Source organism: Fusarium subglutinans (assembly GCF_013396075.1).
Source record: "Fusarium subglutinans strain NRRL 66333 chromosome Unknown NRRL66333_c0000095, whole genome shotgun sequence".
NCBI classification, from domain to species: domain Eukaryota; kingdom Fungi; phylum Ascomycota; class Sordariomycetes; order Hypocreales; family Nectriaceae; genus Fusarium; species Fusarium subglutinans.
This window is the reverse complement of record NW_023502158.1, coordinates 55302-108943: the sequence shown is the minus strand read 5'-3', so window position 1 is coordinate 108943 and position 53642 is coordinate 55302. Positions and strand designations below refer to the sequence as shown.

The window sequence follows — 53642 nt, the reverse complement described above, 5'->3', positions numbered from 1 at the left end:
AGAGTTTGTTAACACCAGGGCCCACGATCAATATTTATCGCCATCCTCGAACAAAGTCTCATCCTGTTGAACTTCTAACGACTCTGAATAACACAACATGGGTTTGCTACTTCATGGCATGGGTCAACCAGCATCATGAGAGAGCCCTGGTCTGCCGGCTTGGCGCGGAAAGTGGAGAGTCGACATCCCATGGCTGACCACTGAAAACATACGGATAAGTGCCACTACAAGCCTCGAAACTCTCTCGATGGACATCTCATCAGTTCTCTTTCTCATGTCCGATATGGTTTGTTCACAGGCAGGATTGTGAGCTGGTACTCTTTGGATTGAGAAGTCAGTACTCCAGGCACAGAGTTCGATTGAAATCCCGGCTGGAAGTCCTGGAGACGAGGGATAAAACGGCTATGTCTGCAAGGTTTCGCGCCCTAGCTGCCGACTTGTGGCCGGGACACCTCGCTATTACCGGGAGTTCACCCCAGCGCGACAACCGCTTGCGTTAGTAGTGTGATGAGGTCATAGGCCATTACTGCGTAGACTTGAAGGAGAGCGCCTTTACGAAATATCTATCGTGCTTTTCTACGGCTGTAACTAAGATCCTCTTCACGGCAACGATTCACCTTCCTGGGTCGACCTAAAAACCCTTACCAGCCTGGTGAGGTTTTGCTATTACTGTCGTGTGAGTACAGCTGTGGCTGAATAGGCAGACCTTCACGCCTCAAAACATACACACATGCATGTATATTGAGGCATCCCAGCGGCCGGGGTCGAGCTTGGCCAGCAACCGCCTTAGGAAATGGTACAAACATCACGGCGGGCTAAGATATCGAGTTTGGAGAAACGCGCATGCGGTCACGGTGATCTGGGGGCTTTTGCATGTGCTGGGGTTCGGCATGCCTTCTGGCCTTCCAGAAGCGAGAATGTTGCGAAATAGTAATACCGACCCTGCGTACGGCGCCAAGCTAGGAACGAATCCGCGGAAGTATGGGGCTTATTACGGAGTAAGGTAGCCTCAGGGAGCAAGAAATCTCAAGGTCTAAAAAGAGGATACCAAAATAAACTTAGCAAAGAGCCCCCTAAGCATAGGCTAGATTTACCTAAACATTTTTATCGCTTAGGGTTACTAATAAACCCGACTCTGGGACTTCATGCCTCGCAATATCGAATGGATTAATGGCTCTAAGAAACTTATAACCTCTTTCCTAAGCTATTAAAATATCTAAGCAGCTCTAGCTTAAGCTTAGGGGCCTCTTTGCTAGTTTTGTTTTAGTATCCTTTTCTCATGTAAGTCTCGGTCAAGTTTTCTTGCTCCCTGAGGCAGCTCTAACGGTCCCAATGTGTCATTTTGGGGGGTGGTCAGTGTCTCCAGTGGATAATCGACACTTTGCTCTGGGTTTGACCAACATTGAGCACCGGAAATCCACTCGCATGTGGTTGTTCTCCGCCTATTAAATCATGATAAACCTGTAGGTCCTTGCGTTGATTTGCTTGTTGTTTTCTGTGAGCGACTCCAGATGATGGTAGCGGGTGTCGTTGATGATGAGGCAAATCTTCTCGTCTTGACGCTATTTGTAGCACAGACGTGTTGATTTTCTGATAGTCTCAACTTTTGGCAATAAGTTCTTATGGAACTTTATTCTTCAGTTAGACATGGTAAACAGCACTTTGACTTTATATACTGCCTACATTTAAAAGCCCGGGGCTGATAATCAGCGCACAGGGCGTTGTGCGAGACCACATGTTGTTAAAGTCTTCATTCAACGGATCTCTAGTCCATGCACGCCTGCATCACTCCTCGTCAGACTATAAAACAAGAAATAGAAGTATATGCTTAGGTTCAGACTGGTATTCATGGTTGCAGCTACCTAGAGGTTTTTGCCCCTCAATTGCTCCGTGAAGAGTATCTAATTCTTACTGACAATGGGAGATAGTATGTGGGTATAGGGTAGTCACTATGTCATTCAGAGGACATATCGCTTCAATCAATCCTATGGGTCCATCAACAGTAATACAGGACTAGCAGCTGACCACGATAGAACCTCGGAGATGCAACATCTTGACCACTTGGCCTTGTCCCACACGTGTCTGACATCCTTGATAAGAGATATAGAAGGGAATACAGCGGATTCGACGATGTTGGTCCTCTCATAAGAACACTCCTCACTGCGCCATTTTCCGTTGCTAATTCTTTCGATCGTCTCTTTCATCAACAAGTACCCAGGTAGTCCAGGATCATTCGGGCGACTCGAATACACCTTCTCAACTTAGATCGTCGTCATTGTTAGACCCTGCTCGCCAATCTTTCACTGATCGCCCTGACCATTCTATTCCTGTAAGCACCTAATACTACGCATATATTAGGCCGAGAACTTAGGATATACAGCCAACCTATGTACAAAGGTACCTAACACCTTCCACCACCCTGGTCTATCTGATCGCAAGTTCAAGATTGAATAGTGATCGCCGAGCGCCAAGTCAGTACTGCCTAGAAGCGCGTGTATCCTCCATAGCAGTCGAACGCACGTGAGATGGCACCTTCGTGGGCGAATGATTTACGGCGTCTCAACCGCAACAACTTCACGACTCTACGGACAGCGCCATGGGCTGAGATATCGGGGTCACTGGGCGATCTTGGCACCTTGCTGCCTTTGATGATTGCCTTGGCCGCACAAGGATCCATCGACTTGGGAAGTACACTGGTGTTCACGGGGTTGTTCAATATCCTCACTGGCGTATTCTATGGTATTCCTTTACCTGTTCAGCCCATGAAGGTGAGTATCCGAGCAGCCTGTTCGTGCCAAATTACATCAAGGCTTACCTCATGTGTTACTGTATAGGCTATTGCCTCAGCAGCCATCCAAAATGGCTCTCCCATGGGTGTCGTCACGGCTGCAGGCCAATGGGTTGGCGCTGCCGTACTCATCATGAGTGTTACAGGTCTCCTGAAGGGAGTTGTCCGTGTTGTACCACTCCCCGTAGTAAAAGGTATTCAGTTGGGAGCAGGTCTCTCGTTGATTCTTGGTGCCAGATCTTCTCTGCTTCAGCCTCTGCACTGGGGCCACCCAGCTCTTGATAACCGTGTATGGGCTTTGATCGCCTTCCTCGTTCTAATTGGCACACAAAAGCTCTCCCGGTTCCCCTATGCATTGATCTTCTTTATACTCGCCCTTTTATTAGCCTTTATACAGGTCGCTATTTCTCACGAGAGCCTCCCGTGGCTTTATGCTTGGCACCCTCGCTTTGCCATGCCGCACTGGGTCGGAAGGGGTGATTCGCCTGCCCTGTGGATGGCCATCGGACAACTGCCTCTAACCACACTCAATTCTATCATCGCCGTCAGTGCACTATCCCAGGATCTTCTACCCGAACTTCCCACTCCCTCAGTGACATCAATCGGGATCAGCGTTGCGCTGATGAACTTGAGCAGCACCTGGTTCGGAAGTATGCCTGTCTGCCATGGTGCCGGAGGGTTGGCCGCCCAATATCGCTTCGGGGCTCGAAGCGGCTCCAGCATCATTATACTGGGAGCTTTCAAGCTAGTACTGGGGCTTATGTTTGGCGAAACTCTCGTAGATCTCTTGAAACACTACCCCAAGAGTCTTCTTGGCATCATGGTGATAGCAGCGGGTCTCGAGCTCGCTAAGGTGGGTAACAGTCTCAACCAAGGAGCCTCCGACTTATGGAACACGGCTGCAGGTCAGGGACCTCGTCGACAACGCGATCTTTCAGATGATGAACGTCTGGAGAGATGGACTGTCATGCTCATGACCACTGCTGGAATTCTCGCTTTCAGGAACGATGCTGTGGGGTTCTTTGCAGGCATGCTCTGCCATGGAGCGTATCGTCTTTCGGAACGATTGACAAAGCGACACTCGCACCGCGTATTTTCAACCGAGCATGATGCCCTGCTTCACTGATTTTTTTTTTGGCGCTTTCGCTTTATGCTACGAAGACCTTATGAATACGCATTTTGCATGGCGTTTTGTTCCTCCTCGGACGGTACGGGCATCGGCTTTGGGTGATCATCTTTGCTTTCCCAGGTAGTATGAGAACATAAAAGTATAGTCTACATCGTAGACACTAAGTTATACGCTAGTATCCGTTATAAAAAATGCTCCTAGAGTGTGTTATGTGGTGTTCGATCTGTTGGGTGTAGTTTGACCATACATTGCCGGGCTATTCATGTTAGATGATAAGCTCTGCTCAGAATATTTTGTGAAAGCGTGAGCCTCGATAGGCTTCTCAATATACTAGTCATGCGTTACAAAGAAAGAGGATGGAATGTAGCATGTATAACCTAGGTAGTTCGTGAATGTAACTCGTTGGGATGTCATTTTCAAATGTAAAAGATTGCACTACTGCGCCAACTAAATTGTCATATACGAAAATGAGAGTCCTCAGAAACGTGAATGAGATGCAACACTAGAATTGGTAAACTGAAGTCTTCGAACAAACGCGACTCATCAGGACATAAAGTGGGGCTAGATCAGAGTGACATTGAATATTAGGTAGTTATATGTTTTTTTGTTATTGAGGATTCGGCAAAATGAATAAGGACGGCGTTTGCTGACCCCAAGTATGAAAGTTGAAGCATTCCATTGTTCCTAGAGATCTCTATTTTGGTTCCTGAACAATAAGAATTAAACCTGCAACTCAGGTTAGGTATGGTTAGGTAGTAGGTTAGTAGGTGGCTGACAGCGGGGAAGGAACTCATGTACCACCATGTATGTGTACGTCTCGATCAAGGAAACCTGGAAGACGCAGCAAGGCTTTTGCCTGAGGTCACACTTACTTATCAGAGGCGTCTAACTTACAAAGGTAGGTATTCTATATCTTTCTCTACGTGCCTCTTGTTAGAACAATATCGAAGCTTGTGCCTTCAATCTTTCACACAAGTAAATGCCTGGGAGTGCAACCCAACAAGGTCATATTCGTGATTGCGACTTCCTGATTTCCCAAAGTGTACTAGCGGCGCAAAACATCGCGGTCAACCGCCAATTTAGCAAGTAAGAGGAGACTCGGGGTCCGTGAAGGAAGGAAGCCCCTCAGCTGACCTATCAAAACGTGCAGCCTTGCCCGCCCTGACCATCGCAGTTATCGCGGCTCAAAGGACCCAGAAAGCCTCGCCCGCTTGAACCTTTTATTTTCCCCGTCTCCAGCCAACGGCGATACCTTCTGGATTACACCCTGAGGTGAGGGCGAAGTGACGAAGGAGCTGGTCGCACGAGCAGCGATGACTTCGTCCATTGCTGGCCTGAATGGCCTGCAGAACAGCCTGGGTGCCGACAGAGATACCCAGGCTGTCGCATCCAGGACCGTGGCAACGACATCAACAGAAACAGAAACAGAAACAAGAACACAACCACAACCACAAAATGCGTCTTCATCAGCTGCGACGCCATCAAATGTGACTCCCACCCCATCTGCGACAAAGATGAACGCGACTTCGCATTCACCGACGAGCAACAACGAGAACCGCGATTCAAAAGTGGCTGACTCGGCAGCGGCCAAACCTCCAGCGCTTTCTGCTTCTGCTTCTGCCTCGATTCAAACTTCAAGCTCAAATTCAAACGGAAACTCTGCTGGGGTTTCTTCTTCTCCGACCGTGGCCAAGAATTTCGACTCTTCAAACTCAACTTCCACATCCACTCCCGCGCCTCCCTCGACTGCCATCATCCCAACTGCATCTGCTCCTCCCCCAACAGTCGCATTAAATCCTTCGCCCGAAGAGCCTTCGGCTGCTCTTGCGCCAAAGGTCGCAACCGCTGAACAAGAATCAGCATCTTCTGCCCCAGCAAAAGCGTCAGACTCGCGACCTTCACCATCTACGCCGCCCTTGACTCACGGCGTCCCGAGCGCTTCTCCCACAGCTGCTAATGCTACCACATCAATATCACAGCAACAGCCGGAGATGCCATCGAACACCACGGCCTCAGTCCATGTGAATGCTAACCCTGGTGATCACACCATGCTCAGTGTTTCAGCCCCTCGCGATGCGGCTGCAACATTAAATGCTGATCAAGTTCAACAATCTACACCCTTGCAGCTACAGATGCAGGCCGACAACTTGGGAGAACAGTTTGCGCCGTCGACTCCCTATGCTGCAACATCGATGCCTACCATCGACCAGCACGCTTACATGATGATGGCACTGGCTACAATGTCAGGGGCCGCCACAGCCATGTCACCACCTCCCACAGTCACACCAGCTCAAGTCACTTTGCCCAACCCGTTAGACGAGTCTTTCCAAGGCATCGCCCCGACAAATTCGACCCGCCAAGCAGATTCTCACAAGGCTCTTGAATCCTTTGCACGTATTGAATTTGCCGACAGCGTATTTCAGATGACCACCTATGCTGTCATAATTGGACGAGATCAGCGTGCACTGGAGCAGGCACGCCGTGACGAAAGACGCACGGAAGAGTATCGGCGACGCACGGAAGAGAACGTGAACCTAGGTCTCCCACCACCTTCCCCGATACATCCAGATCGAAGCAAGTTCAGCAAATCCTATGTCAGTGAAGAGGGAGGCATGCTGGGTCCCGAATCAGATAGTGGGGAAAACCCCCGACCTACAAAAAGGCGTAAGACGAGTACACAGGGATCATCACAGCACGACTTGGATGAAGCGACAGCACAAGCTCAGGAAAACATGATTTCTAACCGACAATATGTTTCTCATACGCCTGGCGCTGCAGCAGTAGATCTGGGCTCTCTGCGTCCCTCGCCATACCATGTTCCGTTCATTGGTATTCACTCACCAGGTCCAAACATTGCCTCCAAGACGAAAGCAATTTCCCGGGAGCATTTGAAGATCGCATACAATCAAGACATGGGTGTCTTCGAAGCTATACCCCTGCATAAAAATGGTTTCTTCTGTGAAGATGTGCACTACAATCGTGAAAAGCTCGTCCTGCGATGCGGCGATCGATTGCAGATCAAAGACGTCGACTTTCGGTTTCTCATCAATGGAGTTGAGAGGGGCCGAACGGGTGCCGAGGAGGATATCGAGGAAGAACCCGCCATGACCCTCAAAAAGCGACACGCGCAGGGCGGGAAAGAGATGAGTTTCGATTTCGAGTCTGCACACGGTAACGGCGAAATTCAAGACACGAGTGATGAACTGTCTGATGTGGCCAGCCCACCTGAGTCTCCTGACTTTGGTGACGGCGATGAAGATGAGGCTGAGGCCGAAGCAGAAGCTGAGGAGCCAGCAGCCATCCAAACAGTGGAGACAGTCCAAGAAAAGGAGGCCAAGGCTGAAGCTGATATGGAAGAGGAGGCAGATGGTGAAATGGATGCGGAAATGGACATGGACTTGGACATGGACATGGACATGGACATCGATGACATGACAATTGCAGGAGTAGAATCCGGATTGAAGCAGGATGGCATGCTTGATCCGCATCAAGGACATTTGATGCATCAAACACCCAAAAAGAGGGGACCTGGCAGGCCACCCAAGAATGGCATTATGTCAAAACGGGAGCAGCGGCTGCTAAAGAAGCAACAGCAAGAGATGGCCAAGAAGACCTTGCCACAGGCACCTCCAGTAGAGCCGCCGATCAAACGTAAGGTCGGACGGCCCCGAAAACATCCTTTACCGGAAGGATCCTCGGAGAGACCAGAAAAACGCAAGTACAAACCTCGCAAGCCTCGGGAGGATGGTGCTGAAGGTTCAGATGCAGAGAGGCGAGCAAGAGAAAAGAAGGAGAAAAAAGCTCGACCAAAATCCCCTCCCTTGGAGCTCAAGATCGAGGACTACACCGAAGAACAGCTCCAAAAGCCAAACAAGAACTATGGCGTACTTATCGACGAAACGCTTACCGCGGCTGGACCGGACGGTCTTACGCTCAAACAGATTTACAAGCGCATTTGTCAGAGATATCCCTGGTTCTACTTCCATACAGAAACGAAAGGTTGGGAAAGCAGTGTGCGCCATAATCTTATTGGAAATGAGGCTTTCAGAAAAGATGAGACTACGAACCTTTGGTCTCGTGTTCCAGGTGTTGAACTCGATGCTGGTAAGAAGAGAAAGGCATCGTCACCAGATCGTGCACCAACACACGCGTATGGTCAATATCCAGCTCCGTATACCTATAATGCCCAGCATATGGCACCTGGAGCTACTGGCTATCCCCCTGGCCAAGGACCTCCGGGTTATCATATGCCAACTTATGCAGCACAGCAGACGCAGCCAGGACGGCCAGCGCAGCCATATGGTGCGTCTGCATCACCACCAACGCCTGGTCAACCAGCTCCATTAGCGGTGGCATCACAACCGCCAGCGCCAGCACAGCTACCACCAGGTTACGGACCTCCGCCAGCCCCTGCGCGCCCACAGCTTGGGGTGCCCCCGCAAGGCACTTACAGCTCGCCATACGCACCACGGCCACCACCGCCAGCAAACACACTGATCAAGAGTGAGGAAGGGCACGCCAATGCTGCAGCTGTTCCTGCTGGTGCACCCCTTGCGCAGCAGCAGCAGCACCATCCCCATCCCTCAGTGCCTCTGGCTGCTGCTGCGAAGACTGTGCCTGGAACAGGACCGCCACAGGCGCAACAACAGCCTGTCACTCCTGTGAACCGCACCCCGTCGGTTTCAGCAGCGTCTCCCACAGCCCGCTATGCCATCGAGCCCAAGTTGCTCGCTGCGGTTGTCAAGCTGAAGAGTGGCCTGATCGAAAACCTTAAGAAGGCTCGTAACCCCAGAGCCGAGGGGATTGTTATGTCAGCACTCAACCGCTGCATCGGCCTTAAAAAAGAGGCGACCGAGAACGACAAAATGGAGGAGATTTGCATGAAAGGCATCCGCCAGGTTTTTGATGCCTACATGAAATCAAAGAGTCCCACACCTGGGCCCGCTTCTTCTGGTTCCCCTCCTGCTGCCGAGACGATGCCTTTCTTTGATGCCAGAGTCCTTGCGTCCATCAATGGCTTCAAGGATGTCTCGGTCAAAGCTCTCAACCCAAAACTTGGCGAAGCTAAAGCGGAGGCCGTCACGTTGTCCGCTATTGACCGAGTACTAGGCATAGCAGACGCTAGCATTGTCCCACCCCCTGGTGAGGGTGAGGCTGTTGGCAATTTCGAAGGGATCGAGCTGCACCTCATGAAATCCATTCGGCAGCTTCTTACGGGTATGAACCAGAAGGTTTGAGATCGAGATTTGATGTTGTTGCTGTTACAGTCACTGAGCTGCCACCTCTGGATTGACCAGAGTCAAGTTCAAGAATACGGCGAGGGTTAGAAAGAGGTAGTGGAATACTAGAGTAGGGTACAATGCTTTTCATGGCGTTTGGATGGTCTAACGACGAATACGACCCAGGGGCGCTGGACTTGTTTTACCAAAGCTCTACCGTCCCAAAGCAAAGGACCCTTTATGCTTTAGGGCATTCTTTTCATGATAGGGTCACATGTCGAGCCAAGAAGCTTGATCCAAAAAGGTACATGGAGTTTCTTGTTGGGGCCATTGATGCCCCTTTCTTCTCTTGTCTCATATACCTCTAGAGCAAGCGATCGTCTTATCCAATTCGATATTTCATGAACATTTTTCTGCATTCGACCCATCCGCGTGAGACTACGTGAACTTCACAGCGTAACAGCAGCACGGCCCCCCAGCTCAACCCATATTCTCTGCTCAACAGAAAGTTCTCCATCCAGTCCAGGTGGTTCTCGATTACAATAGGTTTGTGTTACTCAAATACAAAGATCTCTGTTCACATTACGACCACGAGAAAAACAAGATTTCATACCACCAGCACGTACGCCGTCCAGAGGGACGCTCATTTTCTCCAGCTCAGCAAATCATCCCTAAGACATTCATGTTTGTAAAAGTGCCAGTAACAAAAGCCGTCCTCATCATCATTGTCTCTTGTAACATGACATTCTTGTTCGTTCTTGTTCGCCTGTCTCGGCCCGTGCATATCCACTACCAAAGGGATGAGCTGAGATTCTCCTCCACTTTCCACTGCATTGCATTCCATCCACCTCTGTTTGTTTCATCACCACATCTTAATGAGATTTCCAGTTTTCCCCTGCGCCCGAGGTATCAAGTAAAAAGAAAAGGATTAAGCTTCTATATGAGAAGAGGATAAGGAAAATGTGTAAGGGAAGTTTTGTTAAGGAAAGACCAGATACGCCTCACACCAATTAAAAAGAAATTTGTAAGTAATGTCGTGTGCATGGCATCGGTCAAGCTGTCTGTGGGTTCTCTTGCTCTTTCTCGGACTCGAGGTTTGACTTGGCTTCTTCAGCCTTTTGGCCCGCGAGTTTGTCGACGCCAGAAACACCGCTGTCAGCTTCGTCGTATGAGATTCCCAGGCCGTTGGCTTCCTTTCGGGCCGTGCCAGCGTCCTCTTCGGCCCCTTCGTCGAGGTTCATCAGAGCCGGTGGACGATGACGCATCTGCTTGGCTTTAGAAAGAGAAATTGTCTTTTGCTGGTATGTCGTAGTGATGGGCTTCGTATCATCTCGGTCAATTGTCGCCTTCATCAAGGCCGCCATCCATAGACGACCTTGCTTTAGATTGGGAACAGCGAAGTAGTGAACGGTTGGCTTTGTGAAGTTCACAGCCCGGGAGAGACCAGCTCGGGGAGGAACCAGCTTGAAAATAAAGATGGAGTCATCTCCCTTCTCCAAATTGTCATCGCCATTCTGGGGCGCAGGCATTGACTGACCTCCAAGGCTTGTGATCGTAGCATGAAGACCTGTGAGTTTTTCGTTGTCCGCTGGTAGAACTCGATGAAACGAGATATCGATGAGTCCCTTTTCCTGGTCGTCATCTTCAGAGTAATAATATGCCAGCCGCCGGCCCTTGAGAACAAAGAAACGAGGCTTCCAGGTTGTCATGAGGTTGGAGCTCTTCTTCCTCATCCAACCACTATAGTCGGCATCTTTGCTTGCTTCCTTTGGCGAGATTTTGAGTAGCCCGCGGGTGTATGCGCTTGTTTCCTTCTTGCCCTTCTTGCCAGCCTTCTTGCTGACCTGGGTTACGGGAGTAGTGGGACTCTTGGCGGTGTCAGGCGATTCAAGATCGAAACTTGCTCCACCTGATGGAGTTGTCGAGCCGGTTCGCGCAGGTGAGTCGACCAAGAAATCTTTGTTCGATGAGTCCGTTGGAGTGGACGCCTTCGATCGATCAAGGCTAAGGTTATCAGATATGGCCCGCATACCCTTTCCTCCAGCCAGGGCAATGGGTTTGTTGACCATTGACGACAGCCAGTCCGAGTTGAAACCTTGATGTCTGGATGACATAGGTGAGGCGGTTGAGCGAGCGGAACTGACTGAAGTGTCCAGTTTGGTGACGGTAGGCGAAGGAACGTCGTTGGGTGGTGGCATGTTCATTGTTGATTCCGAAGCGGCTGACGCAGTTCTCCTATGAGCGCCAGACTGGATACCGTAGTACTTTTGAGCTGCCGACGAGATACCCCCTTCCGCAATAGACCCCACGCTACCAAATCTTGACTGTCGTGCCATAGCTGTGGCGCTTCTAACCCTTTGCTCTTCGGCATAGCTTGACTTTCTCGATTCAGCATTACTGTCGCGCTTTCGCAGCAAGTTTCTTTTCCTCCCATCCACCTCTGTTCCAGAGAAGTAACCGCGATCAGCGTCGACACTAGAATCCTGTGCTTCTGCTCCCGATGGGCTAAGTAAATCCTGAAGGCCAGTTGAAGAAAGGGGTCGCTGGGGGGGTTGCGAATAAGCGTTGCCTAGGGTCCAATTTCTGTCAAATGATGGTTGCTTTTTATGGGTAGTCTCGCTTCCGGGGAAAGTACCCGATGTCGCGATCCTAGGAACGGGAACGGCTGGGCTTGCGGTAGCAGGGCCAGTTTGGCGAAAGTCGGTTGACGAAGAGTGCCGACGCGAATGGTTAAATTCCCTGATCGACGCCGCGGATGGCCGCTTGATATGACTAGCGCGGTTAGAGCTCTCTTGCGCATGAGATCCTCCAAATGTTGGAGATGCCTTTGGCGTATTCTGTGATAAGGAGAGTCGCCTCGTCTGAATAGAAGTGGGCCGATTGGTTAGGGTGTTTGCTCGGCTCCGAGATCTACGGCCTTCTTCTGAACCATCGTTTCCAAAGGTTTGCGTCGTGCGTCGTGTGTCCAAGCCTTGGTTACTCACTTCATCCTGAAGTGCCTTGATCTTGTGCCAAGTCTTGAGGCGCCGGCCTACAGACCCGAGGTCGAACGCCTTGATGAACAGTGAGCTCTGATCCATACCGAGGATAACCTCACCGGATATCTCTTGGTCTCTGAAGACCTCGCAGTGGTGCTTTTCGACTCCCGACGTAAAAAGGTATTCGGCAACGTCATCGGGGGACCACGATTCGACTTCGTCTCGCGTATGAAAATCCTCCTCTTCTTCGTCAGTCTCTTCACCTTGTATGTACGATGCTCGTTGGTCGGGATGGGTGCTGCTGTATTCGCTTCCAGAATCGTTTGCTATCGCTCGGAGTCCGCTGTTGCTCGCTGGTGATCGTAAATCGGTAATGTGCTCGTCAATAACAGTGAGCGTTTCATGCAAGACAGGGCTGTCCTGATTCTGAGTCGTTAGTTGGCTCAAGGCGGGCAACACAGGTGGCTCGCTCGACACCAGTGAGGGTTCGGATTTGACGTTATTAAGAGGTAATGTCACAGGGTTCCTATTTTGTGGTTGTTGCAACTCGTTCTCTTCTTTGGTACCTGTATCAGCGATCGAGTCCTGGGCCTGTTCTTGCTGAGCAGTCTGGGCCTTTGAAGCACTGAAAGTGCTTGTGGGAATATTTCTTGAGGCTGGCCTAGTGTAAACTGCCAAGTGTCAATCAATGTTCTCGCCTGGGGTATAGAACAACGTTTTTGAGCACCGACCTTCAGGAAAGAGTCCATTATTATTGTTGACCAGATGACGGCCAAGGAACCATCCATCACCAAACTCGTCGTCTCGTTCTATGAGTTCAACTCGGTCTCCCTTCGCAAGACTGAGTTCATCGGAGCTTCGAGCCTGGAAATCATCTGCAGGGTTGAGGAACAAAATCAGTATCAGAGGTTACTATAGACAAACACCGGGAGGCCAGAGGATGAACATACGTATCACAATCAAGGTGTCGCCAACTTCTGGCTTGGACGACCCTTCGTTGGGGCCTCGTGAGGCCATGATGTGATGAAGCGATGCGCTGGGGATGGTTGAGGCGATTGCGTTGATGTCGGACGTTTGAGGCCGTGCAGGGAGGAATGGAGTGGCAGTTTAAGGGCGGTTGGAAACTCTGCGGAACCTGACGGTGGCGCGGGACCGAGCCTGATAGTTACAGCAGGTAGCCAGTCAAGAGAGAGGCTTGTCTCGAGAGTGAGGGAAATAGAACGATATCTGACTGGTACGCCATCCACCGAACCAATACTCCGTCGCCGTATTGCCAGAGCTGGGTTCGGTCGGTTCAACTCTCCACAGCGAAAGAGCTGGGGATGATGCGTACTCCGTAAGTTGGGTATAATAGCTTGAGGAGACACCAAGCCCGGCCGTGGCTGAGGTGGTGCGCTAAGGTACGAATGCTTTGCTGGGGTGGAGCAGTTGTCGCGGTTGGGGAAGAAGTGTGAGGTGGTCCCTGGACAAAGGCGAGATGTCGCCTAGGTAAGGTATCCTAGCGTGGAAGGCTGCGATTGGTGCTACCAGCAAGGGGAGGTTTTTTTTTCTAATGCAAGTGATGAAAAGACTTGGGCGAGCTAAGTATATCTTTGCAAGCCTTTAGACCAGTTTATTTTGGCACCCCGATTCTTGCTCCCTGGTGGCCAGGTCATAGAACAACATATGGCTTCGATAAAGGGTGGTAGGCGGCCAGGTCACAGCACGCCCGAAGACTCAAGGTTTTTTCGTTTTGTTCAAATATTCAATTAAGTAGGTGAGAAACTGCCGGTAATTAACGGTTCGGCAGAAGCAGAACGGGTGATGGGACAGGACTTGACTTGCTGGTGGAGGTAGTGAACACTTTATTCCATACAATGGACCCCTCCAGTCTAGTTAGTCCAGTTAGTCCTGGGGCCTCTGGGATTGGATGATGCAGTCGAGCCTTTCTTTGTAGATGCTATTTTAGGATATTATGGATGCCAGCAAAGCGGGCTCGACATGAGCGGGAGCAGGTGTCGTTGTCTTGACTCTGTAGATTGCGCTTAATGGCTTTGAGCAAGAGGGCAGCGATCACTAGCCCGACTAGTAGGTGGGATACCTAGATAAGATTATTGGAAAATAAAGTGGTTATATCCGTACACGGGTCGCGAATGCTGGCGATACAGCAAGCTGGTGATAATGCAGGGTCAGGGCCAGCTCTCAAGTCGGACAAGGCAAACAGATATGGCTGAATATTTGAGCTTATTGTTGACCGGCAGTCACGGGTACGGGCATTGCAGAGTCACCAGACTCGTTGAACACCTCAGACATATGAATGAGGTATGGGAGGAACTCGTTCTCACTATTCCCATCCGTTGACAGTATACATGACCTGACTACTTACGTGCTGTGTCATAACGTGCTCACTAGTGGCCCTAGATTCACGATGGAAATGATTTAGAAAAGCAAGGAATGCCATTGTGACTTAGCACTCTGTAGTTGTCGTGCAATCAAAGATCCTGGCACAATAATGAACTGGTTGTTCTTTATTGGTATTCAAATCAGGTACCCAGGCCCCATTGATACCCATGTCAAGCTCAATTATGACTAAAGGTATGGGTGAGAGACAGACAAACATCTTTGAGGATAGCGCAACGTTGGCATTTACTTGCTATGACAACTTACAGGTTTGTTTGATCGGTCTTGATACTTTATACTAACGTTAGCATGATCACGGGTCTCCGGAATCGTGGTAGGTGCCTGCTTTTGTGCGAGTAGAAGGTTTGTAACAAACGGAATTACATGGTTCTTGAACTCACAGGACTTTGGTTATCAACCAGCCAACCTTAGTAGGTAGATCCGGTTATTTGCCATTCACATGAGGAAATAAGGCACGGTGCAGGTCGTGTAACCTATATTTCTTCAAACTAATGTGGTTTGTGCACAACAATACTTTTGGAGGTTTGAAGCAACAGGCAACATAAGTCGTCGTCTGGTGAGAAATAGAATTCCACACGGTGCGTATATAAGCCAACGATTCGAGGCAAATAATCGGCGACGAATCCAATATTTTGGTGTACGATAATGGACAAATCCATCCTACTATGCAAGGTAGGTAGGTAGGTAGGACCTTATTAAGTTAGTTCACCAGAGTTTAGATAAACGAGAACCTAAGGTAGTCAACGCCAACGTCAATGCCAAGATCACATCACATCACATTCTCCCCGTTCTCACACATTTTTTTCAGACGAAAAAGAAGGGTCCATACCTACTAGGGGTAACTTAGTTGCGCTTAATCACATAACATGATAATGCCAAGCAACTGTCCGAGCGAAAATCACAGTAGCCTGAATTCAAATGCTGTCTTTTAATTTAGGTAAGAAGGGGAGCATCTTGAAAAGAAAGAAAACATTCAAGGGTACAAACGTCAACAATAACCATCTATTTTGGAATAAGTTCACAACGGGGGATATGGTTCATGCTGGAGGCCTGAGACATGCAGGCGCAATTGTAAACAGGTGAATAGAGACTTCCACCAAACATACCTACTGAGTTAGTAGGTATAGTACCTTAGGTACCTATCAGCCACTTGAGAACTTGAATATCGGCTGACTGCAGCTAAGGTACCTCCTCAGAACTGCAAGATGTAGGTCAGTAAGGTACCTACTATCCGTACCCTCGTAGGTATTGCGTACCTACCTTAGGTATTTGTCGTACTTTGCTCTTTCCCCCCTCATTTCTTTGTCTGTTTGTTGGTAGCTGAAGCCTTCATTCGTAAGGCCGGTCCCATGGCGCCACACAAGGTACCTTTTCCTAGGTATTTTCCTCTGTTACCTGAATAGTATTTCTGCCATGGAAGGCTTGACTGCCTGCCCTTGCACCTTTCCCATTAGCAACTTTTTAAAGTTGGGCTACTACTGTGTAGGTACCTAGGTAAGTAATAAGGTACCTAATTGTTGGCGAGGATGCCACAGGGTTTCTCCGCTTGCCTCCTACCAACAATATTCACACATCCCCCCCATCCAACCATCCTACCTACGCAGCTACGGACACTCAACCCTCTGATACGTCTGTTGCTCTTCATATCGAACTTTCTTCGACCTCAAACTTCTTCCACCGCAGGCTGTGCTATTGTGTTGATTTTGCTCGTCGAGCTGCGCTGACAGCATCGCTACTTGTCTTGTCTTGACTTCACTCACCTCAACCACTTCGCTCTCGATGTTGATTCACGACCCTCGCTGCCTTGATCGTGCGAACTCACTTCGCTGAACCATGATTGACTTTGCGGCACTCTACTTCAAAAAACGGCGACGTTGAAGCATGATTTCAAGTGGTGTTCCGCGCCCAGGTTTCGCAGCAACTCTATATCGTGACCCAGATCTTCATACAAAAAGACACTATACATCTGTGAAATGCCACATACCTCAAAGTCGAATCAGTCACGGGCTATCCCTTCACCCGATGCTCAACAGATCGCTTCCTCCAACCAAACTGTCAATTTCCTTCTTGGTGGTCGCGCTCGCTCATGGATGACAGGGGACCCATCCGCAACAACCAACCCTACTAGACTTACTCCAGTAGCCTCCAGTAATTCCCGGCAACGGAACAAAAAGAGAAAGGTGTCTGACGCTGCTCCCCCAACCCAGAACGACAATGACATACATCGCGATAATCACCCGATCGAGCAATCATTCGAACCGCAACCAGGTGCCGGAGAACCAGCAAGGTATATGATCTTCCCCTAACTAAAGACCCCTTCCCATCCTCTCAGGCATGTTGTTTTGCCAAGCAACAGATTCTCGGCTGCGTCTCGTAGCCTTGCATCTCCTTCTAGGATTTGCACTATCGCCACCAACGTTGACGTTGCTTGCATTCTCCAACATTTCTGACTCGGTTCATAGAGCTTCGACCGTCCTACCCTCTCCGGCGCTGACCGACGCACCGAGCCCGAATGTCTCGAATCAAACCGACTGCACTAATCCCGATCCAAGCGCTCACGTAGGAAGCGCAGGGCCTGGGGGGCCAGTCTCTGACAGTAACATGAACCAAAGCGACTCGACACACGTCGCGACTAATACCAGCTACCCAAGCTCTACAGCCGCCATCTCCCTGCAGCCCAGGGACTCTATGCCACAGCAAAACTACGTCACTCAAGCGACAATTCAACCTACGGCGACAGGTCCTACGTTGGCTGATCAGGCTCCTCAGGCAACAGCCTCGCCGCGTTCCCACATCGAAATACGCCCTCAAAGTCCAGGAGTGCCTCTAGAATCGAACTCGAGGCAGCATATTAGACCACCCACCGCTATTGATCATCAAGCAAAACGCCCGCGGGTCCAAGAAGCAATAAGTCCGGGAAATTCTAGGGACCGAAATATCTGTCTAAAATGGTCCAACTCGATCGACCACCGCATGGCACAAGCTGCCCATGCCGGGCTGCTGAATGAAACAGTTGAAAAACCGCGATACAGGATCTTGGCGGAAGCATGCCAGAACGAGGATTTCTTCTACATTGCTTTTCACCAGGCACTTTGTGCTTGGTCGTTAAATAGAGGGCCTATTCATGCGCTCTTCCATGGATTAGTGCAGCCAAACCTGCTGGATGCTGCCTTTGACGTAGCGCAAACCATTCTTAGGAAGAATGAACATATGTCCCATGCACATCTGCAATGGTTTGCCAACTTTCCCAGTACCATCGCCGAGTTCTCAAGGGTTTTCCCCAATACAGAAGCGGCTAGAGACATTTCTGCATTTCTCATCCAGCTGGCAACAATCTGGCATTCGCTCTCACAAAATGTTCAGGCACGAAAGTATCCTTTGCTCGCATCCGAGCTAATATTCGTCCTACGCTGCAGGGCCAAAGGTCTACAGTCTATGCTGTTCACCATGAGCCGCAGGAGCCTTGGCGTAAATGACGGTCCCGTGGCAGCTGCGATGAATGACATTTTTGATCAGGATAGGGTGGACGAAGCTGCATATGAGGCTCACGGTGCGCCCCCTGAAACTCTCAAGCGCGCCAGGGAGGCAATTGCGATGAAATATCGGGACCTCGTTATGTCGGCGGCGCAACGAGCAACATCCAGTATGTTTCCCCAGGATTCGCTTTCTGTTTTGACAAACTACTCACTCTTACGGCCAAAAGCTGCAGGCTCGAGTGCTCATATAGCTGCACAACGTGGAATCCAATCGCTACCGCCTACAGCAACTAACCCGTCCTATCCCGTGCATACCGCACCTGCTTCATCTCCTCCTCTCCCCTCGCATTTTGATGCATTCGCTGTTAGGCCTTCAGTAGGCGACCCAAGGGTGATAAGCCCGGGGTCTGTAATCAACCACCCAGCTTCGACAGGCAACAGTGTCAGCGGGATGCAGGGACAGCGACGACCAAATCACCTCCACATCCAAACTGATGCTGCAACATCGTCGCCTCATTTTGCCACTGCCTACCAGTCTCCCCAGTTACCACAGCATCCATTACCCAGGTCATCAAGCGCTGGGTCGCTCCCGATACTACCAAACCGCGGGTCTCCTGTTACGACTAACACTCCTATCATTCCATCAAATGGCCCATCGCGAACGGCTATTTTACCGCCGAATAATCCTCTATTACAACGACGAGCAGCCTCGTTTGCGCATCCATCCCAGACGCTTCCTACCCCTTACGGGACATACACCGAAAACCAAGCACCGCAACACCAGCTGGCAGGAACGCCGCAAGTCTCTAGTCCAGTTTCGCAGATGAGCCCTCATCATCATGGCCAGCCTATCCAGTCCCCGCAGTTTCAAATGGCATACAATCAATTAAACCCGCCTCGCAGGGCATCTACATCTCAATATAACATGATGTCAACTCCACCAGCCCATGTTTATTCCGCTCAGCCGATTGGGCCACGAAATCCAGCATACCAAGTACCGGTCGCTAGCTATCCGCATTCACTGGCTGGCCCGGTCCAGCAAATACCGGAAGCCGAGTATCCAGCTAGCCCGTATGGCTATGGCTCACTTCAAGTCGGGTTGCAGCACGTCGGTGTACGCAGTCCCAGGCGTGTTCCCTTGATTCCTGGCAAAATTCGACATTATCAATTTGTCAGACAGCTAGTATACCAACCCTTAGCCCTTGAGCCTCAAAGGGGACTGCGGTCTTTGTCTTTCAACGTGACAAAAGAACAGATACAAAAGTTAGCAAAGAAAATCGAGGGCATTGGTCTTCCATTTTGCTACTATTCCGAGGGCTCTCGTCGTTACCGGCTGCGTATGATTGTGCAGCCCGAGACACAAGTTGAACCATCCGAGTCAGATTGGGTGATGTCTGCAACATGCTGGCCTAGCCATATTTTCTTTGACCTGAATTCGAAGTCCCTTGAGCTGCGACGAAAACAACATTTTCATAAAGATCAACCGCTGGAGTTGACAGATTTCTTAGTTGAGGGTGAGAACAAGATGACCATCAGCTATCCTGCTGTTGAACAGAATTCCAAGCCGGGGTATAAGCATTTTATGGCGATTGAGATAGTGGAGACAATGAGCCATGGGGCGATTACCGACCTTATACAGTCGCGGCACTTCCCAGCAGAGGAAACGAGGCACAAGATAATACGTCGCTTGCGTCCCTCGGATTCAGACGACATCATCGTCCAGGACGAGACTCTGCCAATCTCCTTGGCAGACCCTTTCAGTAAGCAGAGGGTTGCGATTCCTGTCAGGGGCGGTCAATGCAAGCACTTGGAATGTTTTGATCTAGAAACGTTCTTGGGGACCAGAAGCGGAAAAGAGCCTCAAAAAGGAGGCGGCCCGCAGCAACAGGGGGAGGAACCTTCGTTGGTGGACAGATGGGGTTGTCCAATATGCGGACTCGATGCACGTCCTATCAGTCTCTTGGTGGATGATTATCTCGCGGCAGTTAGGCGCTCGCTGATTAGCAATGGTGACACTCGGACAAGAAACATCAAAGTGGCTCCCGATGGTGCGTGGTCTGCAGTATGGGAGCCGGAGGAGTCTGATGACGATTCACCAGCACCACAACCTAAAGGTCCGGTTAATGGGCATACTAGCAGGCAACCAAGGCCACCCCCGACACCAGTCATCGACATATCGGATGATGAATAGAGTCTTTGGGTGTTCTTGGTGGGAATGGGATATTTTTTGGGGGGGGTTTCGTTCCTGTGCGTGGCGTTCTGGAAACAAGTGCTATCGGCATCTTAACAAGATTGCTTTTTGAAAATAGATACCTTTTTTTTGGGAGGGGGGTTAGGTCTGGCCGCAACAATCCAGAGCTGGATGGTTAGGGAGGGCACTCCTCGATAAAGGCGAGAGGTGCACTTATTGCTCATTATATATGTCCGTGTGTATATGAAACTGATCAAGATTGCTATTGAATTCGAGCGCTTCGTAGATGGAGCATAAATCTCATTCATCGTCATTCTTCTCTGACAGAAATGATGATATGGGACTTGGTGAAAATGGTCAACTCTACCTTTGACCACCTAGGTACTAACCTGAGGTACCACACAAAGTATGAGTACAGGTATTCACTCTGTCCCGCCGGAGCATTTTCGGGCTAATCTTTATCCCGGTTGCGCCACTGTAATGATTGATAGACGGCTTCTGTGAACGACAAGCGAGCTGAATTGAGTCTCAGGATTACAAGTTGGCTTGGAGCTACTCGAATTCAATTGTTACTGATAAATGTCACCATGGTCGGTAGAAATCCCAGTCCACCTCGCCGACAACGAGCATGCGCTCCTTGCGCCAGAGTCAAAGCAAAATGCCACTTCCGGGAAGGGAATCTGGAGAAGCATATTTGCGATAGGTACTATATCTCTTAGTCTATGTCTACCCATGATTGTTTGATAGTAACAGAGTAAGGTGTGAGACCATGAAGAAGGACTGCTCCCCGCAGGATACGAGGGGCCTGAGAAGACCTCGCAGAATCAACCACGTAAACGGGTATGACGATGCGAACATGTATGAGACGTAAAGCTGATTACGATGAACATTATAACTCCCGAAGAGCAAGAACAAGTCATCACTATGGACACAATTACTTCGCCAGAGCTTACTGCTTTAAGCCATAGAAACCGAGCACAGCAGCCGGGCCGAGACAGCGATAACAACCAGCAAGTACTGGGATATGACAAGTCTTCCAGGAATTCAGCCCAGACAAATACAATTTCAGATAGAGGCACTTCGCAGCCTCCTTTTGGGCTATCATGGCCACAAGCAGCTCAAGTTCTTAGCCTCTTCCATGAAGAGTTCACCTCACAGTTCCCCTTCGTGACAGTCGGGAGTCATCACACTGCAGAATCACTGCACAAAAGCAGCCCATTTCTATTTCGTGCTATAATGATTGCTGCTGCGCCATTATCTGAAGCCGAGGTGGCCAAGGCAAGACGCAGCATACTCGCATATCTGAGCTTTAGGGTAATGGTTGAAGAAGATAAGACCTTGGACATACTGCAGGGTGTACTGGTGATTATTGCTTGGTAGGTTGATATCATGGTGGTGGAATTCATGCTGATGATTCATAGGGCGCACAGGTGTCACATCGACAACAGTCAGGTCACCAATCTGGCGTATCTTGCCCTTGGGTATGCACATAACTTGGGTGTTACCCAAGATATGTCATCGGCTCAAACAATGAGCTCAGGAACATCTAACAATGAACAAATGACAAACCTGTTGGGGGAAATACGAGCTGTTCTCGGACTTTATTGCGTTCTCTCAATGTGAGTCTACCAGTAACCAGTATTTCTTATCTAACAAGAGCTTCCAGTATTTCAACGAGACAATCACGACGAAACCCTCTCGACATACCCTACATGGAGACTTATCTCAAGATTGTCTCCCAAGCACAGGCAACCTCATCTGATCATTCAATAGAGTATATTGTTCGGTTCGTTCAGATGGGTGAGAGACTTTCAAGAAGCTTTGGCAAGCCACATGAGCGCCCGCTGTTAAGCCCATATGCTGTCCTTCTCGAAGGAACTGGAAGTCGTTTTCGCAATGACCTGAGTCGTCTAGCAGAGTCAGCCCCCAATGGCAATATCGAAACATACGGTCAGATGTTTGAGCTTTACCGTCTGTATCTCCTAGTGCGTCTCTTTGAGCCAGCAATTATCGTGGCATGCCACCCTGATGAGGGCGTTCCTCAATTCGTCTATCTTTTGACATGCTTAAGCAACTGCCTTGACGCAATGCAGTCTTTTTTCGACATTCTCCTTGGCTCGCCCGTTGATCTGCTATTACGCCGTTCAATACTCACATACGACCAAATTATATATGTCATGTTACAAGCTGCAAACCTACTTCTAGTTGAGATTCCTGACTGGAATACTCGGTCGATTCGACAGACGCTGGATCTCACCAACATACTAGATCAGATGGTGTCACGTTATGAAGCAGCCGAACGATTGAGCAGGGCAGCGGTGAGACGATTCGTCTTTTCAACACTTGAGGAAGAGTCTCCGGACGACATGACTAGTACATCGAAACTGGCAAAGGAAATACGCTGGCTAAAATGTTGGCTCGAGTCCAGATTTCAGGGACTGTGGGGAGATGTTGGGGAAGATACATATCAGGATGTATTGAAACCGACTTGGTCTCTAGGGCTCTTGGAAGAAATGCCATGGAAGGTCTAAAATCTCTGATTTACCTTTCACTGTAGCCTGTCCTGTGCAGACCACTGGGCTCTAAAGACGTGCCTATGATCTCATTAATGCATGGACGAGTGGCGGTTAAAGTGAACATCAGAATGCAGGGTATCATAGTTGATCTTGAAGAAAAAAAGCTTTAGAAAACACCATCATAACTCCTATAAGATGCCACGATCAGCCACACATATCTTACAACCGCGCCAAATATCCGGCAATACAATGACTCTATCGCTCATGATCTTCCACATATGCCTCATCGTCAGATTCGTCGTCAGTGAAAGTAATCTCAGGTTTGTCAGTATCATAACCTCTAAAAGTATCTTCCTCGGAGATCTCGGACTGTTCATCACTTGACCATGCAAAGCTATCTCCTTCGGACAGTTCAGACTCTTCGACATCATCATCGAAAAGCCCCTTGACGAGCAAGTCCCAACAATCAGGATCAGCCATGTCAAGGCCCTCAACCCTGACACGCCATTTATCCAGGATATTGCCCTCTTCATCATATGGCTCTCGTCTCATCCAGCCGGTCCACAAGGCAATGATCTTTGAGGCAGTCATAGCGTCGACCTTGAACCACTCGTGGTGGCGAACGTTGCAAGCTGGGCATGCTTTTTCTCGCTTCCTTTGATTCCAGAGCTGAGCATGTACAATTCTCTCAACCTTGACGTAGTGCTCGGCCGGAAACTCACCGAGCACTTTCGCGTCGTAGCCGCACCTGTATTTCCAATCTTGCATGCGCTTTCTGACGTTTTGAGAAAAGCCAATCTTGATATAGGGATGCGCGTCGTGGTAGCTCTCAGGATAGGTATAGAGGTAGATGTTGCCTCCATTCTTTGTCTCCTGCTCCTTCAATGAGCTAAGGAGTAGCTTTTTCATCGCTTTATTAGTCTCTAGGGTCGAGCGGGGACGGGAGAAGTCTTCGAACTCATGTGAGGCTTTGGGGCTCTTAGGCGAAAGTAGTTTGGGTTGTAAGAGCTTTGGGGACGGTTTTGTTGGAGTGGAAGGGGACGACTGAGGTCTGCGACGGGGAGTTGGAGTAGTTATAGGTGTATTGCTCTTGAATTGAATTTTTGGTTGCGATGAAATGACAGCAGTGGTTGGTGACATATTATCTGTTTCTTTCTCGGGTTTGAGATTATCTTCCTTGTCTTCATTCTTGATAAGCACCACTTTAAGGGACTTAAAGACTGTCTCCCACTCTGCCAAACGAGCAGGGCCTTTTTCTTGATGGGTATGCTGACACATGATCAAGTAAGAGACTTCTTGGAGTGTGGCCTGAGCAGCAGAAAAGCTTCCACGAGTAATGACTTTCTCCAAGAGACAAGTGATGAGGGCCGAGTTGGCTTTGCTGATTGGATTCAGGCAACGAGCATTCTTCTTCGTCAAGGCATGGCATTTTTTCACGTCAGTATTGATGTTGAGTAGCTCGCAGAGGGAGGCAGTAGTAGTTGGCCAAGAAATGTTGGAAGTGGTAGGGGTCATATTGGACATTCCCAGAAGCTGAGCTTCGAGCTTACTGGGATAGAGCTGCAAGAAGGAAAGGCTGGAGATGGTTTCTATGCCAACATGACGCTTGTAGTGCAGGTATATAACCTGATGAGGGTATCTCTAGGCGCCCGCGCCTCTTGGGGGCAGTGTCTGCGAGGAGGGCCTCCAATGTTTCTACTACTGCACGATGTGTCTGCCTCACAGACGGTGGTCGTGAAAACAGGCCGGGGAGGACTTCAGCTGGGTGGAGTCTGAGTAGAGAGATTTTGGACGATATGATGTTCTTGGTGAGGGGAGTTATGATCTATTGCTTTCCCTTATATAGTTCTTTCCGTCTGTGATAGTCTGATTTCCCACCTCACTTACAACGCACATTCAGTCATGGCAAGAGCATCACTGACATACTGACCTCTCTCTACCTTGGCCCAAATCACAACTGAGGCTTCAGAGGGCGGCTGCCTCCAGTCTGAGGGATAAAGAGCCAGGCCAGCGAGTGTGCCATTCCAAGGTATGGATGTTGGGAGATACTGACTAGTTTATGCAGTTGGTTCTACTACCCTTGTCTCGAAACCTCTGCGCCCCCTGCGAGTCGTATCATCAAGGGTCACGAGGCATCCGAGGGCGCTTCGAGTCATATCGAGTCGTCGTTCCCTTTCTAAAATTGGTATATTTCTCAAATGCGCAATACCACTTATGGGGCGTTCGTCAGTGATACTGAAGATATTGGTGGCATCTGGATCGCATCACAGCCACGCGGACGGGCCGTTGCGAGTTGTGGGGATAGTTCCCCTAGCATGTCGTCACTTCTGCAGAAGCGACCTGGATTGAATCATCATCCCTATGAATGACTTGGAGGGAGCTGATATGGAGATAGAATCGCCCTTGTCTAATTGAATTATGGTGATTCGCAGTTGTAACTGATGGACAAGTTGAGAGGTGATGAGGAGCCAATCAACGAGAATACTAGACAGGTACGGAGTACTAAGGCATACAACAGTAATCGGTGTAACAACACTCCGCTTCTGTCAACTAAGAACATATCTCACGACTGACTCTCAGAAGCACAAAGATAGCCCCATCTGTTGAATCGGTCTGTATTGGCTGATTCCCCCACAACTTCACAATTCTGATTAGGTACAAACACTCTCGTCATGCCTGCGACCGAAAGTCAATCAGATGCCGCTCAGCGCATGTACACTGAACGAGCAACCAACTATGAGGATTCTTGGCACCCCGACTACAGCAAGCGATTCATGGAACTTGTTCCCATCAAACCGGGCGATCGCGTTCTCGACCTCGCTTGTGGAACTGGCCTGGAGGCTGTCATTGCAGCAAGGCACGTCGGCGATGACGGTATTGTCATCGGTGTCGACATAACTGAAGCGATGCTCTCGGAAGCACGCAAGAAGCTGGATCACGACGAAGCATTGCATCGTCGCTTGAAACTTGTACGACACAGCGTCACTGACTTGACCGGTTGTCCAAATGTAGACAGGGACAGCTTTGATCTCATTCTATGCTCAAATGCCTTTGTTCTGTTCGAAAATCCGCAGGAAGTTGTCGCCCATTGGCGGGAGTATCTCAAGCCAGGCGGCACAGTTGCTATCGATATTACCCACGAGTATAACCTTCGCTCAGGCCTGCTATTAGAGAAAGTCGCTCGCCGATTGGGCATGCCATTCCCCTCCAACCGAAGCTGGATCCAGTCTAAAGAGTCTTTTAGTGAGTTATTGGAAAGTTGTGGTTTTGTGGTTGAAATGGTTGGGACTTTGGAAAAGGTCGTTGGGCTCGGCTCGATGTATCTAGGTCTCGACAAGGCAGATGAGCAGTTTGACTACGTTGTCAATGGCCCTATGACTGCCTCGATTGTAACGGAAGAGTTGAGAGTTCAAGGGAGAGAATATTTCAAAGAGGAATGGCACAATGCTGCAGTTGATGGCAAGGTCGAGGTATCTGATATACTCTACGTCTATATCGCCAGCAAGGCTTGATATACGAGTGTTCCCGAATGTCCTTGAATCTATCTCACATTTTTGCCTTGACTTTCTGAACCTTTCGTTCAATGGATATCCTTGGATGATCACCAGCGAGCTTCAGCCCAGTCACTCTCTCCAGCTCATCAACGGCCTCGAATGCTCGACCAAGGTTCACTTTTACTGTTTGCAGTCCTTGTTTGCGTGCTTCCTTCAAATTCTCCCCGATATCATCGAGAAAAATCACATCCTCTGCCTTGATACCGACCTTCCAGTTCAAGCTTTTCCCCCGAGGTGAATAAGCATTGGCTTTCGCGAATTCGTTCACTCGGTCGAGAGCCAGCTTATAAATGGCCGGATCTGGCTTTCGCATTCCAACATGAGCGGAAGAAATGAAGATATCAAATATCTGCCGCACAGGCTCGTCAAAGAAATGGTCCACCTGGAGTTTGTGTCCAGGCGGAAAGATGACCGTATTACTCAGAGCGGCGAGAATGAATCGCCCGTCCTCCTTCAGCTTTCTCAATGCTGGGAACATCCATGGGTCGGGGTTATTAGACACGGTCATCATCTCGTTGAAAAGCCATTCTCCATCGATCGAGGGAACAGGAGGGGTTTCCTTTGGGAGACTGGGATTTTTGTTTTGCTCCCGCCTGTAGAAGGCCTCCCATCTGATGGGATCATGGAGGTCTCGGCTGAAGCCCTTGAAGAACTCTTCATTCATTTCGATTTCTCCTTTTTCCAAACGATGCCAGAAGCCATTGGGCGCAGTGCTGGATATTGAATAGTTGACCCACCCTGGAGGGATCCCAAGGCTTAACTCATAATCGAGGATTGCTTGGAAAGGGGAAACGACCTGGAGGAGTCAGTAACCATGTATGTGGAATAGTTGACTAGGTATATGTCTGGAGTTGAGGCGCCCAGAGGATTGAGAAGCAAAGTGCAATCGGCGGTAAACACTATGTCTCGAATCACTTACACAAACACCCCCGATGTCAAACAACAGAACTTTAGGCTTAGACTCTGACATTATATCCGGTTTGACAAATGGAAAGGGTTAGCTTTATTAAACGCGACCAGACAGTGAATATAAGAATCTGAAATATGTAAGAACTCAACCATCTAACTACTGCTTGACGTATTCTTGCCATCTTCTATCCCAACAACGACTCCACCGAGGCTTGGGGTATCCGAGGAGCCTCGGCAGATCCCCCATCTAGGTTGGCGTCTGGGAGACGAGATAAGATAAGATAAGATAAGATAAGCCCACTGGCACGTGACCGGCTATGTCTCGTCCCCAACCCAGGTCCGGACTGGATTGATTAGGGCTATGATAATATCCCCCACCATTGAGAATTTACGGCTTATTCCTCTCTCAGCACCAACTTTCCAAACTTCAACACTCAAGTCGTCGTTGAGCAAATACCGTCAAGATGGTAAGTTGAGGCCTATCGCAAGGGAGTATCTTCGCTGAAGAACTCCCTTGGTGTTTTTTCATTTACGGTAGAAATGCCAATTGCTCTGAAAGAGTCACCGCAAGTTGCTTCGGAAGGAGAAGAGCATCTGAAGCGCAAATTGCTGACTCGGGGATTTTGTGACAGGTTTTCCACAAGTTGGTGAAGAACAGCGCGTACTACAGGTGAGTTCACACTGAGTTTCTCTCCACCTAGAGAAATTGCTGACAATCTCGTAGCCGCTACCAGACCAAGTACAAGCGCCGCCAGCAGGGCAAGACCGATTACTACGCCCGAAAGCGCCTCATCACCCAGGCCAAGAACAAGTACAATGCTCCCAAGTACCGCCTGGTCGTCCGCTTCACCAACAAGGACATTATCTGCCAGATCGTGACCTCTGAGATTTCTGGCGACAAGGTCTTCGTCTCTGCCTACTCGCACGAGCTCAAGGCCTACGGTATCGAGCACGGTCTCACCAACTGGGCCGCCGCTTACGCTACCGGTCTCCTCATCGCCCGCCGTGCCCTCAAGAAGCTCGGCCTCGACGAGGACTTCACTGGTGTCGAGGAGGCTGACGGTGAGTTCAAGCTCACTGAGGCCGCCGAGACCGACGATGGCGAGCGCCGTCCCTTCAAGGTCTTCCTCGATGTTGGTCTGAAGCGAACCTCCACTGGTGCCCGTGTCTTCGGTGCCATGAAGGGCGCCTCTGACGGTGGCATCCTTGTCCCCCACTCCGAGAAGCGATTCCCCGGTTACGACATGGAGACCAAGGAGCTCGATGCCGACACCCTCCGAAACTACATCTTCGGTGGCCACGTTGCTGAGTACATGGAGACCCTCGCCGACGACGATGAGGAGCGTTTCCGCAGTCAGTTCCAGAAGTACGTCGACGACGACGTCGAGGCTGAGGGTCTTGAGGACCTCTACACTGAGGCTCACGCCGCCATCCGTGAGGACCCTTTCAAGAAGGCCGACAGCGATGCTCCTAAGAAGACCAAGGAGGAGTGGAAGGAGATCTCCAAGAAGTACAAGACCAAGAAGCTCACCAAGGAGGAGAAGGAGCAGCGCGTACAGGAGCGCATCCAGGAGCTTCTCCAGCAGGAGTAAAAAGTTGCTTTATCTCATCAGGTCACGGGCATTTGAGGATTGTTAACCTTGGCATTGGGTTTGGAGTTTCGAGGAAAGGAAAGGTCCGTAAACAGGATCACATGAATGAATTACCAAAAAGATACCTTCCAGCCAAATTCCATAGTTGTGGTGAACGGGCATCTCATTACTTCAACTGTCTAATGCTTGCCATGCGTAGTCCTCGTGTTTTATATGATACGTGTGTGCGTGCGGAAATCGAGAGCAACCCTTACCCTTGGTGGGCCTAGCGTAGCAGCTGCAGGATTAGTGCGAGTCTTATTTTTCAGGGCTGAATCTTGGCCATGAACCTCAGCACCACAATGCTGTTGAGAGGGCTCTTGTGGTTGTACGACACGGTCAGCACTTGACATGACTGTCCGCATTTGGCGTTGTTGCGTATCGGTTAGCCGAAGAAGAAAATGGAACGCATTCGACTTCGTGTAATAATCTTGTAAAATCTCGAAGTTAACGTCTAATAGAGTTGATACCGGCACCGTTGGCCGTATAAGGTTCCTTCCGGATATCTCGGATTTCCTGTTAACTATGTGTAGTATCGCACTTACTGAGGTATTCGGAATTTGATTGTGACGAAAACTAGATTGACTGGCTGCTCCATTGCTCGGAAAAGAGCCAATTTCAGAGAGGTCTATTCGGAAATGGTCATGATGTGTATCCGGATGATGGACTGACAAATATGTACCAGCTAGGCACGGTCGTGCTGGTTGAGATTCAATAACAGCGGACTGAGTAGTATTTCGAGAGGATCGCAAATTGGGGGCCCGCCTTTCGCTCTCGGAGAAGGTCATGATTCCGCGGCCGAGAGCATCATTCAGTCTACCTATTCCAGTCTGTGCGATTAATTTAGTGACGATTTTGGTCAATGTGGCGCGTGCTCAGTGTGTATGCCAGACGTAACAGAAACTCCCGCCGCAGTTGGTGTCGGATCGGATGGACCCGGTGGGTTCCTCAACTGATGCAATCGAGGGAAATGAAGATCGGATATATCCTACGATGTCAACCCTGCTCTGCTGGCTGTGAGAAAAGGGAGACTGGCCCACGATGGACAAGCACTAAAGGGTTCAGTCCAAAGACTTGGGCACAGGCCAGGGTATAAGTCGGCATCTCTGGATATACATCCCACTTCCCCCTGCTTGATATTGCCCATTTCCTAACTCCCTTGGAAAATGTTATGCGACCGAGAACTCTAACGGCATCGTCTGCCAAGTAATGGAGAGTCCAGCAACTGCAGGAGACTCGAACCTCAGGGCACAATGGAACGAACCATGGAACCTGACCAAGGATCTTAGTAGTGGAGATATGGTACTGTACCTGCTAGGCATTCGAATATGACGCCGGATTTTCGGACTTTGGTCTCTGGAACAAAGCTCATCATACCCAATTCTGGTAACGCTCATCACAAGAATTGAGCGGTTGTGAGAGAGGGGTGACGTCTTTTGTTTGCTCTTTTGCTCATGATGGGCTGCGAACCCTAGGCTGCATGCAGTGGACAAGGGTTTATCTTGACCTCGTGCAACGACTTAGAATGAATCAATGCAATCATTATTCCGCTGAGGATTTATGCATACAGCAGCGGAACAGAGTATAAGACCCAACTTGCTCAGTTGGCTGACGGGCTCAGAGCCCGCGTACAGCCACATGAATCCCTTCATCATTGAAATAACCGCGCTCTGCACTGACGCCCATTTTGATACTAAACTTCCGTGCCCGGGGTACGGTCGGCTCGGTACATGCGGGCGGGTAGGGGAATTGAGAGGTAAGGTAGAAGTACATGTACCGATACAACACAAATTACCTACCTTGCCTTTACCTTAGTAGGTACGGTTGCTTCCATTCTTGGGCTGTTGAACTCAATGCCTCCTTTACCCGTAGCAAGGCGTGGCGACGAGGCGATATTCATCTTATTGTATCACTGAGTGAGACTCGAGATTCAGCTCGAGACAGAGCGCGCTATTCAGCGTCACTTGTATCACAGGACCTCCCTGTAAGGTACTACCTTAGTATTGTGGGCATTACAAATTTTGTCGGACCCTGAATTGCAAGTGACTTGACTGTCATCCGTAGATGAAGTACCTTTTAGTTAAGTAGGTACCTTAGTCTTGATCAGCAAACTGGGTTCGGGCTTGTTGCCTCTTGGTCAGCAGCAGATGAAATGTCGTTTGCCTCACCGACCGCCGCCGCCTTGTGTGTATTGTTTTCTAACAACTTACAGTTGCTATTGCGCTGGAAATGTGCTGTCTGTGCCTTATTTCAACTGCTCGTGACAAACCCCTACCCCGCTATTGGACTGGATGTTGTCATAATTCTCCCCCGACATTTCCACTTCGCATGGAGCTACCACGACATATTCATCACTTGCTCCCCGTTTCTATCTCGATCTCCTCTCTCATCCTCCGTCGTCATTGCTCTAACTCCAGGTCGAGACCACCTTCGTGCATAGTCTAGACCAAGCCAAACCTTAGTAGGTACCGCTCGGATGCCCACATAAAGTACATGTACTTTGCGAACCGCTACCGTTACTCTACCTGTATTTGACTACGATAGTCCAAGGTAGCTCTTAACTATACCTCATTCAGCCCGTCTCCAGGATTCGCTAGCCATCCATACCTTACCTTTACTCTGGGCTAGAGCCATCGATGGCATCCATCCCAACACTACCACCTCACTAATCATTATCTCTCGGGTCGATTCTCTCCTCTTTTCATTACTCATTACTCATTCACCCTTCACCTCCTCTAGTTCGGCTCCAGCTTTTATAAACACTGTTAAAACTTGTATAAGTTCTTATCATCATTATCTCGTTCACATCTTGGCCAGCTGTCTCGGCTCCCCTCCCACTATGGAGCAGGTTCATGGTGTTGATGTCAGCTGGATGACCCATGGTGCTTCCAAAGGCATGTTTCCCAGTCGCCACTCGCCCAGACTTCAAAACGCGCATCGTGTCTATTGTTCTGGCGCTTTAGACCAAGACCTAGAGCTAATATGGCGAACAGATAAAGCAGCCAGGAATTCACCGCCCACCAAAACTCCCTCAGCAGCTCTTCCAAGACAGATCCCTGGCGCAAACTCTCGACCGAAGTCGCCGGCTTCGGCTCCCACAGATAACGCCTCCGTAGACTCCAATATCTCGACCAATGGCCAGTCCACGACTCCAAATGGCTCCTCAGCTACAAAACGAATTTCGCGCTCCAATTCTATAGATAAACAGACCCCTCCTGGCACATCGCCTCACCGTCGCAATTCATGGTTCTCCAATATCTCTGCCAAATTCTCTTCCTCTAATACACCACCAGCCGGTCCTCCTTCGCCAGCTCCCATACCAGAGTCGTCGCCCGCGCCACCGGCAGACCCCGTCCCTCCCAAGCTGCCACATACAAAGAACGCCGTGCTCCCCCATGCTGCGAAACCCGAAGGCGATGGCCCTTATATACCAGCTCCACCCAGGAGTGGACAGCCCGGCTTCCTGGGCATGTTCCGGCGCCTGTCTTCTTCTAACAATGGGGCTCTTTCACAAAGCGGAAAACTTGGCCATGGTCTTGTCGACAGAGTGGTTCTGAATGTCGACCAAAGCCGAGAAAGATGTCCTATATCGGAGCTCTCTTGTGCCAAACTTAGAAGAGTCGCATTCTGTGTGGACGTTGAGATTGCGCCCCAGCCGAAATATGCTGACCACGATTCTTCACTACCTAAAACGACCGACAAGACCCAGAAAAAGAAGTTGACTGAGAAGGGTGAGGGCGAGGCCCTGAAGAACCCAAAGGCTGTGGAAGAGCAGAAGGAAACCAACGGAGAAGTCAAGACTACAGGAGAAACATTGCCAAAGGAACCTGAAAAGGAAGGGACTGAAGCACCTCAACAAGTTAGTGAAATGGCCAATGGCAGTCCAACTCCTGTGCCAGAGAAAAAGGAGGAAAACACCAAGAAGAAGGAAAAGAAGAAAAAGAGCGAGGAAGAACGAAAGGCCAGAAAGGAGAAGAAGCGAAAACTGGACGAAGCCAACGGATCCATTCCCATGGAGATCCATTTTGACAGCAGTGATGACTCGGCCAAAACAAAAACGCCGCCCAATGGCCCCGAGACCAACAAGCCTCAGACGGTACCTACCACGAACCCTGTGCGAGTATACCGAAGATGCTGCCAGCTTCGCGAAACGCCAATTCTGAAAAAGATCACTGAGCAACTCACCGATATGGCCAACTACAATGCCTCGACTGGCACGGTCAACAAACTTGATCTAACAGATTATTGGCTCCAATTACCAGATCTCATCACTCTCGGAGATTATCTTGCAATCGTCCCTGTGAGGGAAATACTTTTAGAGAACAGCGGGCTCGGCGACGAAGGTCTACGAGTTATCCTAGCCGGTCTGCTGGCAGCCAAGAGACCAGCTGTTGTGAGGCGGCGGAAGCCCAAGCATGACGATGAGGATCAAGGCGGCGTAGTAGAGCGACTTGTCCTGAAGAACAATAAGATAGGCCCTGATGGATGGAAGTATCTCTCGCTTTTCATCTATTTATGCCGATCGCTTAAATTCCTCGATGTCTCTTACATTCAATTCCCACGCCAGCCTCAATCACAGCAAAACGGTTCACTCAACAATGGAGTTCATATACCTCGAAGCATCTCGAGCATCTTCTCCGCTGCTTTGGGAGAGCGACTGGGGGGGTCAACGCTCGAGTTAGTGAACATTGGCCAAACGGGTTTGACAATGGGGCAGCTTGGAACCATCGTCAACGGCTTGATTCAATGTGGCGTGAAACGACTCGGTTTGTCGCACAACCAGATCGATGCAGAGGGCATGAAACATGTTGTCAAGTTCCTTACAGAGGGTCACTGCGAAGGTCTCGACCTGGGCGGCAATGATCTCAGCCAACACACTGAAGCCTTGGCAACAGCCATCGAGAATGATACTACGCTCTGGGGACTCGGCATGGCCGATTGTAACTTGACGCCGTCCGCACTCTGCAAGATCTTACCTGTGATGGTCAAGCTACCGAATTTGCGATTCTTTGACTTGTCCCAGAACCCATCATTGTTCCAGTCCACCCCCAGCGCCGTTGGTCTGCTCAGGAGGTATGTTACCTGATAACCCTCAGCCCGATCCAGATATGCTAACTGTACATAGATATCTTCCCAAGATGAAAGTGCTGAAACGAATGCATCTAGAAGATGCTGCGATGACGCCAGAACAAGCGATCGCAATAGTGGAAGTGCTCCCTGAGGTTAAAACGCTGGCACATATCAATATCACCAACAATGCCGAGATTGTCAAGCTTGCCGATGCAAGCACAGAAGAAGCGCAAGAAGAAGCATGTGCTCTTTATGCGTCTCTACTTGCCGCGGCTCGTGTGTCCAAGAGTCTCATTTGTGTGGATATCGAGGTTCCTAGTGAACATGCTGGAGAGATTGTCAAGGCCATGGCTAAGCAAGTTGTTGCCTACTGCCTTCGTAACATGGAACGACTTCCCGATACTGACGCAGGTGCGGTTTTGGCATCGACGCTTGCCGAGAACAACCTAGAGGCTGGCGAGAATAAGTTGCCACCTTATCCTGATGTTCTCGCACATCTCGTTGGACACGACGTCTTAGACCAAGACGAAAGTGACGACGATGACGGTTCAGCGCCTGATGAGGACTATGTCATCGGAGGTACTGGTGTGGTCAAGGCGCTTGCCTGTTGCCTGAAGAACCGTGGCGATGAGTCACGGAGACAATCAGGTGAATTTATTCGTGAGATTGAGAACGGAGCATCAAGCCCTGCGGCGAACTTGTCCACAGGCGGAAAGGCCAAGGACATGTCAAAGCACCTATTGATGGGTGCACGCAAGATCCGCCAACGTCTCCAGCCAGCGCTCATCAAAGCAAGGGCAAATCCTGATGATGATCACAACCTCCGCAGACTAACCTTCCTCGACGACACATTGCAAGGAATTATCAAACGTTTCGAAGACGAGTACCCGGATACCCGCGAGGATCCTGCATTGCAAAGGCGCCCCCGTGCAGGGACAAAGGGGAGCGAAGAGTCGCCAACCACATTGCCACTCGAGGATTCCGCGTTGGCTTTGTCGGACAATGAGGACGAAGGCGAAATCACGGGAGGCAAGCCACTGTCGAGGTCCAACTCTATGGCCAAAATATTGGTTGAGGAAGAAGGCCGAATCCTCCGTGCCGGTCATCGCTTTCGTGCCGGCCTCATTAAGGAGGAGCAGATTGACCTCCTCAGCACAATCGATGATATCGGATCTGATCCCAAACACGTCAGGATGCTTGTTGAACTGGCTGAGGATCTCGGTGGAGAAATCTGGGAATTAGTCAAGGAGAAGGGTCCCGTGAGGGCTTTCAAGGAGGATCGAGATATTGCTTTCAAGTGCATGGAGGCGAGCGATCCAGAGCACTGGGCTCGATTCGCTGAGGCGCAGTACAAGTCTCGTGCGAACATTAGCATTCCATCAGCAGCGAAGCAGGGAGAGGTGGCGGACGAGAGCGCAGTTGCTGATTGAAATAGTGGGCTGCAAGAAAGATGCCGAGATGATGCCTGTATAAACAAGCCTCTGCTAGGAGAAGATGGAGTCATGACAGGTTGATCATGGCCTGTGCACCATCATGAGTAGAGAGAAGGATGTGGATTGACATGACATGTTATGCGCATAGAAGTCAGGGCGCTCGTTAACGACTGACTTTTCCCTTTCGTTCTATTTTGCTTTGAGCGGGGAGTTATGAATAGGTTCTCTTTCAATCTTTGAGGGGAGAAGTGGCTATGCTATACTATCAATGCGCGAACGGGATCACAAATACGTGCATAGTCTTGGGAACCGAGTGAACAATACAGCGTCGCGAGCGGAAGTCGTTCTCAGTTAAGGGGCGTTGAAAAGAGTGATACTACTTCGTATTATATGTAATGAGGTTTCCATCGAGAATTACACACCCTGGATTTGTTCTGGGGAACAGTGTTTAACTTGATCCTCAGTGGATATTCACTATGTAACCTTGAACAAGTACCGACCTACTACGGACAGGTAGAGCATGATGTGCAGTGCAGCTCTAGACCTATATCTAGGCGATACGGCGTGGCCGGGATGAGCACGGGGGTTGATCTCTGCTATTCGATTGATTGATTGATCAATTGATTCATTAATTAATTTTTATTGACGCCAGAGACGATGGGAAGCAAGGCAACAAGTTCTAGCTTACCCGTTGTTTCGTTTTGGTCAAAACCGTGAGATTCGGTTGGTCCGTGACTTGGAGTCCTTAATTCGGCCTGCAACGTGAGCTATTCTGCTTTGGGGAGCATGAAACACGAACCATGCCTTATGGGGCAACAGGGGTGGGACAACCTCTTGCATCTCCAACGTCTCGAGCTTCAGCTTTCAATTAATATTTTACTCTTGTCAACTTCTGTGCGCGTTTCTTTCTTTCTTTTAGTCGTTTCACCGGATGCGATTCGAGCCATTCTATTCGCACATAAGTCTCTCGAGTCCGCTTTTATTCCCGTCTTGAATGCACAGCCTCATGTCGAGGCTTCTTTCAGGGTCGTATCTGACAGGAAGGGGAGTAGGAGGAGGAGGGAGGACTCGTGATGATGCACCCACTGATCAGGCCGTAATGATGCTAAATCCAGAAACTTCGCATTAGGTCTAGACTGCATTGAGGTCTAGATATTGTGGTTGAAGTAGCAGTTTTGCAGTCATCGCATCCGTCATTGGGCTGTGAGATCTGCGTTTCGTCCGTCTTAATACAGGAGTTATATGTGCAACATGGTTGCTGAGCTGGCAATGCGAGGACAGCAAATCACAGATTCGATGGCTTCTTTGCTACCCAGCCATCAAGAACTCTCAATCCTTCTCTCCTTGTTGCTATCATTATTATCGCCCGTCCGTGTTGAAGCAACGAAACGACCCAGGATATCAATGTGTGGGTTGATGCTCATTCCATTTCCTGGGCTCCTGGCTGTGGTCGTGGGCGTGGTAGGTAATCATAGCTGATGTCGAAACAGAAGCACGACCCTCACCTGCGGGTTACCCGTCGACATCAGGCTGGGTTGATTGGCTTCCGCCCGTCCATCTAATTCATGCAAATGCTTGCAAGGCCTATGCTAGGGTCCCATGCGGAACCCTTGTACAGCCTGGGATCCCTCGACCACTTCGCTGGCTACGAGATCTTGAGCGTGTCTCTCGTCTCTTTTGGTCCAACGACTTCCTGGACTTCTCTCCCCTCTTCTTTCTCTTCTATTCTACGGACCTTCTTTTCATTCGTTACGGTCTGTCGACTGTTGGTTATTCGTTCGTTTCTTACACTCATTTAACCTTCTGTTTAGTCTGTCGTTTCCTTGCTATATTTGCTATTATTGAGGCGAGCTGCGCTCATCATCGTAGTCTTTCCACCCACCCTCTTTGGCCATACAGTATCATTTCCCCCCCAGATATCACCCAGTGATCAACGCACCTTTACACTTTGACTGTTGACCAACGAGTGTCATACATGACCGATCGCCCTTGGCTTACATCTTCGAATCGACTTCGCCACATTGTGTGACAGTCTCTGAACAAATCAAACCTCCAACCTCCGTCATCTCATAAACCAAATCCCATATGACGATGGAGGGGCCTCCTTCTACCCGGTCATTTAGACCATGGGTGTGGGATAAGCCTGGCTCAGTCATGAACTTTGAAAACTTCGAAAGGTATTCAAACAACAGAAGTTATGTCTGCCTACGGCATCCAACTAATCCGAGATAGCATCTCAGAAGAACCTGGCTCCGCGACGACTACGCGACCCCCGACTAGTCGGACCCGAGGCTTCACCACTTCCTCAGGACGGCAGACCGTCAGATGGCCCTTTCACAGCTTCAGCAACTCACGATCTTCCATTCCCAATTACCCCCGCAGGCCGTCCAACTCTCGCTCTATCCCGCACAGTTCGGGCTCCTTTCCTCGCCGTGCTGCCGGCAGCATAAGTCGTTCTGTCTCTAGCGTTCTTGGTAGCGACATCATCCCTGACTATGTAGTCAACTTCATGCGCGGTGAGACGCCCGAGACTCTCGCCCGAAGACACCGCATCCCAGATAGTCCTGAACCCGGACAGTTTCAACGCCCACGGGAATCTCAACTAGACTTTATTCACTCAGCTTCAAGTACGCCCGACAACTCGAGGCCGGGTACTCCGAGGGCTGAACGGGAGAAGATGCTTGTGGAGGAACGACCGCAGCCTACCCGATCTCTTATGACAGGATGGAGAGCTGGTGTTGCGGCCAACATGTTTCTGGCTTTCTTGATTCTTGTGGCTTCTGTGACTTGTCTCGCTCTCGCCTCGGCCCAGGGACATATGTCAACATGGGAGTCGCTGTTAATGGAGGGTAATTCGACTACAGTTGAAGGTATTGCTAGAGGGATCTTGGCGGCCGTGAATATGTTTGCCATCATTCTCATCGCTGGAGCCAACTACGTCGTTCAAATCCTCAACAGCCCGACTCGTGCTGAGGTAGACAACGCCCATTCAACGTTTAAGTGGCTCGACATAGGGACCCCATCTTTACGAAACATGTCACTCATCTCTTCGACGAGGGCAACGCTGTCGGGTATCATGATGGTTTTTGCCCTCCTTTCCCAAGTAATGTATGCAATCCAAAATCCGACGACTATATTGTCACTAACAAATTGAAGATATAATGCCATAATTATTACTACCGAACACGCAGAGAAATCTAAATCGTCGCTTAATGTTAACGGGCCTCTTCTCGCCGCTATTACGCTAATCAATGTTGTTCTCATCCTCACTTATGCCATCGCCGTCGCATTAGCACTCACCAGACAAGTTTTCAGTCCACTCGTTACGCTGGGTGATGCTCTGAGCTCGTTCCTCGCCGATCCCGATGTCAGCACTCAGGATTCATGTCTCATCATCAAGGAAGAGATCAAGAAGGGATTATGGGGAGACCGAGAGGGCAAGTACTGGTATGCCAAGACAAGCCGCTGGTTCAATGTCCCCTCATTCAACCGATGGGCTATTTGGTTCATGACGTGGATCATGCCTGTGGTGTTGGCAGCTGCGGCTCTGACACTAGGGGCTGTGAAGGAACCCAAGGAGGCCTTTACTAGGTTCGGCAAGGCGACAGTGGTATATGAGCTGCCCGCAGGAACGTCAAGGTCTGGTATGGCCGTTCTGGCTGCGTTACCCCAGCTCCTTTTGGGTCTGCTGTACCTTTCCAGTAATGCGCTGCTCACCCTGTTCTACCTGTCTCACGAGCTCTCGCAGTTTACATCGGACCTGCTTCCTTTGCGTGTGTCTTCAGGACAGCCACTCGGTTCCCAGACGACTTCACTATATCTCACCTTGCCTCGGCCCGTATCCTGGATACTCTTCTTTCTTGTCGTCGCAATGGCTTTTCTTCTCAGTCAGGGTATTCTTCTCGTAACCGTGGACGATATTAAGGGAACCACAACGGGAATTGGCTTCAGCCCCCTACCGCTACTTATCCTCCTCGTTCTACTCGTGCTGCTCGGTCTCGGCATTGCTGGTCTAGCACTCCGGCAGGTGGATCCCCGTGGTTCCGTCGAAGGCGGAGAGCCGGCCGGTAACCCACTCGCTTTAGTGGGCGGAACGTGTTCGGCGGTTCTGAGCGCACGATGCCACCGAGTGTCGCGAGAGGGCGGCGTTGAAACACTGGAGGTTCGTTGGGGTGTGGTGCGAGAAGGAGTAGGAATGAACGCAGGACATGCGACCTTCTCCGGAAGACCAGTTGGGGACATCATGGTTGGTAGAGCTTACTCCTGAGGAGGTGAATTTATTCTTGTAGCCGACTGGTTGTATCAGGCAACGATTGCATTCTTTATAGCGGGTCTGATTATTCTTGGGTTGCTGATTGTGTTCTGTGATAAGAGTGCGGTTTATAATAATGTAGACACGGATGATATACCTGGCGTCTATTGGGCAAGGGCTTTATGTGAAAAGTTCGAGTAGGTTAGTAGTTAAAAAGTCGAATTTGAGTAGGTAATTTTTGTGCAAGGCTGAGGTAAAACTGCTATGAAATTGAGGCTGCCAGTTCGATGTGCTCCCATGTGTATGCTGTATGTATTCCAGCCAGTAGAAACGATCGATTGGGGTGAGAATGAGAAGATAATGCCCAACAAAAGAGATCAGGTCACACTTGTTGGTCGAGATATCTCATGTTATGAAACGACTTGTTGGATATGAGTGGATATATTTGCCGATTGAATGAATGAATATAATCAGAGAATTGGGACATATGATCCGCAACTAAGATAATCAAAAATGGGCCATGGGCTAACGGTCGAGGTCAAGAACGAACACGAAACGGATCACTCAGAAGAGTCAAAGTTAAAATGAGGAATAAACAAGGCGAATGGCGTCAGCAACAGACGATTCGGACCGGACCCCTGCCTGTAACAGTGGATGGTTGGGTTTGGGGTTGGGTTTGAGAACAAAGAGTTATTGTAGTGATAAGACAAGGAAGGACAAGGGAGGGAAGAGTCAGCAAAGAAACAAAGGCTCTAAATTCATCTTTCACTGAATCCAAGGTAAGGTTGGTAGAATGGAACCCCTTTGTTCTCGACCTTGTTGGATAACTGAAGTAGAAGCCGACTTGGTTGGTCAGACAAGGGTAATCTCTCCCGTCTGAGCCACATGGAAGTGACCCAAGCCAAGGTCATACGATTCACTGCCACATCAGCCCAAAAGTCGGGCGTTTCTGACAATTAGCGAGGTTATGATTGGTCGGTTGTCTCTTTCCTTTCCCATTCGGGATCTCCTGCCTGCCCAGTCTTCGGTTCGGAAGCAGTTCACTGTTTACCTTGAGTGGCAGGTGGGTGCGGGTCCATAATAAGGTAAGGATACAAGCGGCGGAAGAGTTGCAGCTTGGCAGGTCCACTCCAGGTACCGACGTGCTGGCAGAGGAAGTGGCACCTGGGCACCTCATTTGAGGCAACCTACCTTACCTTAAGGTACCTACCTACCTTACCATGGAAGAGGTAGTAGGTACTTAAGCACAAAGGTCTGCACTTCTCAGTCCCTCGACCTGTTCCTTTTCTTCGACTTCGACTCTACACATAATTTCATATACTAGGTATACTCAGTATATCAAACATACCTACCTACTCATATAATATTCGTCTATACAACTCAAGTCTCCTAGGCTTTCTCCTTACGAACAACTGTTCGACTTCGACTACGACCACAACCATTCTCATAATTGGTCTTCACTTCAGACCCAACACCCCAAACATGACTTACACAATGACCGCCCACCTCTGCAAGCAGATCTACGCTTCCTGGCGTCAGACCCGACAACCTTCTCCCGATCTGGCTCCCCCAACACAGACCCCTTCGTCTATGTTTGGTCGTCCCATCTCGCGGTCCCCGTCACCACCTGCTCAGCGATCAGAGCGACGCCCCTCGAATGCCTCAGATTCAGAATGGCACCCCAACAGTCGTCACTGAGGAAATACAAAGACTTGCGATTTTGCCTTATTTGCCCATGACTTATGAGACGGGTCGAACTTTTGCATTCAGGACACGGACACAGCATCTGGCGCATATGACTTTTGTTATACTAGACGGGATTTGAAGCCGTCGCTAAACTTCCTCTTTCACATTACGCCCAATCTTCAAGACTCTCGAAGACCCCAGCACCTCTTCTTTTTTGGCGCCCCTTGGTACAGAAAATCAAATCCGGCAACAGTTTCATCAACAGATCTGCCAACAAACTCTCCCTCAGACGAGATGCATCAAAAACAGCCCAGATCTGTGGGGCTAGTGTGCCACCGTGGGACCACAAGGTGTCAATCACGAAATCTTGTCACAGAGTTGCATAATAAGACATGTCCCCCACATTCGCATGAGAAAACACCAGAAACTGGCATGCGAGTTGTCATTCTTTCTGATGGAATACAAGACTCTAAGGTGCCATGTAGATGTACAGGCAGACTGGACCGAGACCTTTCGGATAGAGGCTCTTCTTTTTTATACTTGTTCTTAAATTGTTCAGTGGTTGAAATCAGCGACCCTTTTTCTCACACTAGATACCCAAATGAAACTCAATTTCTGAACCCAATACCATTATCTATCCCTCATCGTGCAACCCTGGCAACCCATGACTCGAAAGCGATAACAGTGGCATGACCATCTGCCCACATTAACACCCCCTGTAATCGGGATGCGCCGGCCGATCTCTCTTTTGCGGGGTGCTCAAGGGACTCGCTGTGGCTGGTGAAGTCTATCCCGGTAAAGGTATTTCAGCACGTGTCATCACGACATCAAGTTCAAGACTGGATCAAAATTGCCTACTAGGTACGTTCAGTACCAGTATAGAGAATACTGACCAAATATTGATTATCTAATTATCTCTGGGCGAAGCAAGGAAGACATCGTGCATTGCTATCTATACCTATACCAGGCATAGAACCCTACTCCAAATCAAGTTCATCTTTAGTCTTCCCCAGATTTTAGCCCAGCTGGTTCTCCAACTCCTTCAGCTGGAGGAAGAAGTGCTTTTCCTCGGATCGGTTCGGCTTCCCCACTGATGTCACGTACTTGGACTTGGCCTGTTTCCGAACCGAGCTATTCAACTTTTCGATGTTGGCCATCAGTTGGTCCTGAGTGATGGGGCTCCATGTAACACCAATAACAAGCATTCTGATGTATCACTAAATAGTTAAGCATATATGCACTAATATAAACAGAAAGGTGCCTGTGCTGCTGTCCGTTTGTGTCCGCTTCGCTTCGCTTTTTCGTTTACGTCGCTTCGTTTCTCATGCATCAAGTTATAGCCTATCCTGTTTCTCCTTGTCCAACGACCACGTGCCGAACATGTATTCCTTTGTCTTCATACAAATCCCTCGATAACCAGTTCAATAGCCATATCTACACGTCTCCGGAGGCTACCTATCCACCTTCTACATGCCCTGCTTAATGTTGAATGTACCCCCCGTCGTCTCCGCGTCTGCGGGCGACATCTCCACTTACATCGCTTCCGCGTGCTATGCCGGCGTCTCTACATCGCCGACGCAGCCATTGTATCGATGGTGGGCTTGGATGCTAATCTCGATGGCTGCTCTTCCTCTCCACTGCCATCTGGAGACTCCTGCAAGGCTACGTTGCCCTGGATTCGTCTCTTGGCAGCTCTCTTGTCCGCTTCCGTGATGTTCTCTGCCTTCTTGCGCATATCAGGAGTCCACTGTGGCTCACTAGGCGTGTGGCCAACAGACATGCCAACTCGGACCTTTACGGGGAATTAGTAGTTGTGGAACTCACCAATGTGAATTACTTACCAGAGTTTCAAGTGCATCCTTGCCATTGTCGACGAGATCATCGTCAAACACCATTCGTCCAGGTTCAAAAAGCAGCAGGATCGTGCTACCACCAAACTTGAAGTACCCAAGCTCTTCAGCTCGGTGGACCATATCGCCCTCCTTGCGGGTAATGACGGTGCTGCCTACCATCATTGCACCGACGCAAATAACCATAACCCGTCCGTGCTGTTCACTGTCAATTGGCACGAGGACTCTCACGTTCTCTCCGTAAACGTCCAGAGCCGATCGAATAGCCATGGGGTTCACTGTGTAGTATTCACCCTCAATCGTCTTAGGCTTGCCCATGACGCCGTCAACAGGGATGTGGAAGCGATGGTAGTCCTGAGGAGCCAGTCGGAAGATGCCCAGAGCTCCGCCCTCAAACCGGGACACATCCTCAGGGTATGCGTCGCCGAGGAGTCTCTTCATGTTAAACTCACGACCCTTGACCCAAATCTTGGTAGCGACTGTGATAGAGTTAAAGACGACGCTTCGACAATCAGCTGGTGAGACGATGATATGAGGGTTGTCGGGCGCAGAGCAGGGTCTAGCGCCAGGCTTCAGGGCGCGGTAGAAGAACTCATTGAAGTTGTTGAACTCCCCCAACGGCAACAGAACTTCCGACATGTCGAGACCATGGAAAGCAATGAACTTTTCAATTTCATCCTTGGATGCAGGATCGTCAAACTTCTTGCCCTGCTTGACACTCAGATTTTTGAGTAGCTTTCGAACTATAACCTTGTCAGTAATGCTGGTGAAATTTTCAGGTGAGCACCCTGCTTACTTCGTTTGTTCTCCATATCTCGAGATTTAAGTCCCTTGTACAACAGACGAATGCCGAGTCTTACATAAACACTCATCTTCTCCTCGTTGATCTGCCCCGTGAGACGATCTTGCACAAGGATATTGGCCGAGTTGGCGCCCAGCTTGTAACCACCGTAAGAGATCTTGGTAATGACCTTCGAATACCACTTGCGCTGCGCCTGACTGGCTGTGACAAATCCACCCACGAGCACGCTGTTGACTTGCCTCCAGTCCTGACTTGCGCATGTCGCAATATGGGTGATGATGTCAGCATCCTTGCGCTTGTTGAGTCGGGGCTGGTGACAAATAGGGCATTCTCGAATCTCTACGACGTGCTCTTCAGAACGGTCGTCACTGCTGTCCGACTTGTCGAGGGGATCGCCCTCCTCATCTGCAGGTGTCTTCAAAGTGGGGACATTTGAGATGGAAGTCTGAGTTCCCGACGTCGAGTCGAGCTCAAGAACGCTGGGGGTCTCTGAGCCACCGTTGTTGTTGTTGTTGTTGTTGTGTCCATGACCGGGCACGTGAAGGAGGTTCTTCATCTCGGGCACCAACCCCCTCAGTTTATCTGCGGCAGTGCCTGAGGATCGCCTTCGTCCTTCCAGTTGGTCCTCCAGGCAGACGACGCACTCATCCATGGTAAGCTCCCAATTCTCATCGTTATCAGCATCACGGTGGGGGAATCGCTTGAAAAAGCCGTCGATGGTATTCTCAGTAAGCGTAGAACCCAGAGACTCGAGCATTGTTGTGAGCTCGATTCTGCTGATGCGACCGCTCTCATCGGCATCATATTGCCGAAGCATGGCTCTCCAGAACTGTTGTCGGAGGGCATCATATGGCATGTACTTCGCGCGGAGGTATAGAACGGGGTTATGCTTCTTCTCCCACTTTTCGGTGTTCTTCATCTTCAGAGGAACGTTATAGTCGTAAAAGTCGGCATCTCCGCTGTCCTGGTTGGTCGAGTCAGGATCAGAACCAGTATTGGCGAGGACATCCGAGGGTGCCAGCTTGTTAGGATCGGGTGCTGAGGTGGGAGCAGGGGCGGGAGTCGCTGATGTCATGCTTGTGTTGGAGGCGTGCTTGCTCAGTGGAGGACGAATCATCTTGCTGATACTGGAGGAAGAGTTGGATCGTGACATGGCTAGCTTCTTGAATCGCGATCGTGAAGGAAGCGGTTCGGCCTGTGCAGGAACTTGGAGATCATAGAGTCCGGTTTCAGGGTTTGCTTTGGGGGCTCTCTCAATCAACTGGTGAATTGGAAGATCACACGAAGCAATAAAATCGTTACCGGAGTATTTGTCGTGGTCGATGACAGTAAAAGCGAAGGAGTATTTCTGCTCGTGACTTTGGATATGGAACAGCATCTTCTCGTTATAAACGGGGTTGAGGTCATGGCGAATACGTCGAGTTCGGTATGTCTTCTTACCGAGCGATGCCACAACGAAAGGGTCCATATCGAAGCTTGTGCGTGTAAGGTTGGATTCGGGAGGCAGGTCTGTGATCTTGATGACCTCAAGATAGATGATTCCAACGACGTCAGACCCACTGCTGGCAAAGGCATAAGGGTTGTTGCGTCTCCTCTTCTTCAGTCCTCGGATTCGAAGTCGGCGCTTGCGCTTGGTAGCATCTTGTTCACCTTCATCCTCATCACCTTCGTCGAAATCGTCATCGTCGAAATCGTCATCGTCATCGTCATCGTCACTAGGACTGTCCTGAGGGCTGGGGGCGGATTGGGAGCCTGTGGGGGCCAGATTCGGTGTCATCGAGGGTGTTACGTTTCGAGAGCCAGAGGGGGCAGTTCCTACAAGGACTTGGAACTTTTCGAGGATTTGCTGTGGTGTCGCTGATGGGTTCGTCGAGTCAAAGAGGGAAAACTGTAACTGGACCTCACCAGAGACAACACTCGTCTTCTTGCCGGGACGCTTGCTCTTGAGACGGTACCAGGTAGGTTCCTGTTCCACCTTGTCGTTGTTGAAGATCTCTTCGAGAGCGAGATCGAACTCGCCCATGTAATCTTTTCCGAAGCGGTCCTTGTCCCAGCAGATAACGTCCAGGACCAAATTCTGGACAGATGTGAGGGGAATTTGCTCGGTGACGTTCCACTCTGGGTTAAGAGTCTTCGGGACATCGTTGGTTACGATTCGAGAGTCGCCGCTGGAGAGAACGAGGTACTGAAGGTCAAAACTGTCAGCATTGGGGACACGGTGTTGAGAGAGGAACTTACAGGATCGGATGTGCCGCTTCGATCCTTGGCTGCAAGGCCTTTTCCCTGGCAAGATATTAGCAGAAGTCAGATGGGATGAATTCACACTCGGATGTTCTCTCGCTGCCTTGCCGCTGCGCCGATTAAACCGGGCAGAGAAGCGATGATGGCTGGAGAGACCTGCAGCCAGCTCGTATAAGGGGGCGTGAAGTGCATAACATAAGTACCAAAGGGCAATCAATATATAGTACCTTTATAATATAAACTCTGAGGGCCAGACCATTTCCAGCGTCCCTCGAAGGGCTCGTGCTCTCATTTTTCGAGCGCATGGGAGGACTGTTGCTGCGGTTGTTTTTGGTTCTTCCGTTGGTGTTGCTGACGGAGTGTATGGTTGTGGAGGAAGAAGAGGAGGATCGAGAGGTCGATTTGAGCCGGGTTGGGATGATGCGCACCATGACGAAGAAAGGGCCTTGGCTCGGCCGGACTGGGGCTCCAACAGCTGGAGCTCCCTGTCACACACAGCACTGCAGTCTCAAAAGTTATGGAGGGTGATAGATCGATCGACAGCGGGGGTGCTGGAGCTGTACAGTAAGGTAGGTCCTAGGCTGGAAGGGTGTGGTCGGGTGCGTCCAGGCGTCTCAGGCGCTCAGCTCAGGCGGATTTCCAGGAGATAACACCCACGAAGTGTCCTGCAATAGGTGTTCCAGGGGTGAGGGCCAAGGTTGATTCCACTTTGGGGGGTGCAGACCGTTGTGGGATTGGTGGGGATGCTTGATAGGGCGGGGAACGAACAAGCAAAAGTGACGTAGTGAAAACCAGGAACAGATTTGCCCTATTTCAACTTTGATGTCTCTCAAGTTAATATGTTGATGTTGTAAGGATTTTTTTTAAGAATGTTGTCGCCTGTTTCAGCTTGAAATGACTTCAAGGGTTGGAGCTTATTATCGCCGTTTATCGTTTCAGACATGTACGGTTTGCTCGCTTCCACAGATTCAGCTCAGCTCAGGTCAGCTCTCAAGTAGAAAATGGTTGGTAGCATGAATGAAACCCGTTCTGGACCCCCTTTTTTTCCTCTTCCTTTTCTTAACGGTGTTGTAAGTCGTCGTGTCGGCTCGTGGCTTGGATTGGCTGCTTCATTCGATATACGCCGTGGCCATTCCCGCTGTGTCTCTTCCTTCTCTCCTTTTCTTTTCGCCCTATTGCTCTTCAATGATTGCTCAGCTCGTACTCCAGATTCGTTCTCTGACGACTGCCCAGGCCAAGCCACGGCCAAGCCCCGGTATCAAGTGTCAGCGCCGTCTGAGCCGCGAATGTGGGACAAGGAACGCGAGAGGATCCGTCTGTGATCGGTCGGTGGAGCACTATGACAAAAGTATGTATATCGGTTGATGGTGGGAGAGACAGAAGTGAGTGAGTTTGTCGATGGTTGAGCGTAGAGGCACGTGAGGCAGGATAATATAGAGAAGTACGGGAGTAATAAGAGGAGAAGTGATTCAAATTAAACCCAGCTCAGTAATAAAACAGACGAAACGAGACGAGACGAGAAGTTGAATTAAACAAGATGAGGTACGAGAACTCAGGAGTGACCGTGATCCTAAATCAAGTATCATCCATGGACAAAACAATTGGGCTTCCCCTGGTTGGCTTGCTTTTTTTCTCTCTTCCCCTTCTTCTTCTTCGTCTTCTAATCTCGTCTTGTGTCTCGTAAATCAGGTAGAACTCAAGAGTAAGAAGAAAGAGAGAGGAAACAAAACAGAAAGGCCGGAAAAGGGAAATGACCCTTGTTTTAATGCTATACAGTCGAGAATAAGCTCACTCCTTGTGTTTCTTCTGCTCAGGGCAGCTTTCCATCCTTCACAATCCAATGCCTGCCTCAGTACCTACCCTACTACCCAAGGGATCTCCACTAGGACCCCCAAATAAGTCAGGCCTGTCCTGTCCCTTAGCCTCTAGACTCCGGATTTCAGGGCTAGGCCACTGGAGCCATCTATGAATAGCGTTGGGGCGCCTTTTTTGCCGTGCCGGTTCCGTGATCTGGGGGACACGTATTCGACCGTATCATCCATCTCTCGCTCGACCTAGGTTAGTTAGTAGTTAACTAAATGGATGAACCCGAATTTGATTGAGCTAATAAAAGGTACCTTGCCTTGAATTGTCTCATCTCGTCTCGTGTTGTTGGCTGAAGCGAAACAGAAGAAAATGCCTCTTACATACTCCGTACATACATACATACATAATATTGTTGGTTTTACCCTGGCAGAAGGCTAAGGTACTGTATCCGACTTTACCTTATCCGCTAGGTATTTTTTATTAGCCTCTTTTCCAGAGCTTCCTCGTAAGTACATACGAGAGAGTTCTACTGGTCAGGGTAAGGTTAGTAGCTTAGTAGTCTACCTCGCCCTCAGGTTACATATGCCCTCGTGTTAAATTCCTTCCATGACATCCAATGCAATGCTTGCAAACCGCCTCGACTTCGGTTCCTTTCAGAATAGGCAACTCGGTCTCGACTCTTGGCTCCAGTATTAATGGTGCCGATTGTCCGTGAACCTGCCAGATCCGACGGGGAGTTATCATGTCACGGCTTGGCCTTCATACACTACCTTAGTACCTAAATACCTGCTTACCTGGTAGGTACTATCATGAGAGGCTCCCAATGTTTGGATTGTCGATCATGAGTTAATATGAGGTACTTTAACGACTCTGCCACTGACACGGAGGCATACCAACTCAACAGGTCTGGGCTCTGGCTTAGTATGTATGTCGGAGGCTAAACCAACAACGGAACATCCACCAATTTATTTTCATCACCGCTCAGATACGGACGATTAATCTCTCTTGTTCCTCCGTCACCGCTTCTTTTCTTCTTTTGGTCGTATTCTATCTATGTGTCTATTTCTTTGCATGTGATCAAGGCCATCAATCGTACGTACCATAGTAATCAATCGTAATCCGCTCTTGGCCTCTGCCCTACAACCGAAATACCTCGCCCTTCTCGATTTGGTCATATTCTTCGAGCTCTGTGAGATACTCTTTATAATGAAGGCGCCCCCTCTAAATGCCAGGTAGGCATGTGCATCAATTCCCCAACCTACTAACCTTGAGGTAAGCCAGGTAAGGTACTACTAAACCAACCACCTAAACCTCCAGTCAGCACTCAACATTCAATTCCTTCTAGCAATAAGCAGCACAAGTCATCCCGACGTCACTGGAATGGTTCAAACCCGCACTCATTCAACAACCTCCAAACCCTTGTCTCTATTCTAATTATCCCCCAGGGCTGAGATCCTGAGACAAACGCCACAAGCCACCAAACCCCTCTCCTCATCCATCGTCAGCAATGTCATGCCCAGCTCCCATCCTACGCTGGGAGGATCAAATATCAAAATGGGTCAATACCTCTCATGACGTCGCAGCAACTATCCTGAAATAGTTCTGAGCCACTCCATCTCCAGTTGGGTCAACTGTGGTCTCTTTAAACTTCCGAGCGCATGAGTTGATGCTCTCCACTACGTGACGTTTCGCATTGGTACATATCTGCAAACTGGACCATGGTCTCAGTTAATCACCCTACTGAGACAAACTGAACACCTTTCTTGCCATTCATATGTCACCTATGGTTGTGGACGTGCATTTGAAAGATTCAGCAGATAAAAGGCATCGTTTCCTTCTGCAACGCCCCCCTACGATTCCTTGAACCAAGGTATGTATCCTTCACTCCCAAATCCACCCTCTTTCGACCTCTCGACTCCTACCTGCATGCTTTTCTCATATCACATCAATGCGGTCAACTCAAAACAGATATATAAATAAGAGAAGGAAGAAATAGGACATGGTCCTTCATGAACGCCAGACTCTCAAACAGCTGGGCACGACCTCGCAGATACCCCCCTTTCTAGTTGTTTTAGAACATTCACGGCATCTGCAAAAAGAATGTTTCCTCCGCCCAGACAATCGTTCTCCAACGCCTCCTTCACAAGACTTACAACCTTTTGAGCCCCATTGCGATGATTCTGAGCTTGCAACTCAGACGGCTCCAGATCCGCAACGGTCAATATCCACTGCTTTGGAGCTTTTGGCAAAATTTTGGTATTGTCCTTGTCCTGTTTATCCTCAATACCAAAGGCCCAACAGATCAACGAGCAAACGTAAACACCCCAGTAGTCCGAGATATCTGTCCAGTGTACTGCTTGTTGCTGGTTGGATTCTCCTTTCCTCTCTTCTCCCTGGTCGGATGAAGCTTTGAGTTTAAGGAAGATTTTCAAAGCACGGGCAGCAAACACAGTGGCGATCGCAGCTGTGCTAGATTTGCACCATTCGCCTAGTAACTTCTGGTGTTCCACGAAGACATTGAAGTCCGTCACCTTCTTGTTGAAGACCCAGCTCTGCCCAGATACTGATAATAGGTAGTAAAGAGGTGTGTAGTGAAGGGCTAGGTAGGTACTAGCAACTGCCGAGTCGGGAAATATTCTTAACATAAACATTCTCTCCGACTCAAAGTTCAGTGCACCATCTATCAGGCCAACGTTTGCTGGGTTCTGACGACGCGGAATGAATAATGAACATGCCACAAGCAAGATTGCCGTGTCAAATTCAGGTAGAGATGCTACATCAGTGACAGAGAGTGTCCTCATGTTGATGCTTGAGATGGTTTTCGGGTCCTTTCTTGTCCGTAGTCGTGTCCATGTTTGAGGGTCATGTGCTTCCCAAGATTTTGTTGTTGTTGCTGTGAGTGGAATAGGAAGAGTGTCTGGAACAGTGTAGTCCAGGCCAATGGCGGAAACATACGGTCGTTGATGATACCGTGAACTGTGGACGTCGAGGAGAAAGCAGGCAGCCAGCAGTCGTCGTTGAGTTTCTGCAGCAACCCAGATCTTCCAAGCCGACTGACCTTGGGACGAAGAGCCAGAAGAAGATTCATGGTGATGATTGAAAACCTATCGGGAGTTGAGCCAGGTATTCGAGTGGGGTATGAGGTCGAAAAGAAAGACGTGATGTTTAGATCTTTTCCAATAGAAGAGAAAGGTAAAGGATAGAAGAAAGGAAGAAAGAAGAAGAAAAGGAGGACCGAAGAAATAATCAAATAAAGGGAGAAATAATCAAGAGAAATCACGCGGACTAACCCTATGATAAAGTGCAGTGAACCGGGCAGAAGGCTGATGTGAGTGTGGCTTTCTACCACGAAACCGAGCATAATACTCGCAGAGTGCAATAGTTTGCTGTACTGGTATTGACCACTTTTCAGCTTGTGTAAACTAAGTGTATCAGCACCGGTCGATGGTCGACTGCTCCTTTGGCGAGCTCCTGTTCTCTCAACTCACCACTTTTGACTTTTGCCAGGCGTATGCATGAAGCTGGGCTCCCTTCATGCGGTCGTCTGCGTTGGGGATGTATTGTGTCGCCAGAGCAGCCATGGCGCATTGGAGCACCTGTACATGCTCTGTCTCCTCCTCGGGTACATCCTCATAAGTGTGCTTATGTATGATGGGGTTCTTGGGATGGACATGCTCCCAGTAAGTTTCTAAGTATGTCGGAATTGAGTCTCTCGTTGCGGCAGGGAGAGACAGGGGCATCAGATCAGGAGTACTCAATAAGCTACCATCCGAAGGCCCAGAGCTACATGACCCCAATCCGAAAACTCCATCTGATGTTGGCAGCGAGGAGACAGCTACTAAAGTCTCAGATTGAGCGACAGCTAATGAGGGGGACATGCTACGAACTGTAGGAATAGGGATCTGGTTGGTAGTGTTGAACGAAGGGCCTTCGGAGTATCCAGGTAACGCAAGATCCATATCGCCAAAGACGGAAGGATACGCTTGCGGTGGGGTATCGGTATATGAATACGAGCCAGGGTATGTGTTGCTGTCCAGAGTGGCAGTGATGTCATTTGCAGTAGTTGGGTAAGTTGGAGTCGCGGTCATCCAAGACCCGTTCGTTGTTGGCACAGAGAACTGTGAGCGCCTTGTGTTATCCGGGGGAGTTGAGAATGTGCTTGTAGGGGCTGATGAAGACATTGAGCTTTCAGGCCAGCCTAGATCCGGGGGTGCTTCCTCAGGAATGGATGATATGATAGACATGTCGGACACGTTTCGTGGTTCCGAATAGCTTGCTACAAAACTTTCGTTCGTTGGCAGTGTATGGAGTACATAGTTGTTTGGCCCAATGGAGTAGTTGTCTGAGGAATTGTTCATGGTTGGCGGCGGATGGTAGGCCTGATGAGGAGCAGATGTCGATGCCACTGATGACCATGGACCAACCATGTTCGAGCTGCCGCTTGTGGTTCCTGCTCGAGTATGTCTATAGATTTCAGGCATCTTGAGCCCTGATTCTGGTACAGAGTCTGCAGGGGGCAAGCTAGGTGTTTTCGGGCTGCCTTGGCGGTTATGTTTCGGGTCTCTAACATCTTGACCATCTTGCTCACTACTCTTATTAGCCTCGAAGCTCTCCAGGCGACACTATCCCAACGTACTGTCTTTGGACATGACGGTCGAGGAGGTCCTTGCGATGGAAAGTCTTATTACAGTTTTCGACCGGGCAGAATAGATCAGGAGCTGAGTGACTGAGTTGATGACGTCTGCATCCCCTTGTTAGAAACACCTTTTAGCTTCGAGGAAGACCACAAACCTCAAGTGCTCTGCCCGAGAGAAGGTCTGGTAAAGTTAGTTATGAAGATCGTAGAAAAGGAAAAAAAATACCTTAGGGCACTGGTTGCATGTGTGAACCGGAACACCTTTCTTCGCCTTACTAATCTTTCTGGTTATAGGAGTCAACTTGACGTGTGCCTCTCCAGTGGCTGCTCCGGTGAAGGGCCTCATGGGAACGTGAGATGATGGGCCAGGCTGGTAGGAGAAGTCGTTGGACTCGACACTTGCGTTGCTACGGCGTCGGCTAGTCATGTTGATGTCGGGCTTCGGTGACGATGTGTGGTCATCGAGAGAAGATGCCATGGATGAAACAGGAATATCGGACCTGTTGTTATGGGAGGAAGAGGGTGGTGGATGTTTTAATGTAGTAGCATGGCTGTGGGTAGAGGGTGGTCTTGAAGTCAAACTGACGGAACGGGTTCCGGAACTTGAATCGACGTGTTCATCGTCGGTATTCATGATATTCTTGAGACTAGCCATGGCCCAGAGTTGAGAACAGAAGCACAAATCAAAAGAGGCAGTGAGTCCGGAGAATTGTAGATGGACAAGCCAAACTTAGTAAGACACAGCCCCCAGGGAGGCGTATGAATAAGTCCCGGCAGATGGGACGTTTTAGGCTCATGTAAAGAAGGTGGGCAATGAGGGTATAGAACAGGAAGTGGGAGTAATAGTGGGGGAGTTTGTGTAGAATTCAAGCAAAGATCACAGACGGGAAGAGGTACAGACGGCTAAGGCTGGCGAATAGAGCAAGCCCAGTGTTTAGCAGGGATGCAGATGTGAATATGGGGCTCAGTGCAAGTGAGATATTTACTCTTGATACAAAGATAGGAACTGAGGAGAGGCATTGCTGGGTTAGGTCTGGGAAGGATTATTTGAGAGAGTGTTAGAACATGGATGCAT

At 49.6% G+C, this 53642-nt stretch overlaps 13 protein-coding genes across 13 annotated transcripts; 8 read left to right on the top strand and 5 right to left on the bottom strand.

Moving 5' to 3' along the window:
- Window positions 1-2525: 2525 nt before the first annotated feature.
- Window positions 2526-3914, top strand: FSUBG_7446 (sulfate transporter; the record flags this gene model as incomplete). Its single annotated transcript, XM_036685752.1, has 2 exons — window positions 2526-2768; window positions 2835-3914. 2 exons carry the CDS (start codon window positions 2526-2528, stop codon window positions 3912-3914), a joined length of 1323 nt encoding a protein of 440 aa, XP_036537054.1.
- Window positions 3915-5230: 1316 nt separating this feature from the next.
- Window positions 5231-9154, top strand: FSUBG_7445 (forkhead box J2; the record flags this gene model as incomplete). Its single annotated transcript, XM_036685751.1, has 1 exon — window positions 5231-9154. The coding sequence occupies one exon, from the start codon at window positions 5231-5233 to the stop codon at window positions 9152-9154; it is 3924 nt and encodes a 1307-aa protein (XP_036537053.1).
- A 1034-nt stretch (window positions 9155-10188) lies between these two features.
- FSUBG_7444 (budding BOI2) lies at window positions 10189-13131 on the bottom strand (the record flags this gene model as incomplete). Its single annotated transcript, XM_036685750.1, has 3 exons — window positions 10189-12785; window positions 12846-12989; window positions 13065-13131. 3 exons carry the CDS (start codon window positions 13129-13131, stop codon window positions 10189-10191), a joined length of 2808 nt encoding a protein of 935 aa, XP_036537052.1.
- A 3356-nt stretch (window positions 13132-16487) lies between these two features.
- Window positions 16488-20181, top strand: FSUBG_7443 (uncharacterized protein; the record flags this gene model as incomplete). The annotated part of the gene is made up of 2 exons (XM_036685749.1): window positions 16488-16801; window positions 16977-20181. The coding sequence occupies 2 exons, from the start codon at window positions 16488-16490 to the stop codon at window positions 20179-20181; spliced, it is 3519 nt and encodes a 1172-aa protein (XP_036537051.1).
- Window positions 20182-21063: 882 nt separating this feature from the next.
- Window positions 21064-22712, top strand: FSUBG_7442 (uncharacterized protein; the record flags this gene model as incomplete). The annotated part of the gene is made up of 3 exons (XM_036685748.1): window positions 21064-21557; window positions 21603-21800; window positions 21848-22712. 3 exons carry the CDS (start codon window positions 21064-21066, stop codon window positions 22710-22712), a joined length of 1557 nt encoding a protein of 518 aa, XP_036537050.1.
- Window positions 22713-22952: 240 nt separating this feature from the next.
- On the bottom strand, window positions 22953-24212 carry FSUBG_7441 (uncharacterized protein; the record flags this gene model as incomplete). Its single annotated transcript, XM_036685747.1, has 1 exon — window positions 22953-24212. The coding sequence occupies one exon, from the start codon at window positions 24210-24212 to the stop codon at window positions 22953-22955; it is 1260 nt and encodes a 419-aa protein (XP_036537049.1).
- A 1157-nt stretch (window positions 24213-25369) lies between these two features.
- FSUBG_7440 (L-isoaspartate(D-aspartate) O-methyltransferase) lies at window positions 25370-26209 on the top strand (the record flags this gene model as incomplete). The annotated part of the gene is made up of 1 exon (XM_036685746.1): window positions 25370-26209. One exon carries the CDS (start codon window positions 25370-25372, stop codon window positions 26207-26209), a length of 840 nt encoding a protein of 279 aa, XP_036537048.1.
- Window positions 26210-26243: 34 nt separating this feature from the next.
- On the bottom strand, window positions 26244-27221 carry FSUBG_7439 (microsomal epoxide hydrolase; the record flags this gene model as incomplete). The annotated part of the gene is made up of 2 exons (XM_036685744.1): window positions 26244-27047; window positions 27171-27221. 2 exons carry the CDS (start codon window positions 27219-27221, stop codon window positions 26244-26246), a joined length of 855 nt encoding a protein of 284 aa, XP_036537047.1.
- A 403-nt stretch (window positions 27222-27624) lies between these two features.
- FSUBG_7438 (60s ribosomal l5) lies at window positions 27625-28752 on the top strand (the record flags this gene model as incomplete). The annotated part of the gene is made up of 3 exons (XM_036685743.1): window positions 27625-27627; window positions 27793-27830; window positions 27885-28752. 3 exons carry the CDS (start codon window positions 27625-27627, stop codon window positions 28750-28752), a joined length of 909 nt encoding a protein of 302 aa, XP_036537046.1.
- A 2878-nt stretch (window positions 28753-31630) lies between these two features.
- FSUBG_7437 (GIP3) lies at window positions 31631-35291 on the top strand (the record flags this gene model as incomplete). The annotated part of the gene is made up of 2 exons (XM_036685742.1): window positions 31631-33864; window positions 33917-35291. 2 exons carry the CDS (start codon window positions 31631-31633, stop codon window positions 35289-35291), a joined length of 3609 nt encoding a protein of 1202 aa, XP_036537045.1.
- Window positions 35292-37448: 2157 nt separating this feature from the next.
- FSUBG_7436 (uncharacterized protein) lies at window positions 37449-39561 on the top strand (the record flags this gene model as incomplete). Its single annotated transcript, XM_036685741.1, has 3 exons — window positions 37449-37471; window positions 37527-38402; window positions 38451-39561. The coding sequence occupies 3 exons, from the start codon at window positions 37449-37451 to the stop codon at window positions 39559-39561; spliced, it is 2010 nt and encodes a 669-aa protein (XP_036537044.1).
- A 3235-nt stretch (window positions 39562-42796) lies between these two features.
- FSUBG_7435 (phosphatidylserine decarboxylase) lies at window positions 42797-46556 on the bottom strand (the record flags this gene model as incomplete). The annotated part of the gene is made up of 5 exons (XM_036685740.1): window positions 42797-43024; window positions 43074-43825; window positions 43879-46069; window positions 46123-46167; window positions 46353-46556. The coding sequence occupies 5 exons, from the start codon at window positions 46554-46556 to the stop codon at window positions 42797-42799; spliced, it is 3420 nt and encodes a 1139-aa protein (XP_036537043.1).
- A 3399-nt stretch (window positions 46557-49955) lies between these two features.
- Window positions 49956-53222, bottom strand: FSUBG_7434 (C2H2 zinc finger transcription factor; the record flags this gene model as incomplete). Its single annotated transcript, XM_036685739.1, has 7 exons — window positions 49956-50848; window positions 50887-51035; window positions 51222-51343; window positions 51420-52395; window positions 52568-52672; window positions 52723-52748; window positions 52794-53222. The coding sequence occupies 7 exons, from the start codon at window positions 53220-53222 to the stop codon at window positions 49956-49958; spliced, it is 2700 nt and encodes an 899-aa protein (XP_036537042.1).
- Between the last annotated feature and the right edge of the window lie 420 nt (window positions 53223-53642).